Raw genomic sequence first — 72,089 nt, forward strand, 5'->3', positions numbered from 1 at the left:
TTCTTTCCTTTCTTTTCCTTTCTTTCTTTTCTTTTCCTTTTTTTTCTTCTTTTCTTTCCCCTTTCCCTCTCTTTTTTTCCCTCCCCCTTTTCTCTTTTTTCCGACGGCAGCGCAATTTTACCGACAATATCCTGACAGGTGGGGGGGGGGAGGTGTGTCGCACCCCCTCACCCCCCCCCCCCTTTGGCGACGCCCCTGCTTCCTGGAGTAATATAATATGACGTAAAATTGCTTTCTCCTACCCCTTCCAAGAATAGGGATCTTTTGCAATTTGAGAACCACATTTGGCGCATTAATGTCCACCGGCACTTCCTGGATAAAAAGAGGCCTTCTTGATTTCAGACAAGATTAAGAGTAGAGACCGGTACAACGAATCGTCTTCTTTCGTTAATAATTTAATGAAACGGCAAAGCTTCCGCGCTTTGCGCGGGAGGGGATTCGTTAGAAGTTAGAGAAAAGTGATCTGACACGTCGTGAGACGTTGTATAGATTATGCTTTGATGCCGGTACTTTACTGTAGTACTTGTAAAAATTATCTCGAGTGTATAAACTGTGTCGTTATCGGGGGCGCGGCTAGATCTTTTTCAGTGGGGGAGGGGGAAGGGTGTAGAGGCCACCGATTACCGACAAAACGAGCCACCAATTACCAACAAATATAAAAATGCCAATGTCCAAATGCCTACAATTTTAACCCCATAAATCCGGGGCCAGGAACTAATTAATTTTTTCAGTTCCCCCCCCCCCCCTCCCGCGCGAAGCGCGGAAGCTTTGACACTTCATCATATTATTAGAGATAGAAGACGATCCGTTGTACCGTTCTTGACTCTTAATTCTTGGTTCGCCCCTCCTGCGCAAAGCGTGGAAGCTATGACGTTTCATTTAATAATTAGAGAAAGAAGACGATACATTGTTCCAACCCCGACTCTTAATCCTTGTCTGAATTCAGTTCCCCCCCCCCCTCCCGCGCGAAGCGCATAAGCTTTGACGTTTCAATAAATTATTACTCTTAATCCTTGTCTGAATTCATTTTCGTCCATCCCGCGCGAAGCGCTGAAGCTTTCACGTTTCATTTAATTATTAGAGCAAGAAGACGATCCGTTGTACCGGTCTCGACTCTTAATCCTTGTCTGAAATCAGTCCCCCTCCCGCGCGAAATGCGGAAACTTTGTCTTTCAATAAATTATTACTCTTAACCCTTGTCTGAATTCATTTTCGCCCATCCTGCGCGAAGCGCGGAAGCTATCACGTTTCATTAAATTTATAGAGAAAGAAGACGATTCATTTTATTGTGTATTTTTGTCTGAATTCAGTTTTCCCCCTCCCACGCGAAGCGCGGAAGCTTTGTCGTTTTATTTAATTATTACTCTTAATCCTTGTCTGAAATCGTTTTCGCGTTTCATCAAAACCGTTCTCGACTCTTAATCCTAGTCTGAATTCAATTCCCCCCCCCCTCCCGTGCAAAGCGCGGAAGGCTTTGCCGTTTCATTAAATTATTAGAGAAAGAAGACGATTCGTTGTACCGTTCTCTACTCTTAATCTTGTCTGAATTCAATTTCCCCCACTATATGTGCAGTGTTACATGATGTAAGTATGGAACGCTCGTTCGCAAATCTGTGCATGCTCAGCCCGAGTGGTAGGTAGCATGTTATCTCCCGGCAGTGCTTTGCACAAAGCTTCTGGAAAGGATTTTTTTTACCAGTGTTACTGTTAGTGGCCACTATAAGGCCCTTAGTGACTATAAAAAACATAAGCTCTTCCTGGCTTTTTTGGGGAATGGGTCAGTTTGCAAAATTAATGGAGAAACTAGCATTTTGTTGAAAATCATGTGATATCACGAACATATACATCACTTGTGAAAAAAAGTCATGGTTCAATTTTATTTGGGGGGCTGAAGCCCCCCCCCCCCCAAGCACCCCCATCAGTACGCCAGTGTAAGAAACCGTCCGAAGATTTTTATTTTTAAATTTCCATTTTCCCGTAATACCAGCAATTATATCAAAACATGGCTTTTTTGGTGTACGTTCCCCGTGCTTAACAGGATAAGCGACGAGGCGCAGAGCAGATGCGTTTCGTTCATCTGCTCCGTATGGTGGCCCTGAAGGGACATCGCGAATAGACTAAATCGTGAAAAATATGCGATAAAATTCACGATATCGTCAATTTTATCGCATATTTTTCACGAAGAAATTCACGAAATTGACGATATCGTGAACTTTATCGTGAACTTTTCACGATGAAATTGACGATATCGTGAATTTTATATAAAGTTCACGATATCGTCAATTTTATCGTGTACTCTATCGTGTACTCTCCTGACGGGCGCTTCGTAAACAAAACCAGCCCTAGCTGGGGGAGACAGAGAGAAGGAAAAAAGGGAAAGGGAAAGAGAAGATAAAAGGAAAGAAAGAATAATAAGAAGAAAAGAGGGAAACGGGGGGGGGGCGAAGGGCTCTTGCCTCCTCCTCACTCCCCCCCCCCCTCCCCGCCAAAAAATAAATAAGGAGAGAGAGAAGGGAAAGGCAAAGGGAAAGAAAATATAAAAGGAAAGAAAGAAGAGGAAGAAGGAAAGAGGGAAACGGGGGAAGGGCGAAAGGCTCTTACCCCCCCCCCGCCAAAAAAATAAATAAGAGAGAGAGAGAGAGAGAAGGGAAAGGGAAAGAAAGAAGAGGAATAAGAGGGAAACAGGGGAAGGGCGAACGGCTCTTGCCTCCTCCCCCCCCCCCGCCAAAAATAAATAAGAGAGAGAAGGGAAAGGGAAAGAAAATATAAAAGGAAAGAAAGAAGAGGAATAAGAAGGAAAGAGGGAAACGGGGGAAGGGCGAAGGGCTCTTGCCTCCTCCCTCCCCACCCCCGCCAAAAAAATAAATAAGAGATAGAGAGAGAAGGGAAAGGGAAAGGGAAAGAGAAGATAAAAGGAAAGAAAGAAGAGGAAGAAGAAGAAAAGAGGAAAACGGGGAAGGGCGAAGGACTCTTACCTAAATAAGAGAGAGAGAGAGAGAGAAGGGAAAGGGAAAGGGAAAGAGAATAAAAAAGGAAAGGAAGAAGAATAAGAAGAAAAGAGGGGCTCTTGCCTCCTCCCCCCCTCACGCGCCAACAAATAAATAGGAGAGAGAGAGAGAGATAGAGAAAAGGGAAAGGGAAAGGGAAAGAAAATATAAAAGGAAAGAAAGAAGAAGACGGAAAGAGGGAAACGGGGGAAGGGCGAAAGGCTCTTACCTCCCCCTCCCCCCTCCCGCCATAAAGGGAAAGAGAAGGGAGAGGGAAAGAAAATATAAAAGGAAAGAAAGAAGAGGAAAAAGAATAAGAAAAGAGGGAAACAGGGGCGAAGGGCTCTTGCCTCCTTTCTTTTCTTTCTTTCCTTTCTTTCCTATTCTCCCTCTTTTTCGTTTTTCTCTTTCTTTCTTCTCTTTCCCTTTCCTTCTCTCTCCCTCTCTTATTTATTTTTTGGCGGGGGGCGGGGGGACGAGGCAAAAGCCCTTTGCCCCCGTTTCCCTCTTTTCTTCTTCTTCCTCTTCTTTCTTTCCTTTTATCTTCTCTTTCCCTTTCCCTTTCCCTTCTCTCTCTCTCTCTGATTTATTTTTTGGCGGGGGGGGGGGGGGAAGAGTCCTTCGCCCTTCCCTCGTTTTCCTCTTTTCTTCTTCTTCCTCTTCTTTCTTTCCTTTTATCTTCTCTTTCCCTTTCCCTTTCCCTTCTCTCTCTCTCTCTGATTTATTTTTTGGCGGGGAGGGGGGGGGGGGGAGTGAGGAGGAGGCAAGAGCCCTTCGCCCCCCCCCCGTTTCCCTCTTTTCTTATTATTCTTTCTTTCCTTTTATCTTCTCTTTCCCTTTCCCTTTTTTCCTTCTCTCTGTCTCCCCCAGCTAGGGCTGGTTTTGTTTACGAAGCGCCCGTCAGGAGAGTACACGATAGAGTACACGATAGAGTTCACGATATTGTCAATTTCGTGAATTTCTTCGTGAAAAATATGCGATAAAATTGACGATATCGTGAATTTTATCGCATATTTTTCACGATTTAGTCTATTCGCGATGTCCCTTCAGGGCCACCATATCAGGGCCACCATACCTCCGCTCGCATCGCACCGTGAGCTACAACACGTGAAATTCCTTACCATTTCATGCATTACCTAATACGCTAAATCACAGCAACAGCCTAACTGAACCCACTTTTAATACCGTCTCGGCCTGAATTTTAAAGTTCAATGTTTTCTCTCTAAGATGATATACATTTGAAATAATTTCATTCGTGGGGAAAGGTTGCACTTTTTGCTTTAAAATGTTCAAAAAAAACCTTTCACGACACTTTCTCTATGGAGGTCAACGGATTCTCGCCCAAAATCCGTCAACTCTCCATACTTATCTTGGCTGTATAACTGATTCGATCGGCGAATTGCCCCATCTCGCATATCAAATTGAAGCAGAGGTTTCAAAGATTCCAGTAATGTATCATTCATTTTGATTGGATAAGAGGAAAAGGTTGCACTTTTGCATCCAATGATTTGCTGTCTCTCATGTATGCTCCTTTTTGCGCAAGAGCATGACATAATGCCACACTAGCGTGCGAACTTTTGCGTTGCATGTGATTTGAAACAGCACGTCTCCTCTCGGAATGTTCTTCAAACTTGTCCATTTTGTGTAGTTATTTCTTTCAATATGTGAGTTTTAACCTTAAATATAGAAAGAAGAAGACATGTAGACTGTAAATGGTGATACATCATGGATTTGTTGTGTAATTTGCCAGTGACCATGAAGAAACACAAAGGATTTTGTAAAATTGTTCGTCGTAAACCTCAGAACCTGAGAGAGGAATGTTCCATTTGATTGTGGGGTTAAATATATAATTAGTGAACTCCTTGATATTGAATTATCGATATGAATTCAATCTTTAACAGTTTTAAAGTCTTGTTATTGTTTTTGTGTCGTCTTAGAGTTTCATTAAAAGACATAAACATGCAAATGAAATCGTCCTTGTTTTATGTTCATGTTATGAACAAGACCCATTCTCCCTATTTTGTCATAATGGACGCACCCAGTGATCTGTGTTACGCGCCAGTGCACGCTGCGGGACTTGGTGCGAAGCTCTGTGCGGAGTTGACCGAGCCGGTGAGCAATCCATTTTATGAACGAATTCGCCCCAAAGTTTTCCATATGGTAAGTTTTCCTTATGATTCATGAACGGTCAGACAATTCACTTTTAATACGTAACGTATAGTGAAAGGGAATGGGCGATGATCCGTTCAGGAGGTAGAGGTGTTTGTGCTGGCAATGTTCACGCGAGCGAAAATGAGACAATCGGAGCAATATGATTTTCCTCTTCTTCCTTCTCCTCTTTTTCTTCTTCTCCTTCTTCTTTTTCTTCTTGTACTTAATATCATTTCTATCATCAGTTTAAAGTTATTATTATTATTATCTTTAATAAGTAGTTCTTTTAATTTTCCTATCTGTCTGTAAATATTACTATTTTAACTTATTAATTTTATACATGTCTGCATGTATAAGGGACCCCACTGGAAATAAGCTCTCGAGCTTTCGTGGCCGGGTTATCCTGTTCAAGCTGACTTATTTTTGATCTGTTATTATTGTATATTGCTGTATGTTGGAAGCTTTTCGAATAAAAATCAATCAATCAATCGACGTCCTGATCGAGTTTTCGGACCTGTTGGCCCGAATTCACAAAGCAAGGTTTGAGCTCAGACCAAGGTTTGAGCTCAAACCTCCTTTTGTTCCACCAAACCTCCTTTTGTTATTTACAAACCAGGTTTGTAAATAACAAAAGGAGGTTTGAGCTCAAACCTTGCTTTGTGAATTCGGGCCGTTGAGTCTGTGTGTCTGCGAGCGGTGAGTGCGCAGCGGCAGGATGCAGGCTCGGACAAACTCCGCGCAGGTGATTGCGGGTAACCCGAAGACGTGTCCGGACAATCACTTGAAACCGGGCGCGTCAGGACTAGCGGAATCCTCCACGTACGCGACCTTAACCCCCCCCCCCCCCCCACTAAAAAAAAAGGTCTAGCGACTCCCCTGGTTGCACCGTCATCTTCAGTATATTTTTCTACACATTAGAGGTCATTTCAAGTAGATGCCGAGAATGGGTCACACAACACCAAAAAAACTAACTATATAAAGGCACTTTGAGGGTTCACCCGGTGGCGTTGCGGTCTATTTGGCAGAATGCCTAACTCTATGACAGGCGCTAGCTAGCGCATAGCATGTGCGTGCGCGTCATACGTGCGCGCGCCATAGACGTATGTCAGCTTAGTGCAGCGCTCCATTGTTTACATTGTCTCTGCTTTTAGCGTGCGAGGCGCACTTCATTTGGCGAGGCATTTAAATTTTTGAAGTTGCTAGGGACGACGTGCGGAGGTTCCAGCTTTAGAGAAGCATGGATAAAAGAGAAATGATTGGCTAAGAGGTCAGAACAAACGATGAATATGCATGAGTAAGAGGTTCCCCAGGGGCCCCGGGAAATTCAAGGCCAGGCGAATGATAAAAATTAAGTAATCCCTTCGTACGTCGGACCTTCAGTTCACGTACGAGGGGAGAGTTACAAGAGTCATTTAAGTATGAAGGGGTGACCAAAGTTCGCGCACATTTTAGAACATATTACAAAATGTGATATTCGATCTATGATTTCTCACATTCTACACAACTTTATTTATTTCAATTATTACCAAATGGACGGCAAAGTTTTTTACTACAGATTGGTTCAACTAGAAAAATTTACCGTCGAAGGATTTCGGAGATATCGCGATCTAAAAATTCGATGTCCGATCGTGCGTGCGCGCTGCATCTAAAAAAGTCATAAAAACAATGAGACCTAACTTCACGCACGGTGGTTAACAGTTGATTTATCAAAAATGCGATCCATCAAAAATAAGGTAATATCATAATTTGCAAGACAAGATATCGTACAATCAGTTAGTACCACTCTTTACTTACAATTTTGAGGATTTCTGATCTCAAAATGAAGATTTCCAGACCCTTATCGGTAAGTTGATAATTTTTCGGAACGGACGCAAATAACTGCAAAATTTGCCGATCTTTTGTCAATATTTTCACAATTTCGCACCCAATTCTAAAGAAAATTTCGTTTCTGGGTAATTTTATGACCCTCTTTCAATTGGTGATATCAGATTTTCGAAATCTTACCGATTTTTTGAGAAAGCGAACTTTGGTCACGCGCGAACTTTGGTCACACAGCCATACATAAATTATCATTTCATTCATTCATTTCATTTCAAACCTCAGCTATATTCTTATTTGAGTTTTTCTGTACTATCTATTGGTGTATTAAGTTTTTTTAATACTCGAGTTAATAGTTTATAATCTTAGATTATAGCTTTCATTTTTTTTTCATCAGAATTTGCCGTCAAAGTAGGGTCACTTTTTTGTTTACGTACGTGTGCGTGTGGGGAAGATGAGTGGGTTGGACGCCCATAAGCTTGCTCTCAGCAAATTGTGTAGGTTTTGTGGGGGTAGGCTAATCAGCTCTGGATATTCTTATTTTGTTTGTGATTACCAACATTTGTGGGACAATTCTGATTTAATTTTTGTAATGATGATCATGTAATTCACCCCAAATCTTTCTGTCATAAATGCTATTGCAAGCTAAGTAATTCCAATAGGCGCAACAAAATCAATGACTGGAAACCGAAAAATGATTGGACGAAACACAAACGAACGGAGGAGGCCTGCACTACATGTAACCTAATGATACCAGCTAAGGGTGGGAGGCCCCCCAAAACCAAGTCAACTGGCAGACCCCCAAATCCAGCCATTTCAATGTCAGCCCATTTTTCAGCACTTTTTAACAATTGTCTTGCATATTCTATGTCCAAATTTATCTCGTCAGATCATTTCATGTTGTGTAAACTGTGTAATAATGTGTTGGTTAATCCATGTGTGGGTTCATGTGAGCATGTATTTTGTTTGAGTTGTGTACATAAGTCGATCCTTTGTCAGTGCAAGTCGTGTCAGTGTTCCATGTTGTACCTGTCAAACACCAATTCACTACACATCAGTCACACTAATACCACAGTTTCACCTCGACACAATACACTCCACAAACATCATATGCACAGTCTGCAATACAAACCTACCATACATCAACACTAAAGTACACACTTGTATACATGACACACATGATCACACATACGCAAAACACACACATGTCACACCAACAAATCTCTCCCGCATCGAAAAAGACTTGTTGGGTACGGCCATTTTTAAAGAGAAGTTGAAAGAATCTAACGATGGCACAGCAACTTTTCACACAAAGGGCAAGGTAAACATAAAATAATATATGTATTCATAAAATTAATATGATTCTAATTTTATTATAATGCATGATTCATACAAGATCTGCGTATTCACTAAATTAATATAAGCCTTCAGTGGAAAATCCCAAAATGAGGTCCTCGGAACTGGACAAAGTTTGCTTGTTTTACATGTACCAGGTATCTTGTTATATCAGTAGTCAATACAAAACAAAGCAAATTGATTTCATTTTGACCATAGAAATTAGCTTTTATATCAGGTATTTCTTTACATCAGATCTCTTTATATATGTATTAATTATCTACATTACATGTTCGAGGATAAAAATTTCTGAGCAATTATATTTTTTATAATAAAATGTGTTTCATAACTAACTTAAAATGGATTTTCACTTTATATTTTATTCATACGATCATGATAGGTTCTCAAGAAAAGTATATACAGTCTACTTCAATCATAACGAGCGCTGATACAACAAGATCTCATTAAAACGAGGCAGTTTTCCCAATTCCGAATTCAAACCTGCGCACATGTGTCTATGTGTTCAGAAAAACAAAATTTTGTTTATAAATTGGCTTGGTCCTGAAATCCTCCTAATAATTGAAGTGGACTGTAATTTTAAAAATGTGTACAATACAATATGTGTATGTTCAAATTTATTAAGTTGCAACACACATCCAAAATATCTCGATCAAGTAATAAATAGATTAAAAATCAAGCCTCCCTTTTGTTATGCATATGCCCTCTCCCCCCCCCCCTCCTTTGGCAGCCCAGAAAAAGAAAAATAAGAAATATATAGCAGTGGGTGTTCTTTCCTTATATGCAGGAATGTATTTAAAATATTCTGTAGCAACCACCACCCCCCCCCCACGCCTAATTTGGCCACACTGTTACTAAAATATGATATAATTTGACGGACAAGTATTCAACATCCCCCTTTTTCAGCCAAAATAAACTAATGGCATATCTGATCTGTCTTTTTTTAACAAGCCACTAGTAACAGTGCTTATGCACAAAGCCCAAGTTTCTTCAGATCAATGTGCTCCATCAACATTAAGACATCGCTCAGAGACGTTGCTGCAGGCTCGTGACTTAACGAGTGGAGGAGCAACATCAGCCCAACTAACCCATGAGGTAAAGTTCCGGAAACTAGCATCAGATCTGGACTCACTAATGACTGGCACATCCATTCGGATTCCAGATGGTGAAATGCTGGACTTGAAGGTTGGACTTGGTCTCAGCTGGACAAGACACAGAAAGCTGAAAAGGTAAATACAGACATCATGAACTAATAGCAGCCATTATGTTACATAACTTGAGGCTGAATTACATTATTGAAAAACACCATTAACCTATCTATTCATTCCAGATGGTTGAAAGAGCGGAAAGTCCTTTCGGAGGGAGAAAAGGCCAGTAGAGCTCAGCAAGCAGAAATAATTGGGGATAATCTGGTTGGCAAGTGGCTACCCTTTCAGTTCCACAATGATGACCTCCATTGCATCGAGTATTTGAGAGCCCCTATGGTAATTGTTTCCAGTCTTCAGCACAAAGTGCTACAGCTTCTAGAAGACTACGACAAGTATGTATACATTAACAATCTATTTCAGTCCAAATCACTATTTTATTTATGAAATAAATTCATTTCACAATGCTAGCACCGTATTTTAGCTTCATAATTTTAATGCTTGTCTTTCCGTACTGGCCTTTTAATTCAATTAATGACGACTCCTTATTTGCAGGCTGAATCTCCTAACCTGGAGCCATGGAATTCCTAACAACGAGATTTGGCTAAAACTTGGAGGCGATAAAGGCGGGAGTTCTTTTAAACTGGCTATTGAAGTGGCCAACTTAACCAACCCAAACAGTTTGAGGAACACAGTCATTGTTGCTGTGTTCAAAGCTGGGGACAACACCTTCAACCTCTCCCTTGCCCTTCAGGAGTTTTCACAGCAGGTGGATATGCTCATGGCAACCACGTGGAGGTATGAACATGAAGTGAAGAAATTTAATAATTTTTCCCAAGATATTTTATCTCTCCCTAATCTTTTCCCTATACAAAAACTGACTCATACTAGAACAACTATTTCTATAAAAAAAAATATTTGTCACAATCTTTCTCAATGAAAGTGTGTGATTATAATATAATACAAAATAAATACAAATTGTCTCATGATTTTTAATTTTCTCTTATTTTTCAGAGGAAAGACACTCCGCCTGTTTCTGTGTGGGGACTACGAGTTCCTGACAAAGGCATATGGACTGACAGGGCCAAATGGTATGAGTAAATTAATATGATTTGGTTGTAATAAAAATAACACATATCTTCCATATGTGTACATTGTCAATTGGACTAAACATACTCTCAATCTGTATATGTATGTTAGTTAACGATTCCCTACATATATATCAAGGCATTAATTGTATTTATAACTTACATCCTTAGGACGGCACTGCTGTCTATATTGTGAAATCGCCAAGGCTCAGATGGTGGTTCCTCAACATGTCCGGGGACCCAGTCCATCCAGAACTTTGTCAAGTCTGCAGAAGAACCTAGAGGAATTTAAGACAGACGAAGTGGCTAAGCTACACTTCAATGTAGTGAGGGAGCCCCTCTTCAGAATTCCTATAGATCAGGTAAGAAATTAAATTTCAATTAACAATATGCTGAACAAAACTCTTCATAATAAAGTCAACCTATAGCATTGTATACTCACAGCTGTGAGCTTTCTAAACTAAACTTATTAAAAGTAAACATGAATGTTATATTTTTTGAGTGTCCTAATCTGAATTGTTATGGGTCAATTTTACAGGTATGTCCCCCAGGGCTCCATATTAGTCTGGGCCTCTTCCTCAAGCATTTCATAAGCATGGAGAGACGGTGCCATGAACTGGATGTCAAGATTGCTGAGCAGCTGTCGCATGCAGCAACAATACCTGAAGTGAACCTGCAAGGACTTGCATGCCTCATCCAGCACCAATCTCTACAGAGAAAAATCACTGAAGCAGAATCCGAGGAGAAAGATTTTCTGGAACAGCTCTCCTGCTTCGTCACTCTTTATCCTGATGAGAGTCAGCCAGTGAAGCTGTTGCAAGAAGCTGCAGCAGAGAAGGAAAAGGAAAAGAAACAATTGGTAACTATTCTTCTGTCAACCATACGAAACCCCCCCCCCACATATTATTCTACCAACAATTCTACCAACAATACATTTTCTCCTTTTTTTTTTTACAGGAAAAAGAAATCAAAAAGCTACCAAAGGTCCCTCAAGGCAGTGGACCCGTTGCTGCATCACTAGACAGGGCCCTGCAGGGGATGCAAGTTAAGAGGCAGGCGTACCATGGCAAGTCCTTTGTCGGGAACCATGTCCACAAATGCTTGAAGGTATATTTTCACTTTTTACTCTCAATTACAATCATGTACGAAAATGCTAACCTTAAATTGAAGAATTAAATTAAATAACACACTTCAAATGAAGTCAAAGTTACAATTGAAGTGCCAGTATATTTTTTCTCCATTTCAGGCTTATACGTTTGTTAAAATCTATTTCTATCCCAAACAGGAGGAGAACATTGCCATTATTACAACAGCAATCGTGGAAACAACAACCAAACTCTGCCCGTCCCTTAAAGAGGAAGCAGAAGAAGTTGCTGCATCCTACAGGACTCTGCTGAATCTTTATGGCAGGTGCCACAGGGCCTTTAATTTGAAGCATTTCATGACTGACGAAGACATCTCCCAACTTGGTGAGTTTCTATACATGTTTTTGCTACTTTAATTTTTGCCTCAATAAATATGCCTACTGCAAAAACACACTGTCACAGAACTTATCTTTATTTGTGGCAGACTTGATTCAAACCTTCATGCTACAATGTTGTTGGCCAACCTGTCATATGTGTTCCACTTGAGTTTGTAGATCCTTTTAGAAAAAAAAAGAAAAAAAAGATAAAGTCATTCACGGGCACTTTGAACTCAGAACGTATAGGCATAACATAAAATTATAATTACTTTAAAAAAATGAAATAAAATGATATATCAACAATTCTTAGACTATCTGCTATAATTGCCTTCTAAAATTATCATTTCAGACCATGACATCAAGGCATACCTCATCTTTTTCCGGGAGAAATGGCCAACTGAAACAAACCCCCCTAAACTTCATTTGACTGAAGACCATATAATACCATGGCTAAGGAGATGGAGAGCACCATTTGGGTTGATGGGAGAGCAGGGAATTGAGAGTCTACACTCTCATCTCAATACAATTGAATCCGATCTTAGAGGATTTAATAATTCCCTAGACATACTCCTTCATACTGTCAAAACTCACTGGGTCCACAGCAACCCTCGTTGTTATGGGAAAGAAGAGAACAAGAGTTAGTTCTTCTGGTATATGATAACACACTTGTTCATGGCCGCATATGTGACCGCATTGTATGTTTTTTCTGATTTAGTTACACATTCCGAATTAAGCTGAATTGCGTAAGGCCGAGATTAGGCTTCCAAATGATTCTTGTACAACAGTACAACAGTACAACGAGGGTTGCTATGGACCCAGTGAGTTTTGAGTGTGCATCCAGGTTCCGTGCAATAAGTGCATACGAGATATTTGACAGAAATATAAACACGATATCAACTTTGTTCATGATGCATAGACGTAGACCTTGGATATAGACCTAAGCTATTTCACCTATTTTAGCATGATCTTGAATAAAAGTTATTGAATGTAGATTTTGGGGAATATCATTTAGTTTAGCAACAACTTTTTACACCCATTCTAGACTGCGTGCAAACGGACACTAAAAATGGTTCATGTGTAGTTTTTTAAAGAACGAATACACAAACACGTCGCAGGCTTCATACGTACGCACCCACTTGGCTTGGTCCAATCCTGCCACTATGTGATACAGGTTGCCCTTGTTGGTCCATTTCAGTCTGAATACACTGCAAGATAAGGGGTATCAGTAAAAGTTAATTCATGTACATGAAAAATGCTATTGTGAATAGATAGGATCAAAGCTAAAGGTCTGCCTGAACTTTTTGCACATGCATGGCTTTGCTTGCGCTTCCAAGCAAGTACATACGGTATATGCATTATCAACGTAAACAATTTTAAGAAGTATATATGTATATGTAAAAATCACAAAAGGTAGGCACATCTTTTTTTAGCCAGCTACAGCTATTTACAGGCAGTTTTCTTGGCAGAATTTTAAATATTTTGCCTACTGTGAATTGAGTGCACTGACCTTGGCACATCATGCACATGCAGTTAAGGCGGCTCGGTGTAAAAATGTCAGAGGTAAAAATGTCAGAGGAAAAAATGTCAGAGGAAAAAATGTCAGAGGAAAAAATGTCAGAGGTAAAAATGTCAGAGGTAAAAATGTCAGAGGTAAAAATGTCAGAGGAAAAAATGTCAGAGGTAAAAATGTCAGAGGTAAAAATGTCAGAGGTAAAAATGTCAGAGGAAAAAATGTCAGAGGTGAAAATGTCAGAGGTAAAAATGTCAGAGGTATAAATGTTAGAGGTATAAAATAAAAACAAAATCATGTGGCAAGTTTGTTATGGTTACACCCGGGCCATATATTAGGCTTATCGAAAAAGAACAGCGAGGGATATTCTGCAGTCGTTATTTCACCGCTACTTTATTTTCTACTTTCCCAGTTAAAATTTATTTACCTTTCGGTCCCAAATTGTGACTTTTATTTGCCCGATTATTGCCGAAGGAAGACGAGGGGGGGGGGGGGGGGGGGGTATTCTTCTTCTGGGGCACGGTGACCCGGCTGCTCTCCCCTTCCTCTTATATTATGCTTTGCTATATATCCTTCTGAACAGTGGTCAATGCCTAGGCAGAGCAGGCAGACTAATGGGACATGGTTTCTGTTCCGAGTTTCGCGCCTTGCAAGCAATCATCAGGCAATTATTGATAGCATTCTTAAAAGTACATGATTATCTTATACAACCTTGGTACAAATACCCCTAAAATAAGACTTAACTAATAAAATACAATTAGAATTACTCATGAGTAATTCTTATTATATTTTATTCAGGTATTGTATTAGTTAAGTCTTATTTTGAGTGTATTTGTACCAAGGTTGCAGAGGAATCATGTACTTTGAAGAATGCTATATGTTGTCTGATGATCGCTTGCAAGGCGTGAAACTCGGAGTAGCAACCATGCATGTCCCATTAGCAGCGCTCAAAATACACGGGGGCGATTGCAAAATTTAAAATCGCCCCCGTGGAATTATAAAATAAAGATTATCTTTTCTGTTACAACTTTAACACAATATTGAGTTTCAATTTTCAAACCTTAAACCAATGAAATGGAACTTAGATTAGCGTGCAAGATTTCTCGTTCTATATGAGTATTTATTAACGATTCAGCTCGCAGTGCAGTGCTGCAGTCAGCAGTGGTTATAAGCCTACTGCGCCGTTAGTAACGGTACGTGTTCACGCTGCCGCCCCATATCTGCTGGAGCTGGAGGCGATCGCGCAAGGGCAGAAACATGGTCATGGAGAAGTTTTTCGTCGTGAAAAGCGTATACCCGCTGAAATCTGGTGATTTCAAATGACCAGCAAATAGTGAACCTCGACCAGTAAACCAAAATTAGGGACTTTTAGATTTGCACGACGAGAACGTGGACTGCAACGTGTGACCTCCTTTTAAGGCACTGCCAGTGCTTAAAAGGACGTCACATGATTGTGACTGCCAGTGCCTTAAAAGGACGTAACACGTCCACGCAAATCTAAAAGTCCCTATTGGGAAGAAGAGGAAGACCAAGATGTTGTTGAATGATATGGTAACATGGGCAGATCTACAGGGGGGGGGGGTTAGGGGGTTTAACATTTTTGAGCAGACTCAGGCGACCGGTGAATATTAAAGCGGTGGGGGGGGGGGATGCTGGAGAGGAGGACCACTAATTTTTTTATTTTTTTTTAACTCTCACTTTCACCTATCCCAGATAACCCTAAGTTTTGTGTTGCTGCTTTATATGTAGATGATAATGCATGATTACTATAAATAGAGAGAGAGAGAGAGAGAACCACCATCATTATGCAATGGTTCAGGGTTTGTGTAATGTACGTTTGAAACCATTTCTTAGCGTCTCAACCCTAAAAAAATAGCGAAACTATTTTTGAGGAAAAGCATTATACTGAACTGAATAAAGAATAATAACTTTAATAAAGAATAATAACTACTAATACTGATACGGGCTAAATACAATGTGGTATCGGCACAGTAAGATCGGGTATTTGTATAGAGGTATTCCAAAATGACATTCTGATAATCAACATTTTGTTCTGTTATCATAATATACGCATAATACAACTGATCTTTGTGATTTCTTAACGTGACATAGTTTCTTCTCCCCCTGCAAACAAAAAAGAAAACAAGGTTATTTAATAAAAGGATCATGGGACAAAACGATCATTGTGATTCAAATTGATGCAAGGATTTTTTTTTTAATATTAAGCAATGCTTTTCACCAGAATCTTCTTTGTAAAAACGACTTTTAAAAATCTCAGCCATGCAATTCTGCCACTGTGTTGTAAGATCACTTTCACATTAGGAGAAGTGTATTTCTTCAATGAGTATTTTAAATTGAATGGAACGTCTCAACTCAGTAAGCATGGCTGAGATTTGTAAAAGTTGTTTTTACAAAGAAGATTCTGGTGAATAGCAGTGCTTATTCAAACAAATATTTGAATCACAATCATTATTTGTCGCTTAATCCCTTTTAATGATCTGTTTTCTTGCTCGTTCCAGTTCAGTTCAGTTCATTTTATTCAAAACCACACAAAGCATGATATAATCTGTTACATAATAAAGAGACTGGTAATAGTACATCAATCAACATATTCTAACTTGATTACATAATAAACTGAATGGTCAACAAAGTACATACATTTACAGTAAAAAGAATGTTACGTATGATTATACAATGGATGAAAATACTAAGCTACAGAATATAGAACATACAAATACTCTCTCACACACACACGCACACACCCACACACACACACACTGACAAGTAGGTCCTTAGTGGTCAAAAAACATTTCAGAATAAGAAAATACTAAGATGCAAATAAAAACTATGTCAGTCTTTCAAGTAGGTACGTTTTAGATAACCTTCTAAACCTAGAAAGAGTTGTACTATTTTTTATATCATCAGGCAGACTGTTCCATTCTTTAATGCAAGGGGAGAAGAAGATATGTCATAGTGTGGTACGGTATGTCACTGAAACAGCCCCCGTACGACTTTTGTGCCAAAATTGATTATCAAAGTGGGGGGGGGGGGGCTAAAGTATTTACGATCAGGTAGAGGGTAGCGAGCGTAAATTGGTGTGGGGGGCTCAGGGGGTGGAGCCCCGGAAGCTCAGGGGTTTTAGGCATTTAATTACGGTCAGAGAAGCACAAATATTTTGATGCCGCATTTACGTCACTGGCAGGTCAGGGGGAGGGGGTTGTTAAGTTAAATTTACGTTATTATCCTACTTTTTTTACCGGTTTGGGAGGCTAGGGGGGCGGGCCGTTAGAATCGGCCCGTGGATCCGCGCCTGTACAAAAAAGCACCAAAAACAGAATCGCTCAGTAAAGAAAGAATGTAAAGGTTGCTCAGAATAATGAGGAGGAAGTAATGTGCAGAACGAGAAGAAAGTCAGTAACAGCTATGTACATGTAGCTTGTAAATTTGTAAGAGGCAAAATGCTGATTATAATGAAATAGCAAAGAATTAAGGAGTATCATAGGTACCAATTCAATGGAAATTTGTATAAAAAAGAGCCCCCGTCAGTACTAAAAGAGCCCCCGTGAGAAGGCTCACGGGGGCTCTTTTTGGGGGAAGAGCCCCCGTGGACAAAAAATTAATTTGAGCCCTGCCCATTAGTCTGCCTTATTCAATATTTATATACTGGTATATTATGCTTTTGTAAAAGCAAATGGTACTAGTACACTGAGCAAACTTCTGGGGAAAAAGATTTATAAAATCGAGAAGTTTGGCCATGTTTTATAGGCTGAGTTGTCGCTCCATGGTGTAATTATTAAATAAAAATAAAAGTCAGTACAGCCCCCGAAATAGGATCAGATATCTATGAACCCCCCCCCCCCGCCCCCCACTTCTCCTTCACTTTTGAAGATTGTTGGACATTTTAACTGCGTGGCAATGACTACTATTATATGTAATTTCCAATAAATGCATATTTCCGACAATTCCACTTTCTTGTGGGCTTGGTATTTTGATACTCTGAAACAAAGCAGAAAGCCATGTTATTAATGCTAACCCATCACATTCCCGAAGTGCGCGCGTTCCAATAAAATATTGTCGATTACTATTGCGGTATAAAATAGTCTGGGAGAAAATCAATAAGCAGCTTTGTTACTCCGATAAAAAGCAGAAAGCCGACCATGTTACATCAATTAAAGAGAAGGTTGAGTTCTGGGGAAAGGTGAACAATAATTTGTGAGCGTTTGTTATCATTCTTGTTATGCAAGTGTGGAAGAACATCAAAGAAAAAAGTTATTCCCTGAAAATCTATTTCAAATGACTTCATATCCCAGGTATGACAAGTAACGGCTTTAAAATGAGGCCTGATTTGATTTATATGCCATATGTTTGTGTAGTCCCATATCAATATCGTTCTGTGTACAGTGCTTGTGACTTTACCAAGACTGGGCCAAAGTTTTTATCATTTTGATAAAATTTTTCGTGTTTTCGTGATTCCTCGTGATTATATGTAATTATTTGTACTAAATGCACTACTCACTTTAACACTTGACTTTTGTCGAGAACTTTCATTTCTTCGTTTGGACTTTGTTCGTCTCTGGGACGTTACACGGGCTAGGTTGTAGGCTGCCACCGGCCAAACCGGTCCGTTTCACAAACATTAACACATCAACCAATTCAAAATATCAAAAAATGTTAGACATTCATACATAATATAATTATATGCAAGCCTGATCACAAAAAAAAAAAATTCAAAATCTATTTTCCACATTGTATTATCCTCAGGACATGTACGAAATACACAAACAGCCATTTATACAATTTACATTATTGAAGAAAGGAATATAATAGACAAGCCCATGCAGTAGCTCTACGTCTCGACATTCTGTGTGATAAAAGTGCTGAGATATTAAAACGGCACTCATTTTTTTTTGCTTGTACATTTTTACCTCTGATATTTTTACCTCTGACATTTTTACCTCTGACATTTTTACCTCTAACATTTTTTCCTCTGACATTTTTACCTCTGACATTTTTACCTCTGACATTTTTACCTCTAACATTTTTTCCTCTGACATTTTTACCTCTGACATTTTTTCCTCTGACATTTTTACCTCTGACATTTTTACCTCTGACATTTTTACCTCTAACATTTTTACCTCTGACATTTTTTCCTCTGACATTTTTACCTGGCACCGTTAAGGCTACCTGTTGTAAAGGTATATAGTAACCACTACTGACTGTAGGCCTACAATTGAATTATTAATGACTTAATAGCAACAACAAGCTGTTGAGAGAGCCTATTTCATTAGCTCATTATTCTCCTCTGGTTTAAAGCTTTATGACTTACTTCGTTCTATTCTTGTTCCCGTGGTCTGTCGGCCCACTGTCAGGTCCAGGCTTTGGCGAAGAACTAGTCTACTCCCAACTGGTTAGCATTGCGGTGACAACTCAGACAAGTTTGTAGACACTAATCAATCATATTATCCTTGTGCAATAAAACAGGAAGTAAAAAATTTAGACCTTATGGTCTGAAACATCACATCTGCTTTTTAAAATATATGTACTCAGAGAACAGACAATGAACAATATGTATACAGGACGTTCTCAATGGAATAAAGAACTGAAGACTGAACAATAAACCATGTAGTGTCTGCTTTTCTTTGAGAAATTTTCAACATATGAATTTATAACATATAGACTAGCTGTATAGATGTGGGTATGGACTATGGAAGGAGAAAGACAAAGAAGAGATATTGAGACGCGAGGGGGGGGGGAGCAGTTTTTTTTCCTGAGGCTGAGCCCCCATTTGTCATCAAATTTAATGGTGCTTTTTTTTTACTTCTTTTTTTTTTTTTTTTTTTTTGGTGAATGTTATTAATTGGGATCTAATCATAATGAAATTTCAGAATGATAAAAAGGAATGAACTGCCTAATAATAGTATGAATATTCTAATAATAGTCATACTATTATTAGGCAGTTCATTCCTTTTTATCAATCTAAAATTGCATTATGATTAGATCAATTAATATAATCATCATTCACCAAAAAAAAGGAAAAAAAAGAAAAAGAAGTAAAAAAAAAAAAAAGCACCATTAAATTTGAAGTTCATTTGTTTAAATGTTGATGTAGATCTAGATCCTACTACAGAAGATCTAGACCGAATTTTCCGTCTCTTTCGTTCGTTAGCCTCTTATTGGGGTAGGGTCGGCCGGCTCTCTCTTTAGAGACGGAAACCGTCTATACACATTCCCTTGATAACGCCACGGCCATTTCAGGTCGTAGCGTTTTGCCCCCAAAATCCCCCAAAATGTCATTTTACCTCGTGCATATCCAAATGTAAATTAGGCCTAGGCTATAATACATCGGTTCCACTTACTAACTTGATTGAAATAATCCGTTTAATGGTCCCTTTTTAGGAATTTATGGGTCAAAATCAAAATCCGTTTTGAAAATCTTTTTCAACAAGGATTTCGATTTTGACCCATAAATTCCTAAAAAGGGACTATTAAACTGATTATTTCAATCAAGTTAGTAAGTGGAACCGATGTATTATAGCCTAGGCCTAATTTACATTTGGATATGCACGAGGTAAAATGTCATTTTGGGGGATTTTGGGGGCAAAACGCTACGACCTGAAATGGCCGTGGCGTTATCAAGGGAATGTGTATAGACGGTTTCCGTCTCTAAAGAGAGAGCCGGCCGACCCTACCCCAATAAGAGGCTAACGAACGAAAGAGACGGAAAATTTGGTCTACAGAAGATCTAGATCTAGCACTGTAGTACAGACAATGGTTTTGACAACAATTACAATTGAATTTAAACATGGTGACTGATATCAATTCTTTTATATTTTTATCAATACAGTTCTAAAGGCAGCATCAAACTATTCAGATACATTAAGACTAATATTAACAACATAACCGTGACATTTTGCTTTAAAAAAATAATCACATGAATGAATTAAAGAGATTTCAACGCGCGAAATTCGTACACTACCTGTACGGACGACTAAAAGTTGTGCGTGGGACTACACGCATGTTATTGATGCAGTGGAGGCCAAACGGTGCACAAGCCAATTTCGCCCCTACGTACATGGCGGCACATTGAGCACCGCGCCGCTCAAACATGGATTATGCGGCTCTAGACTGTCGCATCCAGGCCCCCCAAGCTCCGCCATTTTGTCCGGATCCATTAGAAGCCAAAATAAGCTACCTTGCATAATTCATGAGCCTTATGAATTATGCATTCTGTAGGATGCTCCCCACGAAAAGTGTACTGGAATGATGTTCACTACATGGTAAAAGACAATGCGCGTATCAGCGTAATAAGAGAGGTCAAATAATCTACTGTACGGAATTACGGGTAATTTATTCATCACGCTGCGCGCTAGCAACGCAAGTGATTCAGCGAATCAGTGTGGACTATTCTGATGCGATCACCGTTAGGTGAAATACGCGCTCGAACTTGTATTATCGATCACCAGTATAACAGCTGGTGTACCCAGGATGCATCGGGAAGTGGACCTTAAAGTTCCACTCGTTGTTGTGTTTTTTTTTTTTAAAGGTTTTAATGGCGTGTATAATTCATTTCTGAATATTTACGCCCAACTAAGTAGCCTTTGAAAACATTATTACACCTCTACTTATTATTATTCCAGCATAAATTTTTCTGAAAATCTCTTTATTGTCCAAAAAATAATAATAACCATCCAGTTTCACAGATCTCAGGCTTGCTAAGCTCCACCCCTCATACCCAGGATGCATCGCGATATGGGGGAGTGGCCTTAACTTCATTGAATAAGAAATACTGTGTCGATCTATTCCCTTTTTATTCTATCAATAACTGGGTCTGTTTTTGTTTATTAAATCAAACATGCTATAAGCCATAAAACAACACATTCTCTGGCTATGATTTTACATTTTTAATATGCTGATGTATAAAGTTTCCTTATTTTAGACAAACAAATTATGTGACACAGTGGATGTTTTTTCCCCACCCACTCTCATCGTAGTACCTTCATGATTCCCTTTCTCTCTCTTTCTCTATCTTTCGTAAATTATCTTCTGCAACTGAAGGTTTGTTGTCTTGACTAAATAACCTGTTGCAGTTCTTTTCCGTCTCACTTTTAGTCGTACTTGTTATTACCACTCATTTACATGCACTCGTTATCAACTATGATCAACCATTCCATATTCACTCCATTACTGTCCACATTTCAATTGGATTCTCTTCACTTTTCCTTTTTGCAACCTTTGCAGGAGCTTTGAACATTTTTAATTTAGAGACCAGAGAGACCGGAAAGTATGTTAATTATTTTATTCAATTTTGTTAACTTGGAAAGTGAAACATTGTTTGATTTCAACATCTTGACATAATTTTGTTGTAAGACAATGGAATTTAACACTGGAAATTTCGAATTTGAAAAAAAAAAAAAAAGACCCAGAAGTGTTTCCAGGGTTTTAGTTAGGAGGCCCATGTCCTTTCTAATTTTATTTTTAAGAATAGTTTTCTCTTTTGTATTAATTTTACATTGGTATACCGTTAATTTCTCTGGGAAAACTACCCCCTTCCCTTAAAAATCAATACTGCCATTACTTCTAGCAACAGTAATTCTATAATTCAAAAGTTTTCATTTTCTAAATCCTTCTAATATAAACATATAACAAACATAATATTGTTTACACTTTTGCAACCTGTTACATGGTCCATGTAGAAACAACAAGAGGATAGCAAGCCCCCCCCCCATGTTTTCTTTAGCTAGGAAGTATAAAAACATGATTCTATTAAAATTAGCAGTTTGGATACGAAAGGCATGGATGATTAGCAGTTTTCATATTTAGTGCATTTAGAGGGTTGTCTTTCAAACCTTCTTACATACAATACTTGAAGCAGCAATAATATAATAATCTAAAAAACTTCTAATACAGAAGTCCATAGAGGTAAATGAATTTAAACATGTATAACTACAATTAAAATATCATTGATTAATTCAATCTTTGATTTAGACTGATCTTTATCACTCAATTTTCAAGGAAATTTCTTTCTGCCCAGTCCTCAGTTTCATCCTATAAGATGGTAGTTGACATTGTTAAAATGTTAATGTTTATTCACTGATGATTAGTTTATCTTTAATTATTTGAATGTTGACAAGGTGATAAATTCATTAGTTTTGTATGTGGTATTCTACAAACATATAATACAAGTAACAAATAAATAGTATGTAAATGTTCAAGTTTAAACCCATCTCTACTGTCCTCTTTCATTATATGAGGGTGGCATCTTTAAGAGGTAGTCCCATGTAGATGTCTTCTGCATTCATCAATAAAGTTGTAGCCTAGTTTTCAGAAGAAAGGGCTGTAATGATAACCCAAGTCTGTTGAATGGAAAAATAAAATAAGATACAGTGTATAAGAAAATCAACAACGATTAATAAATAATAACATACACCCTGATACCTGCCCTGACAAAAAAGAGGAAGGACTAAAATTCACTTGGAGTTCTAGTGGGCAAACCTAAACTATTTTTCCTACAAGACTAGTTACTGCTCATGTTAGATTATTTCTAATGATTCCATTAAGACGATAGGCCTGCTAGAGCTTGGATCAGACAAGGTATGAAATAAGTAATACATGTACAATGTACTTGTAATGTAAACTTGTGCTCATAATTGAATAATACTCAGTTAAGTATGGGACATAAAATGACCAAACAACTTGGACCAGAGAATGTACTGGAAAAATTGCAACTGCAACATACATTATGTAGACTTTTATTTCATCTATATTGACATTTTATTTTTAATCTAAATCACAATTGTGATATTCAGTCAAGTATTCTTTTACAAGTCAACGGACAATGAAAAATATATTTGTCAGATCTATAACTTTCTGCATGATATGTGTTCCAAAATAGTTTATTTGGGGTACCTACATGTATATTAGCACACTTGCTTGTATGAAGTGTAGTAGGCCCGCATTTCTAGATATGATCCGTCAATATCTGTTCTTTGTTCCTCTCCTGAGTTTGTAAACCAGCATGCCTTCATCGTCCACTGTAGAGAAGCATCATCCTACATGAGAGAAAACAATGTAGGTACTTCAATTTAAAAGCGATAATAATGGATATACATCAACCATAATACATCCTATTAACAGACTTTCTTTAATTTTATTTTGTGTTCATCGTCATCTTAATTGCTCAAGAAGTGAAAGGACCACTTACAAAAAAAAGTGATGAGGGGTTCTGTGTATACCCTACATGTATGATCATGTAGTGCTTTGAATGTGCATTAGATATGGTTCTTTTACACAGGACCTCCTGTAAATAAGGACAAATTTCCTTTGTAAACAAAGAAAGGAAAGATATCAATATTTGTGTGCTAAGTGCAGAACTAGAATAAAATATACCTCCACAATATACGCTGTCAACAAAAACTTAGTTCCATTTCCTTTTTAGTGAATTAATAGGTGGTCATTTAATATTTGTGTGCTAAGTAGCCTGAACATTTTACCTGCATGGGACTTTCTGCTTCATCTTGCAAATATAAGACATGTTTTAATGTCCACTCATCAGTTAACTCCTTCCAGATCTTCATCAGTTTCATTCTGTTGGAACAAAAATTTAAAAAAAATCGATATGACAATCAAGGCGTCCCTTTCTCCATAACAAAACAAAATAGATCTAGCATATTAACTATTTTTCATGTCATGGTTGGCCTTAATTTTAATATGGTGTGGAAATCAACATTCCAATTTAATGGACCACAGTACAAATTAAAATTAAATGGAAGATTAAACTTGTGCTTCAAAAAGTGCTTTATATGGCCTATACATATAAAGTAGTCTTAAGTAAAATTGGTTTATTAAGACAAGAAGAATTGGACTAGGTCTACATAAGTAAACATAATTGTGGACTAGTAGGGGTCTTCTCTTACACAAACAAATAGATTTATCAACATGAACTGCACAATTTGGAGAAGAAAAAAAATCTCTAATATATTAAAAGAATTAATAGGGGTCAGGCGCGTATGCAGGGGGGGGGGTTGGGGTTAACCCCCCCCCCTTGAGCTTTTTTTATGTTTTTTCTGGAACCCCCCCCCCCTTTTTTTTTTAGTGTTGATTTTTTTTTTTTTAATAAAAAAAAAAAAAAAAAAAAATCCTAATGGATGACCTAAAAAAGATGACTCCCCCCCCCCCCGCTTATTCAGCGGCTGGCTGAGTTGTTGCAAAGTTTTTGGCCCGATTTCAAAATGTTAAAACCCCCCCCCCCCCCCCCCCCTTGAAAAAATCCTGCGTACGCCACTGATAGCTAGGGTCTAGATCTAGGCTCTAGACAACTTGACAAGCACGCTGGACCCACACAAAATCTAAATATTAAATAAACAAATCCTAGTGTTGATGTTTTTTAAATAGGTCTAGGTCTAGATCTAGTCTATATTTTATTAATAAGTTTCAGGTTTACATCTAAATGAATAGGATTTGGAGTTGTTTGATTATCAATGGTCACAGATAATTTTGGTCTAAATAAAGTTGACACGCACCGCGTAGAGTCTATGCAATTACTGAGCGAACGGATGGCACCGATATTGATAAGTAAAGCCACAAGTCCACATCTAACTTTGTTAGACCTAGACTCTACTAAAGATTTTAACAAGAATTAATCCACTTGGATTATCAAAAATATCATGCTTCGTAGAATTACTTTAAGGTATAACGTTAAATCTAGATTTAAATTAAATCGGTGATTGGTGAATTATAGATTCATGATGACGATCAAATCTCAAATAAAACTTGATTAGAAAGTTTGATCTTGATGCAAATGAGCACCGAAATTCCCCGGGGTGGGCCTGCCGGAACCCCTCGGGGCCTAACTGGAGTACTAGGGTGAAATGACAGCAAGCCGCAGTCAAACTACTTCATGACGATGAAAATCAAAGTGCAATTTCAAGAGCAATATTTTACTAGTCTTTTCCCCAAAAATCTGTTGAGAACTGTCTCCAAATGTAACGAAATTACCGTACATCACGAAGACTATTGCAGCTTTTTCAAAATTGATGACTAAATTCACTTAATCTACTCATATTTCAATCAATTACTCACCCATTCTCAATGAACTAACTCTTCTCAGTTTGTGCGAGTGTAGTAGCGTCGTGCATAAATCTGCATAATTAAAGTGACGCAATGAGGTCAAATATATTATCCGGTTTCTTAAACGATACTATCGATAAAATACATATTCATGAGGCTCATATCCAATCAAAAAGCCGCCTCGGTAGCTTATTTTGTCTTCAAATGATCCAAAAGAGGCGGAGCCTAATCCCATTCGTCTGCATGGTTTCCGCGCGTGCTGCTTTCCGTCTAGTAATTATATTTAAACGTCTTTGGTCGCATCACATGTTGATTAAAAAAGTTTTTATTGAAAGTACAATATTTTTATCTGATTTTCTTCAGCTACGAGTCCCGTTTTATCAGATACGCAAAATGTCATATTGGTTGACTGACAATACAGTCAGCTACACTTCATCAAACTACACCTGACAGAAAAGGCAGAAAAAAAGTAAAAACTTACCTCAAATTCCGCATTTTGGGGGTTGAGTCACGATGACAGAAAAAATGAAAGTAGAAGGTAGCCTCTAATCGGGCACATCTACAAGGAGGTCAATGAATATGCATATCAGTGACGTCGTGTCAATTCATGAATATTGATGTTCTTGACTGCGCGCGTAAGATTGTACGTACGTACGTACAGAATTGGGGTCATGTACAAAGAAGGTAATACGTGCAACACAGTGGTTCAGCCAGATCAGGGCAAAATCTAACCATTATATACAGTTGTATTGTCCGTGATTATGAGGTAGAAGTGTTTGAGTGTTAAGTAAATTTATTTAGTGTGGATTTTGATACATTTTTGATACAGTTTATACAAAATTGGCGATTCTTTTGATCGTTTTTTAACTCCAAAAAACACGTGACCAACTCGGTCGTCGGCTAAACCACCTCCCTGTAGATGTGCCCGCCTACCTCTACATGTGCCCGATCGAGATAGGGATCGAGTTAGTGTAATAAAATAGTATTCTATATTCAATATCCGAGAGATAACGGATGTAACATTAAAGCTCTCTTATATATGAGTTTACAACTATCAATTCAACATCTTTGCATTGATTTTCTATAACGTGTTTAACGTTGTCAATACATCACCTCCCTGTAGATGTGCCCGCCTATATACCGCTAGTGCCCGAGATAGGGGATATGTAGTAAGGCATACAACTTAGTGTTGTATATTGAATTTCCGACATGTCATGAATATAATAAAGCTTCCTAAGATACAAATGAGTTTCATAAATATCAATTTATCTTCTTTTCATTGATTTTCGTTGGATTTTACGTGTTTTAAGTAACATTCACCTCCCTGTAGATGTGCATGCCCGCCTCCGCGGCTACATGTGCCCGAGATAGGGGATATGTAGTAAGGCATACCACTCAGTGTTGTATATTGAATTTCCGACATGTCATGAATATAATAAAGCTTCCTAAGATACAATTGAGTTTCACAAATATCAATTTATCTTCTTTTCATGGATTTTCTTTGGATTCTACGTGTTTTACGTTGTCAAACAACCACCTCCCTGTAGATGTGCATGCCCGCCTCCCGCTACGTGCCCGAGATAGGGGAAATGTAGTGAGGCATAAAACTACTGTTGTATACTGAATTTCCGACATGTCATGGATATAATAAAGCTCCTAAGATACAAATGAGTTTCATAAATATCAATTTATCTTCTTTTCATGGATTTTCTTTGGATTCTACGTGTTTTACGTTGTCAAAAAATCACCTCCCTGTAGATGTGCCCGCCTCCCGCTACATGTGCCCGAGATAGGGGATAATTTTTATGTAGTAAGGCATACAACTAGTGTTGTATATTGAATTTCCGACATGTCATGGATATAATAAAGCTCCTAAGATACAATTGAGTTTCACAAATATCAATTTATCTTCTTTTCATGGATTTTCTTCGGATTCTACGTGTTTTACGTTATCATAACATACACCTCCCTGTAGATGTGCCCGCCTCCCGCTACATGTGCCCGAGATAGGGGATAATTTTTATGTAGTAAGGCATACAACTAGTGTTGTATATTGAATTTCCGACATGTCATGGATATAATAAAGCTCCTAAGATACAAATGAGTTTCATAAATATCAATTTATCTTCTTTTCATGGATTTTCTTTGGATTCTACGTGTTTTACGTTGTCAAAAAATCACCTCCCTGTAGATGTGCCCGCTTACCGCTATGTACCCGAGATAATGGTGTAGCCAGACATTCAACTGATATTATAGCATATCTTTCTTGCTCCCTCGACGTGGCGACTCCACCAAACATACCCCCTCTTTCTTACTCACCCCCTTTCTCTCAGGCTCTTACCCCCCCCCCCCCTCTCTCTCTCTCTCTCTCTTTCATCCCCTTTTGTTTTCTTTTTCTCTTCTTTTTCTTCTTCTTTTGTTGCTCCGTTTCTTCCTTTTCTTGCTTTTCCTTTCTTTCCTATCCTTTCTCTTTTTCTCTTTCTTTCTCCTCTTCTCTTTCCCTTCTTTGATAATTATATAAAAACATCCCCATAATCTAGCTAATATAATATTTCCCCCGCTCCAGTGGTGACAAAAAAAGGGAAACATAACACACACGTAATCCTATCGTAATTTGTCCTCCTTGTGTGAAATATTCCCCCCCCCCCTCAACTGATTGGCTAATCTTTGGTGACAAGACGATATATTTTACAAGGAAACCACCTCGACCAGGAACAAGGAAAAAAAAGACAGATTTAGAACGTGACAGTAAGACGATATATATATATATATGCTTTATGCAGGGAGGTGAGACTTTAACTCACATGCCCTGCTTTATGATTACCAACCTCTCCTACGAGATGACCCCGACAATAAGACACTATTTCAAACTCGTGGGAGACAGTGAGCATGGGATGACAATATATAATGCTTTTTCACAAAAACAAAACAAAAAACACAACAATATATTCCTGTTCTCAATGTGTATGTTGAATTGACAGGTGATATGTATATTATGATGTGTTTGTTCTGTAATTATCTATCTTGTTTCATGACAACTTACATCAGCCTTAATTTTCGTTCTATTTGTTCCATTTGTTGTATTTTCTTTCTTCTTATTATGGTTTGGTTATTGAAATTAATTAATTATCTATATTTCGTGTGTGAACCTTTAAGCATGTATCGACTCGAATAACTATTACATGTATTTTCTGTGTTTGCTTTGAATTTACCATGTCTCTAATTAATTAATCAATGTTTATTTTTTATTGAACCTGCATTCAAATTTATGTTTACATTCCGTATTTTTCATGTGTTTGTTCTGTGTTTATCATTATATCAGGCCCCCTTGTTGCTACGAGGGCTAGATATCCCACCCCAAAATAAAAACGAAGACAAATTTCTCACGGCATTTTTTTTTGTGTTGCACTAAAAATACCTTATCAGACCTCCTTACCCATCACCATCACCCTCAACCCAACAAAAAAGACAATAAATGTTTGATTCGTATTTGGATTGCATTATCTCTTTGTACGATACATGACGCGAAAACCGTCAAGGTCCGAAAGTGTTCAAGCCCCCTATCCCCCAAAGTCTCAAACAAATCACAATTCTGAAGTGCCCCCCCCCCCCACCTCTCACCCCTCTCCGGACAGTAAGTAGGCTCGTGGTCCGGCCCAACCCCGCGTGTCTTTCTTGCTCCCTCGACGAGACAACTCCACCCAACAACCCCCTCTCTCGTTTACTCCAACCCCTCCTCTATCAGGCTCTTACCTCCCCTTGTTTCCTTTTTCTCTTTTTGTTTTCTTCTTCCTTTTTCCTTTTTTTTTTCTTTCTTTTCCTTTCTTTCCTCTCCTCCCTCTTTTTCTCTTTCCTTTCTTTTCCCTCTTTCCCTTTCTTTTCCTTTCTTTCCTTTCTTTTCCTTTTCTTTTTTCTTTTCTTTTCTTTTCTTTCCCTCTCTTTCTTCCCCTCCCCCTTATCTCTTTTTTCCCGACGGCAGCGCAATTTTACCGACAATATCCTGACAGGTGGGGGGGGGGGGGGGGGTGTCGCACACCCACACCCCCTCTTTGGAGACGCCCCTGCTCGTATGCACTGTTTCGTTCTTGAAACACTGTTATATATATTTACACAAACAAATTATCTTACAGAAAACATTAACATACTCAAAGAAAGTAGTCCGTCAAATGAATCATTATCAAACAAATAAATTACTCAAAAGTATACTGAGTAATTATTAAAGGATACTGATTTTAAATACAGGTCTCTACACTGTTAAACAAAGTTAAAAGGTAAGTGTTACCAGGCGCGGATTCAGGGAGGGCCGAGCGGGCCTTGCCCCCCCCCCCCCCTCCGTCCCCGCTAAAAAAAGAGAGAAGGAATGAAAAGGAAAAGAGGAGAGCTAAAAGGGAACAAAAAAGAGGAAGAAGAAAAGAAAAGGGAGAAAAGAAGGGGAGATCAGTTGCGGTTAATCCCGCCAACAATGTGTGGAGCGGGGTGGGGGTCAAAATGACCTTGCCCCCACCCCCATCAAACCTAAAAGAGAGAGGGAAGGAAGGGAAGGGAAATGGAAAGAGGAGAGAAAGGGAAAGAAGAAAAAAAAGAGAATGAAGAAAGGTATGGGATATCAGAATTGCAATTCCAACAAGGTGTAGATCTAGCTAGATAGGGGGGGGGGGGGGGGGGCTCAGTTGGGGAAATAAAATTCAAACGTGATTTATTTCTAATTCCATAACGGTTGTTTACAAAATAATGGTGAAATGACATACTTTACATTCATGTCGGAAATTCAATTTACAACAGTAGTTGTATGCCTATTTTCTAAACTCCCCCTATATCGGGCACATGTAGCGGGAGGCGGGCACATCTACAGGGAGGTGGTTGTTTGACAACGTAAAACACGTATAATCCAAAGAAAATTCATGAAAAGAAGATAAATTGATATTTGTGAAACTCAATTGTATCTTAGGAAGCTTTATTATATCCATGACATGACAGAAATTCAATATACAACACTAGTTGTATGCTATACCGACATTTCCCCTATCTCGGGCACATGTAGCGGGAGGCGGGCACATCTACAGGGAGGTGGTTGTTTGACAATGTAAAACACGTATAACCCAAAGAAAATCCATGAAAAGAAGATAAATTGATATTTGTGAAACTCAATTTATCTTAGGAAGTTTTATTATATCCTTGACATGAAGGAAATTCATGCCTCACTACATTTCCCCTATCTCGGGCACATGTAGCGGTAGGCGGGGGCGGACACATCTACAGGGAGGTGTATGTTATGATAACTTAAAACACGTAAAATCCAACGAAAATCAATGAAAAGAAGATAAATTGATATTTATGAAACTCATTTGTATCTTAGGAAGCTTTATTATATCCATGACATGACGGAAATTCAATATACAACACTAGTTGTATGCTAGTATACCGACATTTCCCCTATCTCGGGCACATGTAGCGGGAGGCGGGCACATCTACAGGGAGGTGGTTGTTTGACAACGTAAAACACGTAGAATCCAAAGAAAATCCATGAAAAGAAGATAAATTGATATTTGTGAAACTCAATTGTATCTAAGGAAGCTTTATTATAATTCATGATACCCCTACCCCTATCTCGGGCACATGTAGCGGGAGGCGGGCACATCTACAGGGAGGTGAATGTTATAACTTAAAACACGTAAAATCCAACGAAAATCAATGAAAAGAAGATAAATTGATATTTATGAAACTCATTTGTATCTTAGGAAGCTTTATTATATTCATGACATGTCGGAAATTCAATATACAACACTAAGTTGTATGCCTTACTACATATCCCCTATCTCGATCGGGCACATGTAGCGGTATAGGCGGGCACATCTACAGGGAGGTGATGTATTGACAACGTTAAACACGTTATACCTCAAAGAAAATCAATGCAAAGATGTTGAATTGATAGTTGTAAACTCATATATAAGAGAGCTTTAATGTTACATCCGTTATCTCTCGGATATTGAATATAGAATACTATTTTATTACACTAACTCGATCCCTATCTCGATCGGGCACATGTAGAGGTAGGCGGGCACATCTACAGGGAGGTGGTTTAGCCGACGACCGAGTTGGTCACGTGTTTTTTGGAGTTAAAAAACGATCAAAAGAATCGCCAATTTTGTATAAACTGTATTAAAAATGTATCAAAATCCACACTAATTAAAGTTACTTAACACTCAAACACTTCTACCTCATAATCACGGACAATACAACTGTATAATGGTAAGATTTTGCCCTGATCTGGCTGAACCACTGTGTTGCACGTATTACCTTCATTGTACATGACCCCAATTCTGTACGTACGTACGTACGATCGTACGCGCGCAGTCAAGAACATCAATATTCATGAATTGACACGACGTCACTGATATGCATATTCATTGACCTCCTTGTAGATGTGCCCGATTAGAGGCTACCAAAGTAGAAATGTAGACAAATATTTCGATTTAGCAAATCCTCGTTCACTTAAAGGAATTCACAGCTAAGCTTAAAAAACTCATTTTTATTTATTTTGACAATCAAACTAAAAACCTTATATTTTAACCGTAATTTTGTAATAATTATGCATTTCTAAGGGTATAGAAAATTACCTAAAGGAAAAATTAAATTATATTTATGTAAGTAGGTTTTACATTTTTATAAATCTTTGAGGTATGTTTAGTATACTATGCATATTCATATTTTGTTTTGAGTCACTGATTTTGATTGGCTGACGTCTTAAGTAAGGGGTTTTGGGAAAAAAAAATTCATACGTGAATAATTAAAACGGGGTAATTAAATGACGCACACACAAACAAAAATGGCGCGCGCGTTGCACGTATGACGTCATCAGTGAGCATGGTGAGTCTGAATCGAGTCGAGTCGAGTATACACCGATTCGGGCGACTTCTGGTGGAAGTGCGCCCTCATAAGGTGACGCCATAACTGGGGGGCGTCTGACTGCAGCTAGCTAGCTTACATTGCAACGGGTATGCTATACCTATACCGAACCTCGCCCAGGCCGGCCAGCGCGTTTCCGTTTTACACCCTGCCCTAGGCTTTTCGTCAAGAAATTACACGAAACATGCTGTATCCGAAGTCTAAGTTTGTTTATATCGACGTCAAGAATAGCGAAGCCAAAGCTTATGTACAATTTCAATTGGGGATGCGAGGGTCTTCTTGTTCAAGACGGTTTTCCCGATATATTATTGTTTTGTTATCGCTGGGCTAAATTTTGCGAGCTGATCACGCATCCTCACGCTCTTAGAGTATTGCGTATTAATGGATAAAAATAAATGATACGACTAGGAAGATCAACTAGTAAAGAGAGTTAGCTAGCGCTACGTGACGTTTTCAGAGTTCTGGTGGTGTGCAGAGCGCCGAGGCAAGATGTGGACGACTAGACTCCGAATACCAGTCGGTTTGTAAAATTTTATTGGAGAAAAGCCTAGGGCAGGGTGTAAAACGGAAACGCGCGGCCGGCCGCGTCTTATTTTTTCGTACCACGGCGAGGCCGGATTCCTGTTTTATCATGAATATTCATTAGGCAGGGTCGGGGAAAGTCTCGATTCTCTTAAATATTCATATCGAGGTGGGAATGCACGACGCGCGCTATACTCGCACAAAGTGAGAAGATTTAGTTCACGGAGAATGCATATGGGTGAGTAATTCTCGCTACCCCAAATAGCGATTCTGCCGAGATCCGGGGAAAATCCTGAAATCCGCATTGCATTATGGGATAGCTTTTCGACATTACAGCTTCCTGTGCAGGCGTTCGTGATCACAACCCTCTCTTTCACGGTAGAGTTTAACGGCCTTTTGTGCTAAAGTCACTAATTCTGCCCGAAGCTTTCCATTACATATTATAATCTGTACCAATTACACTGATTGGCATCGATTTTAGCGTGCGTGAAAACTCTGCACAGCGAACACAGGCGCTAGCGCCAGCGGGATGGGACTCTATACCGGAAGTTGTAGTGACGACCCGAGAGAGTGAAAATTACCTCGTCTCGCGAATTTCGAGATTTTCGTACCTATTTAGGGTAGCGAGAATTGATTGAAATATCAGTAGATTAAGAGAATTTAGTCATTAATTTGAAAAAGCTGTAATTCGTGATCTACTGTAATTTCTTTACATTTTGAGACTGTTCTCAACAGATTTGTGGGGAAAAGGCTAGGAAAATATTTCTCTTGAAATTGCACTTTGATTTTCATCGTCGTGAAGTAGTTTGACTGCGGTTTGCCTTCATGTCACCCTTTAGAGCCCCGGGGTTCCGGCAGGCCCACGTTGGGGAATTTCGGTGCTCATCTGCATCAAGATAAAACTTTCTGATCAGGTTTTATTCCAAATTTGATCTTCATCGTGAATCTAATTCACCAATCATCCATTGAATTTAAATCTAGATTTAACGTTACACCTTAAAATAATCTATGAAGTATGATTTCTTTAATAATCCAAGAGGGTTAATTCTTTTTTTATATCTTTAGTAGATGTCGACTCTGTTGGCTATACTAGATCTAGTAGTACTAAGACTAAGTGCTTTCCGTTTGCTCAGTTGCATCATTGGTGCGTGTCAACTTTTAGACCAAAATTGTTTGTGACCATGGATAATCAAACAGCTCCAAACCATATTTCATTTAGACGTAAACCTGGAACTTATTAATAAAAATATTCAAAAACAAACAAATTAGACCTAGGATTCATTTATTTAATGTTCAGATGTTGTGTGTGTCCAGTGTGCTTGTCAAGTTGTCATAACTTTTCTAGATCTAGACCTATATTAAAGATTTTTTCTTCTCCAAAGTGTGCAGTTCATTTGATAAATCTATTTTTGTTGGACGTTGTATAAGAGAAGACCCCTAGGGCAGTCGACAATTATGTTTACTTATACGCAGATGCGGCGGAGCCTTTGGGCGGAGCAACTTCCAAAGTGGGGGGGGGGGGCACCAACAAAAAGGGCACTTTCTTGAGAAAAGGGCACCTTCAGAGGGAAAATATACCATTTTTTTTACTTTGGTATATACCCCTATTTTGTGATTACATTATCAGGGATGATTTCAATATTTGTTTCTCTTAATACAGCATTTAAGATATTGCTTAAGTATCATACTTTGCAGCTTTTGGCTTGCAGTGCGAAAAATTACATCTTATAAAGAGGAAAACCCAATCCTGATGGGGTTATATAAGCACAATCTCATAACGGAAGACTGAATAGATCTGTGATAAGTTACATAATTATAACGTCTATAACTATGGGCAAGCGTAGCGAGCGAGCTTTGTGGGAAATTGCTTTTAGTCGCTTGAAATTAGGGACACGTTTAATGATGAGAGGAAAAGGGGACACTTATCGAAAAGGTTAAGACACTTATCAGAAAAGAAAAGAAGCATGTGTCAAAGTACAAAGGCTAATTATCAGAGGTGAAAATGGGGCACTTCTTACACCTAAACAAAGAGGCATGCACCAGGGATGATAAGAACATGGGCATTTGTCGACGGAAAAGAGGCACCCATCAGATTTTGATAGGGGGCATTTATAAGCAGTGAAAAGGGGCATTTATGAAAAAGGGATAGGTTCTTTATAAGAAAGGAAATAGGGTACATATCATTGTTAAAAGGGTAATGAGAAGGGGAAGTGGCTCTTATTAAAAAGAAAAAGTGGCACATGTTTAAATAAACGGGGCACTTATCAAAGACGAAAAGTGGTACCGGTAATTATGAAAAGGGGTAAGGGTGCTTATAAGGAAAAGAGGCATTATATAGGAAGGAAAAGGAGGACGTGTCAAAATAAAAGGGGCATTTATAAGAGATGAAAAGAGTACTGACTAGGAGGGGAAGGGGTGCTTGTCAAAGTAAAACAGGTATCTCTCAGAAGTGAATAGGGTCATTTACAAGAGATGAAAAGGGGCACTTAAGAGAATGAAAAGGAACTATTTTCATAGATGAAAAGGGGCATTTATGAGAAGGGAAAGGGCCTATTTTTAAATAGGGGCACTTATAAGAAAAAGGGGCACTTATTAAAAATGAAAGGGAGCACATGTGAAGATATAAGGTGCGCTTATCCAAGTTAAAAGGGGTAGTTATTAAAAGGGGAAGGGGCACTTTAAAAACTTAATAGGGGCACTTGTCAGAGTAAAAGGGGCACTTTCCTATGTAAAAAGGGGCACTTTTCCTATGCAAAAAGGGGCACTTTTAGGGTACTTGACAAAATGGGAGGGCACTCTGCCCCCCCCCCTCTCGGAGCGCCGCCTCTGCTTATATGGTATGTAGTCCACCTCTTCTTGTTATAATAAACTAATTCTACTTAGTACTGCTTCGTGTTCATAGGCCATAGAAACCACTGTTTGATGCACAAGTTAAATCTTCCATTTAGTTTTACTTTGTACTGTGTTTCATTAAATAGGAATGTTGATTTCCACACCATATTAAAATTAAGGCCAACCATGACATAAAAATATCTATTAATTTGAATTATGCTAGATCTATTTTATTTTGTTAAGGAGAAAGGGATGCCTTGATTGTCGTATTGATTTTCTTCTTCTTTTTGTTCCAAAAGATTGAAACTGAAGAGCTGGAAGGAGGACATTACAACATCTCTTATATTTGCAAGATGAAGCAGAAAGTCCCATGCAGGTACAGTTATCAGGTTATTTAGCACACACATATTAAACGACCACCTATTACTTCACTCAAAAGGAAATGGAACTAAGTTGACATTGCAAGCATATATAGTGGAGGGTATATTTTATTCTAGTTCTGCACCTAGTATACAAATATTGATGTCTTTTCTTTCTATGTTTACAAAGGAAAATTTGTCCTTATTTACAGGAGGTCCTGTGTTTAGAAGAGCCATATCAAATGCACATTGTAAGCACTACATGTAGGGTATACACAGGACCCCTCATTTTTTTTTTGTAAGGGGTCCTTTCACTTCTTGAGCAATGAAGATGAAGAAGAACACAAAATAAGATTGATAAAAGTCTGTTTATAGGATGTATTATGGTTGATATGTATCCATCAGTATCAGTTTTTAATTGAAGTACATGTACCTACTTTGTTTTCTCTCATGTAGGATGATGCCTCTCTACAGTGGATGATGAAGGCATTCTGGTTTGCAAACTCAGGAGAGGAACAAAGAACAGATGTTGACGGGATCATATCTAGAGATGCGGGCCTACTACACTTCATACGAGCAAGTGTGCTAATATACATGAAGGTACCCCCAATAAATTTTTGTGGAACAAATGTCATGGAGACAATTATAGATCTGAAACAGATATTTTTCATTGTCAGTTGACTTGTAAAAGAATAATTGACTTAATATCACAATTGTAATTTAGATTAAAAATTAAATGTCAATATAGATGAAATATAAGTCTACATTACGTATGTTTCAGTAGCATTATTTCCAGTACATTCGCTGGTCAAAGTTGTTTGGTCATTTTATGTCCCATACTTAACCGAGTATTATTCAATTACCGGTATGAGCACGAGTTGTATTACATTGTATTACTTATTTCATACCTTGTCTGATCCGAGCTCCAGCAGGCCTATCGTCTTAATGGGATCATCAGTAATAATTTAAGATGTGGTCAGTATTTAAACTAGTCTTGTACAAAAAATATTTTAGGTTTGCCCACTAGAACCCCAAGTGAATTTCAGTCCTTCCTTTTTCTGAGCAGGTATCAGGGTGTATGTTATTAGTCATTGTTGATTTTTTTATATCTTATTTCATTTTTCCATTCATCAGACTTGGGTTATATTTTTTTCTGAAAACTAGGCTACAACTTTAGTGATGGATGCAGAAGATATCTACACGAGACTACGTCTTAAAGATGCCACCCTCATATAATGAAAGAGGACAATAGAGATGGGTTTAAACTGGAATATTTAAATGATATTTATTTGTTATTTGTATTATATGTTTGTAGAATACTACATTCAATAAAGCTAATGAAGTTTATCATCTTGTCGACTTTCAAATAATTAAAGATAACTAATCCTCAACGAATAAACATTAAAATTCTAACAATGTCAACTACCATCTTATAGGATGAAACTGAGGACTGGGCAGAAAGATTCTCCTTCAAATTTGATTGATAAAGGTCTATCAGTCTATATCAAAGATTGAATTAATCAATGATATTTTGATTATAATTATACATGTTAAAATTCATTTACCTCTATGGACTTCTGTATGGAAAGTTTTGTAGATTATGAAATTATTGCTACTTCAAGTATTGTATGTAAGAAGGTTTGAAAGACAACACTCTAAATGCATTAAATATGGAATCTGCTAATCCTCATTGCCTTTCGTATCCAAACTGGTAGCTTTCATAGAATCATGTTTCGATGCTTCCCAACTAAAGAAAACAGGGGGGGGGGGGGGGGGGGGGGGGGGGGGGCTTGCTATCCTCTTATCTTATCCTCTGTACAAATATGATTATATGTTTATATTAGAAGGATTTAGAAAGTGAAATTTTGAATTATAGCATTACTGTTGGTAGAAGTAATGGCAGTGTCGATTGTTAATGTGGGGAAGGGGGGGGGGGGGGGGGAGGTTCCTGGTGAAATTTACGGTATGCCAATGTCAAATTAATAAAAAAGAGAAAACTATTCTTAAGAATAAAAATTATACAGTACATGGGCCTCCTAACAAAAACCCTGGTACCACTGTTGTGTTTTGAGTGTGTTTTTTTTTTTTGGGGGGGGGGGCTGGCAAACCAATTACAAATTTCCAGTGTTAAATTCAAATTTTTTTCTTTAACAAAATTATGTCAATATATTGTAATTAAACAATGTTTCACTTGCCTTTTTTTTAAGTTAGATATTTGAATAAAATGATTAACATACTTTCCGGTTTCTCTGGCCTCTACATTAAAAATGTTCTACTTCTAGCAAAGCTCCTGGAAAGGCTGCAAAAAGGGAGAGTGAAGAGAATGAAATTGAAATGTGGACAGTAATGGAGTGAATATGGAATGGTTGATGGTAGTTGATAACGAGTGAATGCAAATGAGTGGCAACAAGTACGACTGAAAGTGAGACAGAAAGGAATTGCAACAGGTTGCTCAGTCAAGAGAACAAACCTTGCAGAAGATAGTTTTCGAAAGACAGAGAAAGAGAGAAAAGGGGAATTATAAAAAAAGGAAAAGGGGGCATGTGTCAAAGGGGCATTTATGAGAAAGGGTTGGGGTTGGGGCTCCTATTAAACAGGGAAAGGGGCACATATCAAAAGGTAAAAGGGCACTTGTTAGAAAGTTTAAGGGGACGCGTGTCAAAGTAAAAAAAAAAAATGAAAGGGCTTTTATCAGATATCACAAGGGGCACTTATGAAAATGGAACAGTGGCACTTATTATGAAGTTAAAGGGGCATTTGTTGAAGAAAAAGGGGCACCTGTCAGATTTGAGTAGTGGGTAATTATCGCCAGGGCCGTAGCCAGAGTTTGAGGGGGGGGGCACATACATGTAATTGATCGACGTCCTGGGGAGGGGTCAAAAAGAGTTCAACCGATGTTGGATTTTTTTTTCTTCTTTTTTTTTCTTCAATGTATGTGAAAGAATGTGTAGTTTTCTCTCGAGTTTGTCTCATCATGCGTGGGATCTGTGGGTGCTGGGGTTCCTGCAGCAACCCTGTACATGGATTTTCTTCAGTGGGTGCATATAACTCATGGACTTCACATTGTAAACCTTCAAATGATGAATTATCATCGAGTCCCCCACCCCCCCCCCCCCTTCCCTCATTATTTTAGAAAGAAACCAAAGAGAACTTTTAAGAGAAAAAGAGAAAGGAAAGGAAAAAAATGGTAGCTAGGCCTAAACAAAAACAAGAGGCAAGATAAAAGAAAACAAGATTGAAGATATGGTATCAATATTATCTTGCTCCTTTACTTTTTTCTTTTGTCTTCTTTTCATTTCAATTTTCTTGCAATTTATTTCTTTCTTCCTTGGTATCTATTCCGTATTCTTTATTTCTTCCATTCATTTATTATTTATATATATTTTACTTTTTAACTTTGTTATTCTTCTTTCTAATCCCATTTTTCTTTCTTCCTTTTCTTCCTTATGCAGTTAAGTGAGCATAGATCATAGAAATAATTTAAGTGCAATACACAAGTATTTTATTTTTGATAAATGTCTGTATGTAGGCCTATTCTTGTTATCTATTTTATACAGTTTATAATACTGTATCACATATTCAATACCATAATGCAACCTCTGCTTGTAATATTTAAAAAGCAAACCTAGAACTGATTATTTACCAATTTATGAAAAGAACTAGACTCCCATTAATCTCAAAAAAGTAGGCCTAGGCTACTCACAAATTGCCTATCAAGACTCTTACTTGAAATATATGCTATATATCTTGTCTACCGGTACTGACATTTTGGCATTTACTAGTAATTAAACACAGCATTTATGACTGTATTATCTAAATGACCATGACATTGCTTTTCTATGTCATATTATAGGCCTGCCATTAATCCAACGTACTTGTTACACACTACATTCGATGCTGCGCATGCCTCGATCATACATGAATATTCAAGAGAATCGAGACTTTCCCCGGCCCTGCCTAATGAATATTCATGATAAAACAGGAATCCGGGCTCGCTGCTCCGCTAGCTAGTAACCGCTCTCGAGCTCTCTGTACTGTCAGCTGGATCGGAGAAGCCCCCCAGTTATAGCGCCGCCACCGGCGGGCAGGTACATAATATAAAACCCCCAAACCGAATCGGACATATCGAGGAGGAGGAAGCTTCCAAAACGACAGCAGGGGCCTACACATCATAACACATTGTAAGTTTAAACGGTTTTTCTAGTTTTTAAATCTATTTTGACATGGAAAGGAAGAGTTTCCTTTATAGTGTGTAATTTGCTTTCTATTATTAAAGTACGTTTAGCCGATATGAACATAGGAATATAGATGATAGGGTCTTGATCTAGAGATCTATTATTAAAAAAGTTTCCTTTGCTAATTCCGCCAGCATTGTCCCACTAACTCGATTTTGTGTGCTGTTGCGTGTGATTTTTCGTTTGATTCATCTTCTTCTTCCTAAAAAAGTGCAGGCTTCATGAAATGAAGATTAACGCACTGTGGATTGATGCGCACAGTCAATAGTATGCAGATATACACATTGTTTAGTGATGTGCGGTTAAAATAATAATAAATATAGAAAAATGAAAATAAAAAGGAGCTTGTGTGCATGCCTAGGCTCTAGACGGTGCCATCCCTCAATGCTGACTTTGAAGGCTTTGAGTGAGACAAACTCTCTTGGGTCTTTCTTCAGAGAGTTCCATTCTTTGCTGGTGCGGTGAAAGAAGGAGGAAGAGTACACTTGGGAGCTGCAGTAGGTAGTCCAGAAACGTGAGCCATGACCTCTTGTGATGGATGTAGATTCAGTGAGATGTTATTTCCACTTGAATCTAGTACCAGGTCCCAGCGGATTCTGTAAATCATCACTTGACTTGTTGGTAGGGTAGCGCGCCCGGTATTCTTACCTCCTTTATTTAGCAATCTACCCATCAAAAGAAAAGAAAATTAGTCCTCTAACATGATTTTAAAGTCACTTAAAATATAGAATGATGATAAGCAAAGTATTTCCGTAAGAAGGAGCAATTTTCTGCCCAGAGAATTTGGTCGCGCCGAATAGAAAATCGGTCACGCGATTCGTACGTGGTATCTCCGTTAACAAGGGGCGAAGCGTATTTGCGCACTATTTCACACAATTGCGTGACAAAGCGCTGAATGTCAGTGCGTTGACCGAATACTGGACGAGTGCTACCGCATGACAAGGGTATCGTTATATAAATTCCTCTTGCACTTAAGTGCGTCATTTGCAAATTTGCTGCAATTGGGCGAACACGGAAGTGCTACTCTTAACACACATACTAAATTCATTGCACCAGCACGCGCAGTTGTTTTACAATAGGCTTCTACATATGGCTATGCATGTGCTAACAGAACGCGAAAGTGCAGAAACTGGTGCGACACTAACCAATTTCAAGTTAATTTGGAGATCTTTCCGGGGCCCTATACCTGATTTAATTTTGAGAGTTAGGATAAGTTACTCAGCTGCCTGATTTGTGCAAGTTTCATGGTTCATAAATTATTTTTTAGTTTGTTACAGCTGTTGAAACAGCTGTCTGACCGAATACCGGGTGCGCTACCCTATATCATTTGTGCGGAGAAACTTTCTAAGAAAGCTTCATTAATTGCCGTGATTGCTGTACTTATCGACTTTATTCTTTTTCTTCTTGGTCTACTCTCATGTATTTTTGTCATAAGTCTAGTCTATTCTTAGTCTTACTATGTTTATTTTTTAGTTCTTTGCCTTTTTCTTCAATTCTTGTTTCACCATCACCATGCTCATGATTTTTTTTCCTTCCTATTTTGTCCTTCTCTCTTTTCTTCTTTTTCAGATTTTCTTCAACACTTCAAGGCTTTGTTCTTTTGTACCTTTTATTTTCTTCATAAGTATGCCATGATTTTGTTATTGTCATCTTTGCTTTACCTACAATGTAGACTACTTTGATTTAATCAAGTAATGTTAGGCCTACATGTACATGATCTTTCTTCAAATTTATTCAATCTAGTTTATTTTGATGTAGCCTAATGTAAAAGATATTTTCTGTCTGAATCTGATCACAGAAGCTCATTTAGGATTTGGTGTAGTAAATGTACAATTTTATCAAAGTGGTTTCATTTTGGCTTTAAAATACAGCACCTTTTAAAATGAGTTTAAGAATTCTCAGAACCTGATTTGAATGAACGGCATTTTGACATAGAAAAATAAAAATGGCAAGTTAATAAATACAGGATTGCATTTGAAAAGACCAAACTGGCAACGGGACGCATTTTGATCCTTGCAAAAGGCATAAAATGGCATTTGAAATTGCTCCCCCCAAAAACAAAAACAACAACATAAAAAAAAAAAGAATCGAGCGGCCCGAAAATGACAAGCGGGCGATCAAGGACAACTAAATGATTTTTTTTTTTTTGGGGGGGGGGGGGGCCTTCTAGATACAAAGTTGTGATTGGTCCACAGCTCGTCATGTGATATCAACAGCGAGGATCGTAATTGGCATATTTTTCACCCGGTCATTTTTCGATGTTATATTGACCATCTGGTCTAATGAGTATATTTTTGTGTCATACTGTATCCATGAACCCCTTCGCTCACTAGCGCGTGCCCATTGTTTGCAATGTCTTAGCCACATGCACTGGACGCCTATTAAAGGCTGGACTGAATGGCTCAAGAAGAAATGAAAAAAAGGCATGAGATCGCAATTGCCCTTGACTTCATATAACAGAGTGTAATCAAGGCTAATTATTATAACAGGTATTGACTGGTAGGGTGTGTAATCTAACATTTTTTGGACAGCATGGGTGAAATAATTTCCCTCATGATCATATTTTCCCTTGGTGTTTTGCACTTCATTAAATTATAAATCTATTGGAAAAAGTCCTTTTTATAATTTCAGACATGTACAGGTAGAGGTGAAAATTAATAGTTACCGATATAACTGGTGAATAATTTGATGATTACAACAAAGGAAGAAACATAATCAATCGAGGTGAATAATGATGAATAAATGAATAATGATTTGGTTTCTATATAGTCATTACCAATCGCTCAGTATATATGACAGTCTTTGAATGTTTGACCTATTACATTGCCTGAGGAACAGAGCTTTGTAAGCTCATTGCTTGCTTGGTATGTCGTTCTCATTTCAGATGTCTCTTTGAGCGAGAGAACTTCATGTTCGGCAACCCGCTGACTACCTTTGAGGAGAGGTTGAGGGCAGGCTTCATGAATCTAGAGATCGTGGAGGTCGAGCGAGGGTTACGTCGAGCTACCTACAAGGATTATAAGGTCACTCAAACAAGTTCTGATATCTAGACAGGTTAGTTGTCCTTTCTGCTTTCACACTTCTGCTTCCTTTCTGCTTTCGCTTAAAATGTACTTAACCTGTTGACTACTGATTTTTTTTTGTATTCCCATAAGGCGTAATACAGGACCCACATGGTTCCAGAAGTCATTGAGTGATTTCAAGTTCGGTGTTGAAAGCTGGTGTTGGTGTTGTGAGAACACCAACACCGTACTTGAAATCATGCTGGTGTTGAGGTTGACCTTAGAAAATATGATGTATTTCAAGTAGTCTGTGTTGAGGGCTGGTGTTGAATGTCGTCTGCTGAACCGAGTATTGCGGTTGGTGTTGACGATTTACGTGTAATTTGCACATTCACCAACACTAGCCCCTAGGCATTGGGAAATTCATGATTTCAAGTTTGGTGTTGGTGTTGCAGTATACCGCAGGTATTTAAACTATGCGTGCATCTGTCACAAATCTCACGATCACACCAAGGTAAAATCCACTTTCCAGTCCAAACAATTGTAAATCATGGTAGCTATATATGTTTTTGAAGAGAAATAATATTTTCTCTATTCATTTTTTTAATGTGACTTTACATTTTATATTCGATATGATGTAATTCATTGTAATTTCTGAATGGATTGTGCTTTTATCGCAAGACTTTTCGCCTGTAGAGTAGGACGTCATTCTGTGTTGAGGCTGGTGTTGAGCTATCGATGACGTGATCGGTATCGTCTTTCTAAACTGACCTCCGTTGTTGGAGCTCGGTACAGCAGCCTTTCCACGCTCTCAACACCAACACCAACACCGAACACCGTGCTTGAACTCACTCATTGGGTTAATTGATTATTTCCATGGACCCACTTATTGTAAGGGAAATGGCAGTAATATCAAAGTCAACAATTGTAGCATTCTAAGTCTGGCAGAAAACACTAATAATAGTGGGGTCTTATGTAGTGCTCATGTCTGGCAAATAGCGACTCCTGGCGCTCCATTATTATTACCCTGGCTTTAGCACATCTGTCATTACAGTGCTCAAGCATTCTAAGGAATAGTTCTTGCCAGGTACCCATTTACCTCACCAGGGTGGAGTGTGGCAAATGTAGATTAATGTCTTGCTAAAGGACATTAGTGGCATGTCAGGGATTGAACCCAAAACCTTTGCATTTCCAGTGCTTAAAGGTATAGACCAGTTTGGGTCATGCGATTGCATTTTGAAGGAAACGTTGTGGAATCGATCAAAAAAGGTTGATCATCTAGCATGTAAATATTGGTGTGTACTGCAAGGTTCTGGAATCATCAAAATGATAAGAAATTTGGCCCAGTGTTGGTAAAGTTACAAGCACTATACACAAAAAGATGTGTATGGAACTATATACGCGATCTATCCTTGGCCCTGTATTATAAAGATTTACGATCAAGTGTAAGTTTAATCAATCAAGCGTAACTTTGACTAATCATGCATATCTTTTCAAATCAAGCGTAAGTCTGATCCATCTTATCTATCATTTCCTCCGTTATCCATGGTTTACGGATCTTCTTTCTCTTACTGAACCAAACGTTTTCTTCAGCACTACCATGCAAGGCACCTTTTAGATTTTCCCATTTCTCTTCAACCGAGGACCCTCTGGGAGTTCTCTAGAGTTCAGCCGGGATTGGACACCACATGCATACACTAATGCATTCTGTTTCAGCTTTGCATTACATGTATCTATTTTTGTCACTTTACAGCTCCCTCTCATCTTCTTTTGTTTCAGCTGCACTGTCATCAGCACCAAGTTGTGATCCGAGTAACAGTCTGCGCCTGGATATGCCAGGGACTTTTTAACACTATTCTTGTACCGCTGGTTCACAAGAATATAGTCAATCTAATGAATATAGTCAATCTGAAGAATTTACTGGGGGCAATTGTCAGTGTGACGCGATTGAATAGCAAAAATAGTAAAACATGATCTCTTGTGAGGTTAGTACAAATCAAGGCCAAGGCTTGTCCATGATTCATTGCATTATTATTAAAGTTCTGGCTTGTCAAAGATACTCATCTCCTGTGGGTCTTTTGCCGCACTTCTTTGAAAATAATTAACTGTCAACCTATCAGTGACCTTAATCTTTATCATCAGGCTTTGAAAATGTACTACTTAAAACAAAATACAGCTCTTGAGGAATGCAGTGACAAAGGAATTGCAATAGGAAGTTCCTAGTAGAGGCTATCACTTTAAAATTCTACCTTGCCAGAGAGGAAATCCCCCCAAAAGCCCACTAAATGAATCGCACAATTATCTTTATCTGCCCAAATACAGCATTTTTAAAATATGAACCCTGGAAGGCACAGTTTCTTCGGGGCGGGGCAAAGAACCTTATGGCCTTGAAAGCCCCCAAATCCTTAAGCTATTATTATATAGATATAGTGAATTGAAACTCTCAAGGATCTTTATTCCATCTGTTTTTTATGTACATAATGTATATATTTTTTAATATTGATTTCAGGTTGTGTCATAACACCATTTTCCAGAAGACTACATTTCTGTCGAGTGAGAAGGACGTCTTACAGAATGGATGGATTCTGCTTTCTCTATCTGCTCCTGTTCCTTTTGATGAAATCTGGTGACGTTGAAACCAATCCAGGTCCTAATCCAATCCAAATCCAATCTAGGTATTTATAAAGCGCCAATATCTAGTTGCCTAATCAAAGGCGCTGATGAGACTGAAAAACTACAAAAAATGCGTGTTCATTATTCTAATTGGGAAAGACAAAAAAGCAGTGACTAATTGTAAGCAATCTGAAATAGGTATGTCTTTAGTCGAGTTCTAAAAGTGGATAACTGGTGGCAAGGGCGAAGGATTTGGGGAAGACCATTCCACAATCTCGATGCACAGGCAGTAAATGATCGATCCCCTAGAAGAGAGCGTGTTTGAGGACTCTCAAGCAGGTATTTACCTGCAGATCGCAAATTAGTCCTAACACTGCAGTAAGGTATATATGCATATACTAGTAGTGCCTTCAGGGTTTACAATGTAACTATGTAGTTGAGTTCTGGGCCCTGTTTCATGTTATTGATAACGAGCTACAATAACTGTTACAAGCTACTGAAATTGTGTCATTTGATCCGCTGAGAACAAATTTGTCATAGAAATTTAGCATTTGTGATTGATGACAAGTTTTATGAAACAATTAGGACCTAGTTACTTGATTGCATTGTGAAAGAAACAATGTGGAAGCGATTGGAAAGGTTGATCATGATGTAGCATATAAGTATTGGTATACACTGTGAGGTTTTGGAGTTGTCAAAATGATAATTTTGCCCAGTCTTGCCAAAGGTCACATGTACTGGACACAGAAATGTGTATATGGGACTACACAAATGTGTGGCAGAAAAGTGTGGTCCACATCAAAATATTTGTCACATTTAAAAAATTAGGGCATTTGAAGAGCCGTCTTTTTCAGGAAAGATTTTTTCTATGATTTTCTTTCATTTGGTTCCTGAGCTTTGTTTTTCTTAGGGATAGGTATAATTGTGGAAGTCTTCCACAGTTTGGGGATAACCCCTGTTTCCAAGCACATTTGAAAGATGCAACATAACAATGGAGCTAACTGTTGGTTACAGCACTTCAGTAGTCTATTACAAATGCCATCTGCCCAGATTCTGGGCCGGTTACTTTGTTAATCTTTACCTTTCCTAGTACCTTTCTGACATTCTCCTCAGTTACACATATTCTATTATTACCACCATTAATCTGTGAAATTAAGTATTCTAAGTGACCTTTCAATTCACTGTTTTCCTTACGAAAGTCACATACTTCGAATCTACCATTAAAACGATTAAGTTCATCAACAAAGTCTGCAGAAAAGTCAACTGGCTTTTTCTTGCCTTTGTATCCCGTAATAGATTCCATCGCGCGCCATGCTGCCTGAGTGTTGTTCTGCGAAAAGTTACGTTCAAGTTTGCGTTTATAAGCCAATTTACAAGACTTAATCTCTCAGTCAATCCGTGTTTGAACTTCTTTTAGCTGACTTCGATCGCTGCTCCCGAACACCTCCCTTTTTTCCCGCAGTAGCTTCTTCAGCGAACTCCTGACCCATGGTTTATCATTAGCATAAACTCTTTGTTCCTTCACGGGTATTATTGTCTCAGCACAGTATCGAATGTACTCAGAAAGTACATCAACCGACTGATCCATTGTGTTGTGCGATTCGAAGAACAGATTCCAATCCGTTGATTCATAACATCCCCTTAGTTCATCTATTGCTTCCTCGGTCCAGCACTGACGAACTTTTGTTGCCGGCTTATTTCTTTTGAGCTTCTGTTTATACGACGGCATTAGTAAGACATTGTTGTGATCGGATGCACCGAGCTGTGCACATGCCTTTGTTGTGTATGCCCTGGGAACATTTCCATAGCAACGATCTAGAGTCGCATCGTTACGCGTGGGTTGCATAACGTACTGATCAACGTACTGTGCACTGAGTAAAATCCCTGATGACAAATTTCGGGCTATCAGGCGAAATAGCTTCCAAACAGTTTATCCTATTAGCAACTACTTGACTGCCCCAGGATGGATATAGACAACCATCACAAATAGCTGGCTAAATTCTCTCGGCAGATAGAAAGGGCGAAGTCCGACAATCATACATTTTTTATAATATTTTTTTTAATATTTTGGGTACACAGTTTTTCCTTGATTGTCCAGTCATTACACCATTGCTTATTGATATACATGCAGACACGTCCACCCCTAGATTTCCCGGAATCAACTGTCCTATCTGATCTGGCCAGATGAAAGTTTCCCATGTCTGCCTCTGCATCGGGTATAGACTGATTTAACCACGTCTCTGAAAAACGGAGCAAACTTGATTATCGATATTCATAAAGAGAACGGGTACTAGTGCGAAGTTCATCCATTTTATTGCGTATCGAGCGGACATTTCTGAGTAAATTTGTGGGAAGTGGTGGTTTTGACTTACGATTCCTAACGCAGTTTCGCGTCCCTCCTCTTATCCCGCGCTTTCTCGGCTTAATCTCACGGGGAAAGTGTTCGTATCCATCAGGCCGAGGTACGGGTACTCGCGGGCGGAGTGCGAGTAGATCAGAACGAGTGTATGTGAGTCCATTCGGCAGAACAGGGTGTTCAGCAATTACCACAAAATGACAGGAAATGATGAACAAGACAAATACAAGCGCATATATAAACACAATGCAAGAGTTTCACCTGGCATGATGAGAGATGAATAAACATTAACACATTGTTTCAAGTGAAAAAAAACAGGAAAAAGTTGAAGTCAAAACAGAGAGTAAAGCCAAAGGTGGTGACCTTAAACAAGTCAAACCACAATGTGATCAATTGCTGCGAATGAGTTAATGTGACACTTTGAAATCATTATGTTATCAGACAAGCTTAGTGATAGATTATGCATGATACAGATAATAATTATTTGTTTGTTTGCTTGTTTAAGGTATTATAATAATGATAATGATAATATTGATGATAATTGAAATAATGATAATGCTGCATTATTCACACACATAAATAATGATAATAATCATCACCATCAATTCTAGTAATGATAATACATGTAGACATATCATTATTTTAACAAGTAGTAATAACACTTTTCTTCTTATTGTTATTATCTTCATTATCATCATCAATTATATTTACTGCCAGACTCTGCTTTAAAAACAATAATTACCCTTGCCAGAACATTACCATCCTGCAACTTGGCGCAATATGTTTCAAATGTTAATATCACAGGCAATGTATTCTGATATCCCCAGGTTGTTATATTGCACGCTCCAGCACATAATACAAATTGTTGAGTATCACCTGATAACTTCTCATCCAATAGGATGCTCTCTAACTAATATCCTATCATACCCAATTGATTTATTGTTCATTTTTACAGTACTGTCAGTGAAAAAGAGTTCTGGAAGCTGGCCAAGGCTATCCCTCGTTCTTTCTACGAGGCTTTAGGGATTCATCTAGGCATCCCCTATGCTGAGCTAGACAAGATCCTGATTGAGAAGTTTAATAACTATACCAATGCATTGTTGTGCGTACTCATGACATGGAATGTCAAGCAAACTCAAGAATCAAACAAACGACAGCTTTTGGCAGACACACTACAAGAGATTAAATTGGGTGACCTGTCATCCACGATACTCAAGAAACGTCCAATTCCGAACAGCACAGGTAAAAAGTTACTAATTCTTGCTACATAGAGAACCATGCATAAACGTGAAGTCAGTTTTCATCGTGCAGAAAGTGAGGGCACTGTGTTCTATAAATTTGCCACAATTTACAAAAGTGTCAAATTTTATCAGGCCCCATGTGTGTTTTTATAGTTTACTAATAAAACTTTGTTAATCCTAAATATTTTATTGACACCAATATACCGTATTTGCCGGCGATAAGGCCGCACCCCAACTTTGACATTTCAAAGAGGGGGAAAAAAACAAAAAAAGGAAAAGAAAAAAAAAACGGACAAAACAAAATAATCGTAAGTTTCTCTTAAAACACAATTTTTTTTTACAAACTGATACCAAATTCATCAATATTCTTATAATTTACCGGAAGTTTAGCTAAAAAAGTGATCACAGGCAGATTTGGTGTCCGATATACCCCTACCACAATGTACGGTGTAATGCGAAATGGCATGAAATGGAAAAACAAAATGGCGACTTCAGTTGGATGCTTCGCGGCAGGTCGGTTAAACAGTCCCTTCCTTTACTTTTGCAATGCATTGGCACAAACTTAGATCAAGATATATCGACAAATGTTGTTTTAGGAAGTTATTTTCGTCTTCATGTCAACAATGCAAGATAAAATTGTCGGTAAGATGTTTGAAAATGTCTTGTACCATAGTGGTATAGTTATTTTACTGTTTGTAGTCCCATATGGGCAAATTTGTGCTGGTTTTGACTTCGTTTTTTTTTTTTTTTTACTCTTTCGTCGTAAAGGCCGCACCCCGACTTTTTGATGTTTTCTCTTCCAAAAATACTGCGGCCTTTACGCTGGCAAATACGGTAGTACAAGTACTTTGAGTGACAGCAACATTTAATGTTTGTCAGCTTTCTTTAAAGGCATCTTTTAACAATGTTAAATCTGAGATGCATGGCCCTACATGTTATCAATATCTTTGATATGGTGTAACATAGTCAGGTCAGGGGAATCTCTCCTGCTTCTGGTAAAAATGTAACCCAGTACTACCTGCCGCATCCGGGCAGGCGGGGCTCGTCAGCCTGGGAAGGCAGCCCACCCAGGGGAAGGAAAATCCTGATCCCATACCTCCGCTGCCTTGCGGCATACCCGTTCCCGGGTTGGAGCCCCTAAGGCGGTTTGTCGTTGTCTCCAACCTCATTCTGGCAGCTCCTGCGATGGCGCAGTTGCCAAAAGGTAACACCTTGCTGTTTCTTTGGATTCATCAGGGATGTGGAGGGGGGACACGCTGCATGGGCAACATCCTGTCCTTCACATCTTCCTACCCAGGCTTAAATCCTACTGTAACGTCGAACACTGGAGAGGTAGAAACCCAGACAATTCACTGGAGAGGGGCACTCCAGCTACGCCCATGGGGAGCAATAGTTATCGTTTATAAGCCGTCGCTCAAATGGTGTAGAGCTTGGCGCCAGGGATTGCTCCTGACGGTGGGAGGGACCTTCAGATCTCCCGCCTCAAGCTGGGCCGTAAGGTGTTGTAGTGCATGGGTGCATGGGGAGTAGGAGAAATCTGAACGGTGGACTGGAAATTTCACAATAGACAAAACATAGAAAGAGACCAGTTCTAAAATTGGGAACTTGGAACACCCGCACCATGATGACTGGCTTTGCGGAAAGCCTCATGGACATCAGCGCCGTCAGGAAGACCGCCATCCTAAATAACGAACTGAAGAGATTGAACATGGATATAGCCACCCTTCAGGAAACAGGTCTGGCTGACTCAGGCACACTGAGAGAGAAGGACCACACATTCTACTGGCAGGGAAAGGGCTCTGACGAGTCCAGAGAGCATGAAGTGGGCTTTGCAGTGAAACTCACTTCGCTGAAGATGGTTGGAAAAAAAAAGGGGGAAAAAAAAGGAGGGAAAAAAAGAGAGAGAGAGAGAGAAGGAAAAGAAGGGAAAGAAAGGAGAGGAAGAAGAAAAGAAAAGGGGGAAGAAGTGATCGGGGTGGCGAAATAGCCTCGCCTCCCAGGCTGTCGCCTCCCCCCCCCCCTCCCCTCCCCCAATCAAAAAAATAAGAGAGAAGGAAAGAAATAGAAAGAAGGGGGTATCAGTTGCAATTTTCCGCCATCAAGTTGTGGACCGGGGTGGGGGTGGGGCAAAATGCCCTTGCCTCCCCCCGCCCCGCTAAAAAAAAAGAGAGAAAGAAGGAAAAGGAAAAAAGGAGAGCTAAAAGGGACCGGGAAAAAAAGGTGAAAAGAAGGGCAAATAGATCATTTGCAGTTAATCCCGCCAACAACGTGTGGAGAAGGGTGGGGGCCAAAATGAGCTTTTACGTTTTACTTGACCCAACCAAGGGCCCTTGGGCAGGCCCTTTGATACTCATCTGACCGCAATTTAGTGCCTAAAACCCTTGATGTTCTGGGGGCTCCGCCTGCTGGACCTCACGCCAATCAGTGTCCTGCCAGTGTCACAAATAAAGTATAAAAATATGTTCATCTGACCGTAATCAAATGCCTAAACCCCTGAGCTTCCGGGTGCTCTGTCCCCTGGACCCCACTGGATGCTAATCTGACGGTTATGTAATGCCTAAAACCCCTGAGCTTCTAAGGGCTCCGCCCGCTGGACATCACGCCAATCAGTGTCACAATTTATCTGACCGTAATCAAATGCCTGAAACCCCTGAGATTCAGGGGTTTCCACACCCTCGACCCCACCAGGTGCCCTGAGGCGGGCCCCTGAATGCTTATCTGACCATAATTTGCCTTCAACGCATGAGTATCCGGGGGCGGACAAGGTATCAAAAGATGTTCATCTGACCGCAGGCGCGTAGCCAGGGGGGCAGTGGGGGCGCCCCCCCCCCCAAAAAAAAAAAAAAACGCTGGCCAAAAAAAGAGAAGAGAGAAAAGGAAGAGGACGTATGAAGAAAAAGGAGCGGACAAAAAACATTTTTGAAATTCGGACAAGGATTAAGAGTCGAAAACGGTACAACGAATCGTCTTCTTTCTCTAATGACTTAATGAAACGTAAAAGCTTCCGCGCTTCGCGCGGGAGGGGAAAAACTGTATGAGATGAGGATTATTTTCTTGAACGGTACAACGAATCGTCTAGTTTCTTTAATAATTAAATTAAATGTCTAAGCTTCCGCGCTTCCCGCAGGAGGTGGGGTAACTGAATTTAGACAAGGATTAAGAGTCGAGAACGGTATAACGAATCGTCTTCTTTCTCCAATGATTTAATGAAACGTACAAGCAGTCAGGAACACCCTTTTTTTTAGAAGGCGATCGCCTGTCTGATTATCAAGATATTTATGATTGGAAATCGAAATCAAATTTAGCATTTTTCCAGAGCCTAATGTCCAGTTTCTCCAAGGCCTGCAAGGGCTTTGGGCTGACTGTCAGTCTGAAAAAGATGAGCGTCCTGGGACAGCGTGTAGAAGCGCCGCCATCCATCACCATTGATGACTACAAGCTGGAAGCTTTGAACCAGTTCACGTACCTTGGGTCTACCGTTCGCAGCAACGTCTCCCTGGACGCAGAGCTCAACAAGACAATAGGAAAGGTAGCATCAACACTCGCTCGCCTCACCACACGAGTGTGGGGTTACACCAAACTCTCTGTCTAGACAAAGATGGCAGTGTACAATGTCTACGTCCTCAACACACTGCTGTACGGGAGTGAGACATGAACTACCTATGCCAAGGAAGAGAAGAGACAGAACGCCTTCCAATTGAGGTGTATCCGCCGCATACTTGGCATCTCATAAAAGGCCAAAGTGCCGAACACCGAAGTCCATCTCGTGCCGGCCTTCCAAGCATGTTTACCCTCCTCAGACAATGCAGACTCCGCTGGCTAGGCCATGTCCATCGTATGGAGGATGGCCGAATCCCCAAGGACATCCTCTATGGACAACTTACAACTGGCAAGAGAGACACTGGCCGCCCTTAGCTACGCTTCAGAGATGTGGTCAAGAGGGACTTGAAGACTCTGGAGCTGGAGGTTAACACAGAACACTGAAAGGAACTCGCCACCGACCGCTCGAGCTGGAGAAATACCCTGACTGTGTGGCTGCAGGCAGGGGAAGACCAACTGAAGAGTGCAGCGGAAGAGAAGCGAACTCGCAGAAAATAAAAAATCTTTGAGTGCCGGTTTTACCATACTCATTTTCCTCAATAGGCTGTAGTGTTATGAAAACTGTTAGGAAAAATGCTAAATTTGATTTCGATTTCCAATCATAAATATCTTGATAATCAGACAGGCGATCGCCTTCTAAAAAAAAGGGTGTTCCTGACTGACCTAAAGGTTTATAGTTATCATTGTTTTTGTTTCAGAATCTGAGACAAATTTACCCGATCCCATAACCCTTACTGTACTGGGCTATTTTGAGCCCCTCCCCCCCCCCCCCCCCCCAGTACAGTAATGGTTAAAGTGCACGTATTTGACAAACAAATTATATTATTTTGTGACATCCTGGTCATCCCATTATAATAACTGCATTTTGTATCTGCATGCCCACCGAAGGTGGTGCCAGAGAAAATACATATTTAGGTTGTCTGTCCATCCGTGCTGCTTTTTTGCTATTGCGATATCTCCAGAACCAGTTGAGGTATGAACTTCAAACTTGTTGATAGTATGTCAGAGATGCCAACCCTCCCGATAAGTCACCTCAACTCCCGACCTTCGATCACCATCCTTATCCTCCCGATATTATGATTTTTTTTCGCACGGATCAGTATATTTATCTGCGAATTGAATGAGAAATATCGTCTGCTAACTTTAGCATGTAGTAATTCAACTATGTTCGCTGCTACCCAATTCTATGTAAATGGCAGAGACAAATAAGGAGCAGCGAAAGATTGGTTCAGCATATCGCATACGATATGCCAAACGGGATTTCATTGCTGCTACATGCATAGCTGGGATTCATTTGTAATTTGAGTTGTTGTAGACCATGTTTATATTAAGTGCCTTTTCATGACTTTGAAATTGATAATATTAGTCTAAGAATAGAGGCCAAACTGAAAGCCGCCATCTTGGATTTTAATGACAATGGACAAAAAATGCATGCGTACATACTGCCTTCATACTGGAGATGCAGTCATATTTGTCTTGTATCAAAATATTTTTGCATGCAATCATGTGAATATGGTTTATTTATGCATTTATAGGAGGGCCGTCAAGACTGTCAGAATCACAGACCAAACCTCCTTCACCTGAATCTGAGATAATAAAGACAAGTTCTTACGAAACGCAGGCTTCTGATGAAATCCAAGTTCAGCCATCACAGTCAAGTGTCAACTACTCAGAGGTTATACAAGTTTTTTTGTTGAATTTATTGCTTTTATATCCTTGCCTAGCGGCCCGTGTAAGAAAATCAACAACTTGTCATTGGGCCGGGGAGCGCCCTGTCAATAGGGTGTCTGAACGATTTTTCAATTTTCCCTTTTGGATTGTTTTTCACCATCATGGTTGGATAATTAAAAAAATTAATACTCAGAAGAACACATTTCAAATTTCAAGGCTCACCGATGTTTCTATCAAAAGTACAGCTCCCCAAAACCTAGGCAATATTCATCCAATTTTTGTCCAGAATCAACAAAAAAGTGGAACATGCCGAGTTATAATTTTTGCTCAAAAGCTGCACAGCACGATATACAAAGCATGGAGTAAGGGTATATTCAAACTGTAACTGCTCGTGATCCCTTGGGACTAGAGAAAAAAAATAAGCGAATGGATATATTCCTTACAGCTGGCCCAACTTATCCCTCAGGGGCTCACTTTGTGAAATTGATAAATCTCCAAGTTACCATGGAAACAATGTTTAAATCGCTGTTTTGATCAAGATATTTTTAGAATTTTGGGGGTGGGCCCCTTTGGGTAACATGGAGAAGAACCTGCTCTTTCATAAGACACTTCACTTAATATTGAGTATCACCTTCAGGATCAAGAGAAGTATTGGTTTAAATCTCATTTTGGTAATAAAAACAACCAATTTTGCATGAGCTCGCAATGCACATGGACTGCATAGCGATGTGTGCAACCTCTATGGGAAGGATGTTAGCACACAAAACTGAGTGCGCGATCAGACGCCCTACTAGTAATCGAGCACCCGAGCGAAAAGTTTGACAAGACAGGGCAAGGCGCGTCGCGTTGGGAAAAAGTGAATTACCTCATCTGCTTCACAGCGACTATTCATAGGTTTACGTGAGTATGAAGTTATTAGAGTATGGATCGCTGGGTCTGCTTGCTATTCATAAGGGCAGCTAATCATGGGGACCCCTATTCATAAAATGGAACTTCCCATACGTTGAGGACCCCCAGGCGCGGATCCAGGATTTCTCAGGGGAGGGGGCCCAAATTTTTTATTTTTTTGCTCCCAAAAATTTGAAAATCGCGCCGGGGGGGGGGGGGGTAGTGAACCCTTTTTTTTTTTTTTGGCCTTTGAAAATTTTCACCCCCCAAAAAAGCTAAAAATCATTTTTTTCCCGGGGTGGGGGGGGGGGGGGGGTCCGGGCCCCCTCCCCCCTGGATCCGCCACTGAGGACCGCTATTCATAAAACGAAAAGGGGATCACTATTCATAAAGAAATCAGGACCGTTATTTTTAAGGACTGCTATTCATAATTCAAATGAGGGTAATACTGATAAGGATGGATATTCATAATACAAAATGAAGATCTCTATTCATAATTAAAACAATAAGAGGGTCGCTATTCATAATGCAGAATGAGGGTCGCTATTCATGATGCAGAATGAGGGTCGCTATTCATAATACCGAATAAGGTCGCCATTCATAGTAAGAGATGCAGAGCTGCCAACTAGTACAGATTTCCTGTAATTGGTACAGAAATTAACGATCATTACGGAATTACAGAATGTCTAAAATTACAGATTCTTTTTTTTTTTTTTTTTGGGGGGGGGGGGCGTTTATATGACTACCTCTTTGTACGCTACATAACACGAAAACCTTAAAGGTCCAAAAGTTGTCAAGCCTCCTATTCCCCCCAAACAAAGCACAGTTCTAAAGTGCCCCCCATCACCCCACTCTAGGCAGTATCTAGGCTCATGATCCAGTCTAACCTCGCTATATAATTTGAAGGTACATAAGTCATATACTAAAAGCTACTTTCTACAAAAACAATATTCTCATATTAACAATTACTAGTTTCTGATATAGCAAACTTGGTCCTTAAATACTGGTAACTATATTAATGGGCCTGCTTGGTCTACTTAATGTCTCAGTGGCATAGCTTGGATAAGCTCAGTCGGGGGCAGGGTGGAGGGGCAAGATTTCCCACAAGGAGGAAAATTTACGATAGGATAATATGTGTGTTATGTCACCACAGGAGCGGAGGAAGTCTCTTTATAATGTTATAAAGGTAAAATCAAAGTAAAAATGCATTGAGAAATTTGTTTTTGTTTTTATTTTGGGTAGGGATATCTAGCCCTCATAGCAATAAGGGGGTAGGATATAATGATTAGTACATGTATACATGCATACAGGTTCACAAACAAAATATGAAGAACCAATTACTTTAAATAGCCTAACCAAAATTTTAAAAAATATAATAACGGAAAGAAAAAAAACAAGGAGTAAGGCGGATGTGAGTTGTCATAAAACATAGATAATTACAGAACGAAAACATCATAATATAGGCCTACATACCACCTGTCAATTCATCATACACATTGTGAACTGGGCCCGTTGCATAAACAGAGCTGCCAACCATTCCTTTTTTGCCGGAATTACTGTTTTTTTCCTCTAAATTACGGTATTACGTTTTTTTTCTTCATAAAATATGTTTTTTTATTATTATTATTATTATTTTATTTTTTTTAAATAAATTGTTTACATACCGCACGTCAAACAACTGCCCTAAAATGGTGATTTGATCACAAATTTAATAGAAAACTATTTTTAAATATATACTTGAAGAGAAAAATATTCTCAAAAAAAATGAAATGCCAATAATACCAAAATAACCACCAAAAAATGTCCTGCTTGTATGGAAAAAAAAACAGCATGATGAATGAACATTTCTGCATTGGAAGTGTGTCGCGCGTGGTTGTAAGTTTTGTTTTAATGAATTCCTTTTTTTTGCTTGAAATTCCTTTTTTTTGCCATCATGATTCCTTTTTTTGGTCGCACAAAGTTGGCAGCTCTGCATAAAACTTACCATAGATGATAACTTTGTCATCAATGGTAACAGGGCTCAAAGCCAATCAAAATCAAGGTTACTATCAATGGAAGGTTTTGTGCAACGGGCCCAGGAATAGATTGGGTTTGTTTTCCCCTCCATATTGTCTTCCCATGCTCACAGTCTCCTACTAGTTTGAAACAGGGTTGTATTGTCAGGGTCATCTCGTAGCTAGGAGGGGTTGGTATTCATAAAGCATATATAGATATATATTGTCTTACTGTCATATGATTGTTTAACCTGTTATTTTTGGTTCCTTTTTATTTGGAAAGAGAAAGAAAGAAAACAAAATTGTAAAAAGTATTACTAGTAAAATAATTTATTCTAATCCCTGAATTATGTTCCAGAAGAGACATGCAGTCACTATGAACATGACTGACAATGAAAGCGGACAAAATATACAGTTCCTCAGGTAGACAAAGGAACATCCCTTCACTGCTATTATGTAAACATGTGTAGAACAGGTGTCACATGCATATTCACCTTTTAACATAATAGCAGTGAAGGGATGTTCCTTTGTCTACCTGAGGAACTGTATATTTTGTCCGCTTTCTTTGTCTGTCATGTTCATAGTGAGTACATGTACATGTAGTAGGTTAAATTTTGTAATTCCTGGTTTAATATTGTCATCTTTATTCTTATACTCAATTAGCTCATCTATGTGACACTATAATTTTGAAATTTGTTATGCAATGTTATACAAAAATTGAGAATTTAAGTCAATAAAATTTGAATTTGAATTATGAAATATTCACAGCCAACCCCCCCCCCCCCTTCCCCCCCTCCCCCGCTGTCTCCTACGCCTATATGATGACGACTCAGACATTCAGATGTCGGTCATTTATATTTTATTTTCGGTAGGGCTGAGGTGGTTTCCTTGTAAAATATATTGTCTTGTCACCAAAGTAAATTTTCATAAGATTTACTCTCAGTTCTGGAAGGGGGGGGGGGGGGGGGAATTTTAATGCTCAAGAGCAGTTATGATAATTAGGGACCGTATAGGGCCCACAAGGTGTTATAGCTGCACGTGTATGATATACGGTACAGTATGATAATGAAGGATATATGTACCTAAGCTCAGTTCGGCTAGCACATGTGATATGAAAGGAGATGATACATGTAAGAGACAATAAATGTTTGGCTTATATCAGTTCAGTTTCTTATTTTTTTGCACAGCACCGACTTCAGCCAGAGGCTGTTCTTTCATAGGTCCGTGCACAATTCAAAATTACATGTACAACACATATAACATATAAATATCAAAAATAAACAAAGAACATAAATATGAAGAAGGGGAAGAAAAAGAATATCAAAAATGTACAAATGAAGATACTACCCCCCCCCCCCCCCATCAGCAATTATTATTTCCAATCAGCGTTAGATAAATATTTAAGCATACAAGATATATAAACACTATCAATTATTCTAAATATTGTGTACGCTACATCACGCGAAAAACCTTCAAGGTCCGAGAGAGTTCAATTCCCCTACCCCCCAAACAAAACACAATTTTACAATGCCCCCTCCCCTTTCAGGGCAGTAACTAGGCTCATAGTCCGGTCCAACTCTGTTTGTTTTTGGTGTTTCAGGAAGTCAAGATTGTGGATAAATCAAGTTAGATAAAATAATATGATTACTAGTACCCTGAGGTATAATATTTTATGGAAAAAAAGAAATATCTTCAAAATCTTCACTGTCTGAAATTGAAGAGCTTCTTGGTGCCTGGATATGGCTAAGTCTATGTCTATATAATGTGTAAGTCCTATTAAAAGCTACTTTCTACAAAAACATTGTTGTATAAACAATAAGTTTCTAAAATAGCAAACTCAGTTCTTAAAGGTATTACAAGTTTTGGTATGGGGTCATGAATTTGGTTTAAATGAACATATTAGAAGCATATGCACCTTCTAAATATTCAATGATCTTTGTCGTGGTTTAAATCGAGTCTCCAGTGATGAAATTGTAAATAATAAACTCTTTATGTTGTATAGCGCCCTCTCAAGACTGATATTTCTTTAGCTTCAAAATAATGTTGTTTTTTTACTACGATCGACCAATTTGCTATTCCTGTTTGGGAATTATATATCAGAACTGCATATACTGAGATTTTCATGGTCGCAGCTATCATGGAATGGCATTAGGCGCTATTTGAAATATTTGAAATTTACCGGGAGCACCGGTAAATTTTTGATCATTCTATTTCTCGAAAGCAGAAGTGTTTTAGGGGCTAAATTTTTCTAGTGCTTATAATATATCCACAGGGGCATCCAAATATATCAACATTTTAAAGAATTACTATCAATCCAATTTTCAAAATTTCCCAAAGCTTTGCATTACTTTTAAAGGTATAGACCAGTTTTGGAAACGCCCCCCTCTCAAAAAATAGGGTGTCCCCTATCCATTATTTTGCTTTTTGATTATCATTTTGTTTATTGCTTATGCTACGTTTACACTATGTTCCCGTACTTCGGCCACGGCTACCACGTTTCACCCACCATGGACAAAATGGGATGGACGTGAGACAACGCGGGGGGACGGATGAGCAAATGTGACAGGCCTGATTGCCGTGGATCCAGGGCTAGATTTTTAAACTGTCAACAAATTTGCCTGGGAGGCCCCCCCCCCCCTATGATCTCGGCCGTCGAAAGTCCGATGAACGCGAAAATTTGCATGTTTGTAGATATTTACGTAAGGGACAAGATGGTATAATTAGTTTTTTTCTAATATGCAAATTTTTGTTGTTATAGCCTAATTAATTATGCAAAATGCCAATTTTATGCATTTTACAGAAAACTCTTCATATTTGTCTGTAGACTTGTGAAGAATGTTGAAAATGTATTGAATAAATGTTTCCTTCATCTCAAATTCATGAGGTTACATTATATTTATGATATTTGAAAATGCAAAGGTTAATTTGCATAAATTTGCATAAATTATAGCATATTTTTGATGACATGCACACTAATTGTTTTGTAACACCTTACAGGTATATCCAATTTCGGCGAAAATGGTATCCAGGCCCCCCCCCCCCCCCCCCCCAAGTACAGTAAGGGTTAATAGCAAATGCAGATTTCTGAGTATTATTCATTTTAGTGTTGTTAGGAACAGAACTTATTAATTTAAACAGGTTGGAATCCTTTTAATAATAATAATGGCCCCCCCCCTTCCAGAAATTTTTGCGCTGCGTCTTAACCGCTTGAATTTCCGGATTCATGTTCATCACTTTTTTCATTTAAGTCTCTCGCATATTTTGATACCAAATTTGTGCAATTTGGACCTACGGTAGGGGTGTTAAATTGAAATTATTGATCCCATGTTAATCAAAATGTGCATTTTCTCTATTTCCTAGTGTGTTAGCCTAAGAAAGAATCAATGATCATTTCAAAATCAGTTGATCTTTGTCATTGTTCAGAAGGTTTACACTCCCATTCCACTAAGCGAAACTGATCTTGATTTTATCCAACAAAAGAGAACAACATTATATATATATTTTTTTTTTAAAGGAAAAAAACGATGAAATTCAAAAACAAAAAAAAATGAAAACGATGTATATTATTTGATTTATGTTTACATTGTTAAAGTTCATTCTCACATTCTATTTCCTTGACTATTCTATAATAGTCAAACCATATAATATTTTGATTATGAAAAACAATAGAAAACATTAAAAATATGAACTAACAATATTTTTTTGTAATCGTACTATCCAGTATCCCACACCAGTCTCATCACATCGCCCAACAGACGCACTGTGTTCTATGCAAAAGGAGGAAGAACTGACATTGCGTGGACGCCTTGACAATGAGTTCTACTCTACATTGAAAGAAAATGTATCATTCATGCAGGTATGTGTGTCCTAATGTGAATGTCAAGGAGAGGGTCATTGATAGACAGAAGGAGTAGTGATGATCATATGGTGCACATGTATATGCTTTTTTTCTCCAAACACCCTTTTTTATATGCCATTCACTCTACCTTCACTTGATATATCGGAATAGTCATGAAACATGGAATGAAAGCAACTACCCATGTGCTAATCCAGTTGAAATTAAATTTTTATAAGATTGACATCGTTTTGGTCACTAATCAATATCCAACCTTGTCCAAATTTGATTAATAAGAAAAGTTGTCATGAAGTTTTTTGTTAAGGCGCAATTTCAATGAAGCCTTGAATTACCAACCTACAAGTTGTGTGCACTTGACATGAACTCTAGAGTTATGAATACCTTCAATAAATCAATAGCAAATGCAGATTTCTGGGTATTATTTATTTTAGTGTTGTTAGGAGTAGGACTTATTAATTTAAACAGGTTGGAACCCTTTTGAAGCCCTTCTGCACTAGTTTGGCCAAAAGGAATTATACCTCCTGCATGGTCGCTGACAGGTGGTTATCTTATCAAATCAGCACTCAATTAACATAAGAAGAAGGGGACCATAGGGGACCATAGGGGACCAATGGTCACCGATTAGGCATTGTTTGCTATATTTTAAATTTTTTTATTTGATTTGATTTCTGCATTTTTCCAAATATAATATAACTGTATAACAAAGAACTGAACTGAACTGAACTAATTCAACATATACAAACAATAATTTCTTCATGTCAAAATGTTTTTTATGCCTCCGTTACGCCCATTATGTTTTCGGGTTGTCCGTCCGTCCGTCTGTACGTACGTACGTCTGTACGTACATACGTCCCGTTCTCGTGATCGCGTTATCTGAAGAACCGATTGATGGATTCCTGCCAAACTTTGGTCATGTATGTATCTTGCAGAGCCGATGAACTGATTAGATTTTGGGGTTACGAGGTCAAAGGTCAAAGGTCACAGGGCTCATTATGTATGCAAAAACAGCTCGTGATCGCGTTATCTCAAGAACCGAATGATGGATTGCTGCCAAACTTAGGTCATGTATGTTACTTGCAGAACCGATGAAGTGATTAGATTTTGGGGTCACGAGGTCAAAGGTCAAAGGCCACAGGGCTCATTATGTATGCAAAAACAGCTCGTGATCGCGTTATCTCAAGAACCGAATGATGGATTGCTGCCAAACTTAGGTCATGTATGTTACTTGCAGAGCAGATGAACTGATTAGATTTTGGGGTCACGAGGTCAAAGGCCACAACGCACATTATGTATGCAAAAACAGCTCGTGATCGCGTTCTCAAGAACCGATTGATGGATTCCTGCCAAAATTAGGTCATGTATGTTACTTGCAGAGCCAATGAACTGAGTAGATTCTTGGTTCATAAGGTCAAAGGTCAAAGGTCATGGGCTCATTATGTATGCAGAAATAGCTTGTGAAAGCATTCTCATTAGAACTGACAGATGGATTACTATTTAACTCAGGACATCTTGCAGAGCCAATGAACTGAGTAGATTTTAGGGTCATGAGGTCAAAGATCAAAGGGTCATATATGTATATGAGAAATTGCTTGTAATCACGATATTCTGAGAACCTGTTAATGGATTACAATTAAACTTGAATTCGAAAAATGTGTTCTGTTTTGGTTTGTAAAATTGCTCTATGACGGAGGCATCATTTTCGACTGCGCGCAGTCGAATTCCATCTAGTTTACATCATATACCGTATGTACATATAATAACAAAACTTTAATATTTCCAAAACATATTATCATAAATTTAAAGGCACACTGTCCTACTTGTAGCTACTTGCTCCCTCTATATAGAAATCTTCCCAAATTGGTGCCTGTTGGTCCCCCATGATCCTCTTTTTCTTATGTTAAATGAGAGCTGAGTTAATGAGATAGCCACCTGTCACAGTGACCTCGTTGGCTCGCTGTGTGGTCTAATCCCTTCTAGCTGCAGTAGTAACGCCTACCTTTAAAGTATTATCCAAACTATCTGTTGGAAAAAAAGTGCAGGAGACCGCAATTATAAGCAAAGCTTGACAAGGATGACGGCCTCAAAAAATAAAAAATATAATCTGAAGGTAAAAATTTATTTTAAAAAAGTTTTTCAACGATCTTTGTGTAATGGTATGAGTTGGTGAGTGTTGTGTTACTGTGTATTGTGTGATGGTATGTGTGTGTAACGAATAGTTAATGTGCACATACCTCTGTGTTGTGTAGTGGAGTGGAAACAAATGTAGCCATTTCAACAAGGGATACCCAGAGCTGCCAACCATTCCGTTTTTTCCTCCAAATTACGGTATTACGTTTTTTCTTCATAAAATATGTTTTTCAACAATTTTTTTTTTTTTTTTGTTACATGCCACACGTCAAACAACTGCCCTTTAATGGTGATTTGATCACAAATTCAATAGAAAACTAATTTTAAAACATACTTGAAGAGAAAAATATTCTCAAAAGAAATGAAATGCCGATAATACCAAAATAACCACCAAAAAAATTACCTGCTTGTATGGAAAAAACAGCATGATGAATGAAAATTTCTGCATTGGGAGTGTGTCGCGCGTGGTTGTTAGTTTCTTTTTATGAATTCCTTTTTTTAGCTTGAAATTCCTTTTTTTTGCCATCATGATTCCTTTTTTTGGTTGCACAAGGTTGGCAGCTCTGGATACCAAGAATACGAAATAAAATACAAAAATTTGCAAAAATGAGTTGCAATGTGACCAAATTTTGGGATATCAATGATCATTGCCTACTGCATGTTGAAATCAGTTATGTAGATACTTCAATATAAGAGTTTTTTAAGAGATGCTTTAAAAGAATATAGAGATGAACAATGCCTTATTGAATTTGGTAAAGAGTTCCAAACATCTGGTCCATGATGTCTTACTGACTTTGGGGCTAAAAGTATTTTAGGATTTTCTAAGGGATAATTTGTTGAACAACGGTTGGGATATGTGTGAATGTTTGAGTTTAAACTGTAAATGTTGTGAAATAGGGATGGTAGTCGATTATGAGAATATTTATACATCAAAATGCTGTTCTGAAAAATGTGAATATCTTGTATTTTTAAAATGTTTAAACGATAAAATAAAGGTTCTGTGTGTGATACACTGTATATAGTTTGAGTTTAATAGTGATCATCCCAATCGCTCTCTTTTGAAGAAAAAATAAGGAATTAATTCTTGTTAAACTGCAATTACCCCATACAATATTATAATATATCACATGTGATAACATTAGAGAATTGTATAATATAAACATAGATCTTTCAGAAAGATTTTGTTTATAACTTAAACAGTATTCCAATATACCTTGATACTGATGTATGTATATTACATACACTGTATATGCTCATTAAAATTTAGATGAGGGTCACTAGTGACTCCTAAAATTAGTACAGATTGATTTTAAATGAGAGGCAAGCCATCAATCTCAATATTACAATTTCTTAAATCATGTACTTTAGTCTTTTTAAAATAAATGAAATTTGTTTTACTAAGATTTAATGACAATTTATTAGATTTTAACCACCTAAAAATGATCATCAATTCACAGTTTAACTGCATTATTAGCATATCTAAGTTTTGATGGGAATAAGAAATGCTTGTATCATCAACAAAGATGATGAAATTTAAAAGTGAAGAGGTTTCAATAATATCATTTATATACATAATAAATAATAATGGACCGAATATAAATCCTAGCGGTGCTCCACATTTAATTGTTAATTTGATGATTCATGATTTGGGAAAGATACGTATTGTTGTCTGTCTTGTAAATAATTAGTAAACCATGAAAGAGCTTGACCTCTTACGCCATAGTATTGTAATTTATGAATTAATATTTTATGATCAATCGTATCAAAAGCTTTTGACAAGTCCATAAATACTCCAATAATATGTTCACTGTTCGCAAAAGCCTCAATTATTTTATCATACATATGCAAAATTGCGTAATCGGTAGCATGACCAGTTCTAAATCCGAACTGGTTTGGAATCAATGAATTATTTTTTTGTTAGAAAGTGTTCAGTCTTTTATATATTATTTTTTCAAGAATTGTAGAGATACTTGGTAATAATGATATTAGTACGGGAGCCCGCAGGGGTCAGCCTAGCTGGAAAGGTAACCAATTTTCATGTTTATAACATGATTCCCTATCTATTACAATATAAGGAATGGGGCGTCTGGCATGTCCTAGCGGGTGGGTGTGGCAATGGGGGCCCTAACAAGGGGTCCCCAAAAGTGGGCTAGATCAGATGGAAAGGTAACCCTATGAAACTTATGAGGAAATGTTCGGCGTAGTCCACTGTTATATAAATGACCATTGCCAGACACTTTTAGTGGTGGGTCGTAGCCGGCAGACGCCCCCAAACGAGGCCCCTTATAATGAGCTAGATCAGCTGGAAAGGTAACTTCATGAAACCAACTGAAAAATGTTCGGCATAGTGTACTGTTACATGAATGACCATTGCCAGACATTTTAAGTGGTGGGGTGTACCCGGCAGATGCCCCCGACCCCCATAATGAGCTAGATCAGCTGGAACGGTAACCCCCCATGAAACTAGTTGGAGAATGTTGGCCATAGTCTACTCTAACAAGAAAGCCGATTGCCAGACATTTTAAATGGTGGGATGTACCCGGCAGACGCCCCCAAAGCCCCCAACCCCCATAATGAGCTAGATCAGCTGGAAAGGTAACCCCATGAAACTAGTTGGAGAATGTTGGCCATAGTCTACTCTAACAAGAAAGACCATTGCCAGACATTTTAAGTGGTGGGATGTACCTGACAGACGCCACCAAAGCCCCCGCTCCTCAAAAAAACAACTCAAAACCAAAGGACAAAAAATCTGGACCCCCATATTGAGCTAGGTTACCTCATGAAAACAACAAGAAAATGTTTAGCATCGTGTACTGTTACAGGAATGACCCTTGCCAGACATTTTAAGTGGTGGGGTGTACCCGGCAGACGCCCCCAAAGCCCCCCCCCCCCCCCCAAAAAAAAAAAAAACGGACCCCCATATTGAGCTAGGTAAGTCCTCATGAAAACAACAGGAAAATGTTCAGCATCGTGTACTGGTACATGAATGACCATTGCCAGACATTTTAAGTGGTGGGGTGTACCCGGCAGGCACCCCCCCCCCCGAACCCCATTAATGAGCCTTTAGAAAACTACATGGGGTATGGACTATATTGCGTGTTAACTAGTAATCCCACATAATTCCCTTTTTTAATTAAACTACTAAAAAGCAGTATCCCTCCAGACAAGAAAACACTTAATAAATGATCACATCCAGACAAATTGATTATGGTTAAAAACTGGTTCTATATTCTATAATTTCACATAAGATACAATGATTACAGAATTATCAGAAACCTCTTCTGTCTATCTCAACAGTGACAGACAATTAAACTATCACTAGGCCCTTGGTAGTTACTATTAATAATCAAACATAGATAACTTCCAACAGCACATTAATGTAAAGGAGACTCAACTTAGTCACTATGGTATTAATGATTACCGCTGAATACAAGTCTCGAAATATCAGGAGTCTAGCTGTTCAGTACAACTTAAAACAGTACTAAAACAAGTCAGTTAAATATCATTCATACTGCATGAATAATAACAGTCAAGAAAATACTACTCAAATCTAAGCTAGACAGCGTTTAGATTTACTTACATAGGCACGAAATATTGTGGTTCAAGAAACCGCTAAACAAATCTCTACTTGTGTATGTGTACGGAATGCACAACACGAGAATACAATTACAACAATATATCGGTGGATCTAGACTATAGCAGATCTAGATCAGTAGACCAGGCATAGGCCTAGAACTAGTGCAATTATAAACATGTAAAATATGTGTTAGTAAGCGTACGCACTCAACAACAGGCACTCAGTCAGTCAAAATAAGGCATCACAATGATAAACAATGCAAAGCATAAATCACAATATAATTAACGTTACGTGAGTCATTGGAGTTGAATTCAAAGTAGATCTTCTTCAAGTTCTAGGTAGATGTAGAAACTAGCTAGTCGAAAACAGTGGTCGACGAGCTGGTTGTCGATCGCGTAGGATATGCAGACGATGATCGACGCTAGGTGAATACCACGATGATGAAGACGATGTTGAAGACAACGATGATGACAACAATGATGAAGACGACGCTGGTGAAGACAGCGATGATGAACAACAACGATGAAGACGACGCTGGTGAAGACAGCGATGATGAAGACAACGGTGATGAAGACAACGATGATGAATCAGTTAACAGATGAATACAATGATGATGCAGTCAATGTCAATAGATCAACTTCAGTGACTTGCGATGCAGGTCGAAGAATCAAATGTCGAGACGATATATATGAAGTCGATGATAAAAGGTTGTCAAACAATAATGCAGGTGAGAAAAACGTTAGATCATATTAAATGTTCTATTCTCACTGCTGGTGAATTAAAGTGTCGTCAATGTTGAACATCGAGAGAGTCAAAATATATCTTGCAAAACGTACAAGATGTAAATAGGTGAGCACGTCCACCGGGAATGGTCCGGGGACGTAGCAGTTCAATCCTCGTTGGATACAATTTTCTAGGTACAAATATCAACACAATAACAGCATGTGTGTATACCAATATTAAAACAGCTCACTGATTCCCGCACAGGAAAATCAGAAGAGCGCCAATCAACTACAGCGCGATTGGTTCAAAACAAGCGCACATGTATGTTAATAAGGCACGTGATCTAAATACTTATGAATAAATACGCGTACATCTATGTTAATTGGTCATGTGATCAAAATACTAATGAATAAACATCGTTATATAATAAATCGAGTTAAAACCAGTTCTGAGGACATGGCGTAATACCAAATCCTCGCACTCTCAATGACTTCTAAAGCGGCCATTTTGGATTAAAAACACAATATGTATACCAGTGAATTATAAATGAATGCACTGTAACATTTGTCGCTACAAGCCAGAATAACTTGAAGGTAACCTAAAAGAATAGTCATCAACACCGTAGTGGTGGTGATGGGGGGGGGGGGGGGGGGGTATGCGTACTTGACATATGCCCCAACCAACCTGCTTGTAACTCCTTATTTGGATTTGAGTGTAGGCCTACTACCCTGCCTATTGCAATCACCACCCCCTCCCCCACCCCTCCACATACACACACACACACACACACACCACCACCACCACCACCACCACCACCACTTGCACATGCAAGCACCAATCTACACAGTTTACCTAAACCCAAATGCACCAAGAAATAAACAATACTCTTGCAATACGAAATGTTGTGTGAATGACTTCATGAGCAAACAGCATTTAGTAAACAAAAACAAAAAATGAAACAATTAACAGTAAGTAGGTAGGTATCATACCTGGTTCAGTGGAATGACCTAGACCAGGCCTTCTCAACTAGTTTATTAGAAGTACCAAAACGAACCCTGTATGGTTGACTGTGCTGCGAGGGAGCGTAGCGACCGCGCCGAAAATAGGTGGGGTCCAGGGGCGAAGCCCTAACGGGGGGTAGCAGGGGGCAGAGCTCCCTGAAGCTGGTTGATTTAGGGCTTTCTAAAGACCCAAATGGGGCATTTTTAACACCATTTCATATTGATGTGAAAAAAAATAGCCAGATTCCTGGGGACAATTACACTGGAGGTATATTTATATGTAGTTTTTTGTGTGCAATAAACACGGGAAATGTCAAAAGAAAGTGAAAATCAAATGGACAAAAACAAGATGTTTCCAGGGATTTGCAATGTTAAAATTGGTATCCCATTGAAGCTAATTGTTGTGATTAGACCTTGGGTTTAGATTTGTATAAAATGGTAAAAAACGATAAATTCCCCTTTCTTCTTGTTTGTTAAGCAGACATTTTGCCCGAATTCACAAAGCAAGGTTTGAGCTCAAACCTCCTTTTGTTTCGCCAAACCTCCCTTTGTTATTTACAAACCAGGTTTGTAAATAACAAAAGGAGGTTTGAGGTCAAACCTTGGTCTGAGCTCAAACCTTGCTTTGTGAATTCGGGCCATTGGGCTCAAATCCGACTGCAACTTCTTGATTTTCTTTCTTTCTTTTTGTTTTTTGTTTTGTTGTTGCAACAGTCACGCGCCACTCCGACTGACCGCAAGCGCCACAAGTGGCACGCGCCGCCAATTGAGAAGGCCTGACTGCCTAGACAATGATATTAAACTAAGTAAAACTCTTGATAAATTTAAAAACTCTTGAAGAATGAAATATTCTTGAGGTATAAAAACCACGCCCAATTAAATAATGAATAATTTGCTCCACATTTGCTCCATGTTTTGTAATACTGCACAGCACCAGCAAGGGGCGCATATAGGGATGCAGCGTCGCTTGACGGTGTGTCCTGTGTGCGTTCATTGCTAGTGCTTTGCTGTAAATGTCTTATGCTCATATAGGTCTTTATAATCTTTTTCTTGTATATATATTAGTTTTCCTGTTAATGTTGTTTTTGTTAATTTTTCGATATACACTGTATGTGTCATGTTGGTAACATCACAGATATCTCAAATTCTGTTTAACCGGACGGTTTTCGTTTCGATTTAAAAGTTTTGTTTTGTTTTTTTTAATTGGAAAATCAAAAGAAATCACATTATTAACAAATAATGTACATAATTAGAAACAAAATCACTGAAAGAACGGTACTGTCGGGCATGCTTTGGAACAATGACTGGGTTTCACTTTGTTTATGAAGCTAATGAATCTATTACGCATGTGTATTCATGTTTATAGCTCACAATTGATATTGCAGAGGTCAGGATTTGGGATTTAAATGGCATCAGAGAAGTATTGTGCATGTATTTCAAGGGGGGGGGGGGGAGGTGGTGATTGCAATAGGCAGGGTAGTAGGCCTACACTAAAATCCAAATAAGTAGTTACAAGCAGGTTGGTTGGGGCATATGTCAAGTACGCATACCCACCCCCCCCCCCCCCCCATCACCACTACTACGGCGTTGATGACCATTCTTTTAGGTTACCTTCAAATTGATCTTGCTCATTATGGGGGTTGGGGAGGGGGGGGGCTGCCGGGTACACCCAACTACTTAAAATGTCTTGCAGTGGTCTTTCTTGTTAGAGTAGACTATGGCCAACATTCTCCAACTAGTTTCATGGGGTTACCTTTCCAGCTGATCTAGCTCATTATGGGGGTCGGGGGCGTCTGCCGGGTACACCCCACCACTTAAAATGTCTGGCACTGGTCATTCATGTAACAGTACACTAAGCCGAACATTTTTCAGTTGGTTTCATGAAGTTACCTTTCCAGCTGATCTACATGTAGCTCATTATAAGGGGCCTCGTTTGGGGGCGTCTGCCGGCTACGCCCCACCACTTAAAGTGTCTGGCAATGGTCATTTATATAACAGTGGACTATGCCAAACATTTCCTCATAAGTTTCATAGGGTTACCTTTCCAGCTGATCTAGCTCACTTTTTAGGGCCCCCATTGCCACACCCACCCGCTAGGACATGCCAGACGCCCCATTCCTTATATTGTAATAGATAGGGAATCATGTTATAAGCATGAAAATTGGTTACCTTTCCAGCTAGGCTGACCCCTGCGGGCTCCCGTACTATATTGGCCTATAATTACTTATTACTAAGGAATCGTCCTTTTTATAAATAGAAATTACTTCAGCGATTTTAAGCAAATTTGGGCATACTCCCGTTAAAATTAATAAATTAAAGATTACTTGTTTCAATACATATACTTATACTGTCATGGCCACTAGATTTTGTAGAATTAAGGTGTTGAACTTCATTAATATTTTCATAATCATTGGAGTAAGAAATAAGAAATTTTCATGTGGGAGATTCTAGGACTTGTAGTCCATGTCACCTGAATCAATGTTAGCTGCTAAATTAGGGCCTACATCTATATAATATTCATTGAAAGCTTTTGAAATTTTAATTGGATCTGTTATTTGTTGTTCAGTAATTTACCCTAAATAGGCCGTGTTATTTGAGGTCTCAAACCGACCGGCATTATGCCCCCCCCCCCCTAAGATCTCGGGGATCGCCACAAAATTTGCACGCATGTCAAGTGAAGTGAATAGAATACTATGGTTAAAAAAATTGCTGTTGAAAAGTTCACTCATTTGCATATTTATGATAATTTATGCAAATAAGGTCATAAAATCCACCTTTTTCCCCATAAATCATATATTCTTTATATTTCAGCATTTTTTTTCACTACACGTATTTGTTAGACCATTTGAAACAACAATACGACAACAAAACTTGGAAGAGCTAGGTTATTCATTCTGTTATCTCTTGTTCTAAGTATTCCTTATGTATTTCATTGTTTTTTTTAACTGATGTATGTTATTGTTTTTGTTGTTTTATTTTATTTGTAACTGCAATTCAAATATTTTG

At 38.6% G+C, this 72,089-nt stretch overlaps 1 protein-coding gene and 3 long non-coding RNA genes across 8 annotated transcripts; 2 read left to right on the forward strand and 2 right to left on the reverse strand.

The window, feature by feature from the left end:
- Positions 1-8,294: 8,294 nt before the first annotated feature.
- Positions 8,295-26,118, reverse strand: LOC115918434. 4 transcript variants are annotated; one of them, XR_004062768.1, is made up of 7 exons: positions 26,062-26,118; positions 18,841-18,978; positions 13,137-13,209; positions 12,125-12,184; positions 11,205-11,366; positions 10,706-10,820; positions 8,295-9,530 (listed from the first exon to the last, which is right to left on the reverse strand). It is a non-coding gene; the product is annotated as an uncharacterized LOC115918434 (long non-coding RNA). The 4 variants fall into 4 exon arrangements; XR_004062770.1 differs by lacking the exon at positions 26,062-26,118 and having other exon boundaries at positions 10,706-10,893; positions 18,841-19,337; XR_004062767.1 differs by lacking the exon at positions 26,062-26,118 and having other exon boundaries at positions 18,841-19,327.
- LOC584235 lies at positions 9,260-12,828 on the forward strand. 2 transcript variants are annotated; one of them, XM_030978268.1, is made up of 9 exons: positions 9,260-9,538; positions 9,640-9,849; positions 10,010-10,252; positions 10,469-10,545; positions 10,714-10,904; positions 11,081-11,401; positions 11,500-11,649; positions 11,828-12,011; positions 12,354-12,828. In XM_030978268.1, exons 1-9 carry the CDS (start codon positions 9,279-9,281, stop codon positions 12,644-12,646), a joined length of 1,929 nt encoding a protein of 642 aa, XP_030834128.1. In that variant the 5' UTR covers positions 9,260-9,278; the 3' UTR covers positions 12,647-12,828. The 2 variants fall into 2 exon arrangements, with proteins under 2 accessions (XP_030834128.1, XP_030834129.1); XM_030978269.1 differs by lacking the exon at positions 9,640-9,849 and having other exon boundaries at positions 12,354-12,826.
- On the reverse strand, positions 22,819-24,053 carry LOC115921140. Its single transcript, XR_004062771.1, has 3 exons — positions 24,005-24,053; positions 23,425-23,563; positions 22,819-22,867 (listed from the first exon to the last, which is right to left on the reverse strand). It is a non-coding gene; the product is annotated as an uncharacterized LOC115921140 (long non-coding RNA).
- A 6,958-nt stretch (positions 26,119-33,076) lies between the features above and the next one.
- Positions 33,077-37,470, forward strand: LOC115921141. The gene is made up of 4 exons (XR_004062772.1): positions 33,077-33,246; positions 36,140-36,216; positions 36,656-36,799; positions 37,334-37,470. It is a non-coding gene; the product is annotated as an uncharacterized LOC115921141 (long non-coding RNA).
- Positions 37,471-72,089: the final 34,619 nt, after the last annotated feature.

Source organism: Strongylocentrotus purpuratus, unplaced genomic scaffold (assembly GCF_000002235.5).
Source record: "Strongylocentrotus purpuratus isolate Spur 01 unplaced genomic scaffold, Spur_5.0 spur5_scaffold_1, whole genome shotgun sequence".
NCBI lineage: Eukaryota > Metazoa > Echinodermata > Echinoidea > Camarodonta > Strongylocentrotidae > Strongylocentrotus > Strongylocentrotus purpuratus.

Excerpts from the sequence above, each read along its gene's own strand:
- LOC584235 (XM_030978268.1), top strand. The coding sequence starts at position 9,279 with ATGCACAAAGCCCAAGTTTCTTCAGATCAATGTGCTCCATCAACATTA. Across the intron at positions 9,539-9,639 it reads AGACACAGAAAGCTGAAAAG|ATGGTTGAAAGAGCGGAAAG; the intron begins GTAAATACAGAC and ends TATTCATTCCAG. Across the intron at positions 12,012-12,353 it reads CGAAGACATCTCCCAACTTG|ACCATGACATCAAGGCATAC; the intron begins GTGAGTTTCTAT and ends TTATCATTTCAG.